We start from the raw sequence: 72,089 nt of genomic DNA on the forward strand, positions 1-72,089 counted from the left end.
CCTTAACTCAAGTACAAGGCAAGGCAAGGCAAGGCAAGGCAAGGCAAGGCAAGGCAAGGCAAGGCAAGTTTATTTATATAGCACCTTTCAACACAAGGCAATTCAAAGTGCTTTACTAAAATGGAAGACATTAAGAAAATGGCATTTAAAATCAGTCATTAAAAATAAAAGATAATAAAATAAGATACAAGATCTGAGTACTTCTACTTTTACTCAAGTACCAGATCTGAGTACTTCTACCACCTCTGGTCACATCTAAACAAAATAAATTGCAATAAAATAAAAAATCTAACTGATGAAACACAAGAAAACTATATAAATATAATTAACTAAAAAGAGGAAATAAAAAAACGGAAAAAAAAAGCTTGATCTTACTTTATATATTTAAACATAAATGCCAAACATTTAAGCTCTACTCACAGAAGTAATGACTGCACATCCTCGTCTCCTTATAAGGCCTCTCAGCAGCAGCTGTGTGTATGAAGCTCTGCACTCTGTAAAAGGAGAACTACACACACTCTGCAGGCTGGAAAAAACCTCGGCAATAAAACCTAAAAATGTGTCTAGCATTTTAACAGTTGTGGCTTATTTGTAGGAGATATACCTGCAGGACTTTAGGTGTTGTGAATGTAGTTGCCTGGATACAAGTTTGAGCGACAGATATTCTAAAAGGACAATACTGCCTTTAAAATAAAATGTCCTATCCACAAACCAATTATTGTGCATGTTGGTGTAACGACAGACACACATTTTGATTTTAATTTAACCTCAACACTTTAAAATATTGATGAAAAGTTACATTTATAGCTGGAAAAACTAGAATCAGAGTGAGAAAATATATATTGGTGGACAAACAAGTGAACCACGTTTAATCGATGCTCGTTTGTAGGAAGGGTGAGTGCATTGTTATTAAAAAGGTCGATTAAGGGTTGCCAGATTTGGTCGATTTTAAATTGAATCCCTCTCAATGAGTATATATTTTTTTCCAGATGCTGCATGCCATCTGCCATCTGTGGATTTAGTAATAACAGTCTCTATTTTAAAGAGTTTACAAATGTTATCTCGTCAAAGACATGCGTAAGTGGATGAGAATCAGCAGGTTTTGATAACGAACACATCAGTTGATGATCTCCGAGCTGCTGCTGATCTTCCAGACTCTGTGCATGCTGCTTCAATCTCTCTTTTATTTTCTCTGTGCTGCTGATTTCTATGATCTCTGCTGACCACCATCTCACACCCAACGGGGTAATGGACTACCTGTTGTCATGGAAACTCATGCATCACCCAGTGCAGTGATGGAGACTGGGAGGCCAATGTTGAGCAAGTGTTGTGTCAGGATGGGGATTGTTGCTTTCTGGGGCTTTAAAAAGCAACCCTTAAACAGAACTTACTTTAAGTATACAGTTACTCTATGAGGCTTTTATTTTGAAAACAAGTCTAATCCTTAGCTTCCTCTAATGACACAGTTACTCTCTGGGGCTTTTATTTTGAAAACTAGTCTAATCCTTAGCTTCCTCTAATGACACAGTTACTCTCTGGGGCTTTTATTTTGAAAACAAATCTAATCCTTAGCTTCCTCTAACGGCACAGTTACTCTCTGGGGCTTTTATTTTGAAAAACAAAGTCGAATCCTAAGCTTCCTCTCGTCTATGGGGTTTTATTTTTTAAAACATTACTCTTCCTGGGCTTCCTTGAGGTACAGCACTATTTTCTTAAAATATATATAGTTACTTTATAGGGCTTTTATTTAAAGAACAAGCCTTGCCCGGAGCTCCCATTAAGTATACAATAGCCGCTTTCACACCAAGTACTTTGCCGTACTTAGTGCCGGAACTTAGTGCCCCGGCACTTAGTACCATAAGGGGTACTAACGGAACTAAACGGGAAAAGTACGGGGAAAAGTACTCCGGTGTGAACGCGGCTAATCACTCTCTTAGGCTTAGATTTAGAAATACATGCCTCTTTTGAGCTTAAATTGGGCTTTTATTTTGAAAAACAGGCCAAACCTGATCTTCCTGCAACTATACAGTTACTTTCTGTTTTTTTATTTTGAAATCAAGCCTCTCCATAACCTTCATTAATACTCTTCAGGCGGAGACAGCGGCGAACAGGATCTGTAAAGTGCTGGCGGTGAACCAGGAGAACGAGCAGCTGATGGAGGACTATGAGAAGCTGGCCTCTGATGTGAGCACCCCCCCTCCCCAACACACACACACACACCACACACACACACACACACACACACACACACACACACACACACACACACACACACACACACACACCTCCCTTATGTCCCCATAAGGAAGGTGAGTCCCCATACGTGACTGTAAACAGATTTAGGTCCCCACAAGGATAGTAATGCTAGGTCACACACACACACACACACACACACACACACACACACACACACACACACACACACACACACACACACAGTTTTGGGTTTCAGTTTATTCATTTTTTTGCAAATAATTTCTTATTCGTTGAAGTTACTTTTGGACTTCTTGTGATGCATTTAAGGGCCTGTGGAAGGTTGAGACATCTGAAACTCCAGCATTAGTCCCTGTACTTGAATGCACCAATAAGGAAGACTCACTATTTATGAAAAAATCTTTAAAAAGAAACCAGATTTAAAATGATTATCTTCATTTTTACATTTGAGCTTTACTGATAAATGACTAAATCTAAATTATATTATTGCAGATACTGTTCCTTTATGTATTGATGCATAATAACGGCTGCTAAATAACAAGAAAATACTGCAGATAATTGCAAAGAAATCTGTTCAAAGTTAATAATTTCACAACCAAATTTTAAGAAAATGTATTAAAATGTTTGCTCCTCTTATTGGTGCATGAACATTATTTATATCAGCTGAAATATCTTAATTTGATTTTTAAAAAACTGCTCAAAAGCCTAGAGAAATCCAGTATTCCTTCCAGGCTTTACTAGTTTGAAGATAGCTTTTCCTTTGTTGATTTAAACATTACAGCCAGATAAAAAGGTCAGCAGCTTTCAAATGAACACACACATGTTGCTAAACCATGCAAAAACGCATGTATGGTGCTTTTAATCGGACAGAAAACGTAATTACGGTGACATTAAGTTGCAGGAAATTAACAACAAAACTCATCCTGTGTTCTCTCCTCTCATTTCTCAATGAACTACAAATCCATTACAACCTCATCTATTTCCCTCTCATCTGCATGGTGCTTCCTTTTTCTTCCCCTCAATGTAACTTCCTCACTCCATCTCTCTCCCCCCCACACACACACACACACACACACACACACACACTCTCACAGCTGTTGGAGTGGATCCGGCGCACCATCCCCTGGCTGGAGAACCGCCTGCCGGAGAACACCATGGCGGCCATGCAGCAGAAGCTGGAGGACTTCAGGGATTACCGCCGCCTTCACAAGCCGCCCAAAGTGCAGGAGAAATGCCAGTTGGAGATCAACTTCAACACGCTGCAGACCAAGCTGAGGCTCAGCAACCGGCCCGCCTTCATGCCCTCCGAGGGGAAGATGGTGTCGGTACGTTTCACACACACACACATTATAAAGTCCTGCAGAAACGTTCGAGATAGCAGAGAACTATAACAGCTTAAAGAATCATTATTATTGGACTTGCACACGTTTAACACAACTCCAAATAAATCCAAATACATATTAATGTTGCAGGTTTAACTTTAGTAATGCACTATGACAGTCCTGACAATGCCAGTTTCTCCCTCTCTGTTTTTGGTAAGGATAAATTCTCAGGTATTGGTTTCTTTCTCCTCGTTCAGGACATCAACAATGCGTGGGGGGGTCTGGAGGGAGCGGAGAAAGGGTACGAGGAGTGGCTCCTCAACGAGATCCGCCGACTGGAGAGACTCGACCATCTGGCCGAGAAGTTCCGTCAGAAAGCAACGATCCACGAAGCCTGGACTGAAGGTAGGGAGGGAAGTGTGTATGAATGAGTGTGTGACTGGTGTGTACAAAGCTTCAGAATATGGAGAGGAATGAGAGTGGACAGCTTGGTGTGTGTGAGAGATTTCTGCTGAAAGAGGAGGAGGAATTGGAGCAAAGTCTAAAATATTGGAGGAAAAAAGTCGTAATAATCTGACAAAAAGTTGTAATATTTAGACAATTAAAGTTATAAATATTTTTTTAAATAAAATTAGAAAAATGCTGTAATATTTGGAGGAAAAAGTCATAATATTTTTTATGGAAAAAATTCAAGGGAAGTCAAGTCGAATATTTCTGAGAAAATGTCTAAAATCTGAGTTAAAGGTGGGGTAGGTAAGTTTGAGAAACCGGCTCGAGATACACTTGTTGTTATATTCCATGGAATGCTCTTAACATCCCGATAGCAATGAATATCTGAAGTGCTTTGACAAAAATCCATAAAAAATGTCATCTGTGGAAGCCGTAGTACTGTAAAAAGCACGACCAATCATCTGAGCCGGCCCGGCTAAAATGACTGGATGGCCTACCTGCCTGTCAGCCTTCCATCTGTGCACAAACTCATCTCGTGCCCTCATTGGTCATGTGCGCGTTCGTGTGTGTTGGAGGAGGGGCTCTGTAAGGAAGTGGCAGATTTTCTCCGGTTGTGTATTTTCAAATTCTAGCGATCTCGAGCCGGTTTCTCAAACTTACCTACCCTACCTTTAAGTTGATTTTCAGTTTTATTTAAACCTATATTTTGCAATCTTTCTAAAAGAATCGTAATAATGTCACATATATTACATGTTTTCTGAAGTGTTATGATTACATTTGCAAATGAGGCGTCATGTAGTGCTCGTGTTTTTTTTCACTAGTCTGAAAGAAGACATGTTATGAAAGCAAAATAACCAAAAATCTTTGAATCTATGGCCTTACAAAGTTCTCTAAACAGGGAAATGTGAATGTAGACGTAGCTGAGATGTGTGTTGTGTGTCGCCCCCTGCAGGTAAGGAGGCCATGCTGCAGAAGCACGACTACGAGACGGCCTCTCTGTCGGAGATCAAAGCTCTGCTGAAGAAACACGAGGCGTTCGAGAGCGACCTCGCCGCCCATCAGGACCGGGTGGAGCAGATCGCCGCCATCGCACAGGAGTTAAAGTGAGACACCATGACAGGAGGAAAAACATTGAGATGTTTCCTTCTACTGATCAATAACATATGAAATGCAGTAGGATAGGATGAGAGAGGCATGTTGAGTCCATTCTTTGAAGTCTGCAATAACTTTGTCGATCAAAAAAATATGAATTGCCAACTATTCTGATATTTAATTAATTAAAATAATACATTTTTTGTTCAGAAATGTCAGAAAATGCAGTTTTTCAGCCTCACTAATCTGGAGATTTGATGCTTTTGTTGGTTTTATATTATAATAAACAAATTGTATTATTTATATATATATATATATAAAATAAAAATATATTTATTTATATATATTATTTTTAAATGTATTTATTTTATTCAATAATTGTATTTATTTTTATGTTATTGTATTGTATTTATTCCATTTATTGTATTTATTCCATTTATTTTATTTATATAAAGACCTCACTTGGACTTTGGAATATTAGATTTGTAGGTAATGATGATGCTGTAATGAATGGTGTGTTTGCAGTGAGCTGGACTACTACGACTCCCCCAGTGTGAACGCTCGCTGTCAGAATATCTGCGACCAGTGGGACGCTCTGGGAGCTCTGACCCATAAACGCAGCGAGGCTCTGCAGGTGAGGAGGAGAATACTAAATCCACCAGGAACTCAAGAGTCTCTAAATCCTTAAAATCACTTTTTCAGTGTCAGAAATCCTTTATTCGTCCCACAGCGGGGAGACTTACATCGTTCAGCAAAACAGTCCCCATTGATCAACTGTCACAAAAAACAGTAAATGGGGCAGCTTTAGCCAACATTGCGAATTTCCAGCTATTGTCCCCGGCCAGATGATAATAGACACCTTTTTAAAATCACAATACATCAACAGCATTTTCATATGTAGACAAACATTCAAATAACAATGTTATTAAAGTGAAATCAGCAGCAGCATTCATATCTGTTTACCCTCCTTGGTGCAGGAATGAAGACACATTTAGAGATTACAGTCTTCCTCACAGCGAGAGGGCCGTGAACAGATTTGATTTTCAGGATTCCCACTGGCCTTAAACATCCTTTTACGATTCAAGATTTGAGGTTTTTAATCTGTGAAAATCCAGTATGAACCCTTAAATCCATGTTGATACCCTCAGCTCTCTGTAGGATCATGACTCAATAGAAGCTTTTTGAGTTTAACCCAACAAGACTTTGAAGCTCCTTTTTAAGAAAGAAGCGTGTGTGTGTGTAATCTAGTTTGTTTTTGCTCCGCAGAGAACTGAGAAGCTTCTGGAAACCATCGACCAGCTGTACCTGGAGTTCGCCAAACGAGCGGCGCCCTTCAACAACTGGATGGAGGGCGCCATGGAGGACCTGCAGGACACCTTCATCGTGCACACCATCGAGGAGATCCAGGTGAGGAGGCTTCATCATGTGACCAGTTTTAGGATTATATACAGTAAAATGTATTTATGTTTGAGTAATACTTGTATTCACTTTAAAACTGTTGGACAGAGCTAGGCCAGCTGTTTCTCCATGCTAAGCTAAGCTAACCAGTTGCTGACAAACATACGTCATCTTACACTGGAAAGCTAATAAATACCTTCCAATGTTACTTGGTCTTACAAGTACAAAACCAAGTGAAAGTCCTGAAGTTTTACACTATATATTATTATAAAACTAATCATAGTTCCCGCTGATCCTTAAAAATTCTTCAAAGGTATTTGTTTTATTGACGTTGCATTGTACAATCTCTCAATAATTGGCAACATCAGTATATATAAAACAAGAAAAGCCAAATGCCTCTTGCATGCAGGTCTGGTTGGTGGATACAGTGTGTGTAAAATGAGTCTTGAATTTCCTTATGAGTGGCATTTAAAACGTTTTATATTAACTTGAATTAACGTTTTGTTACAAATGTGTAAACCAAGCCCACAAAGGACGTGAAACACCGGAACAAGCAACAAAATGAACAGAGAATATATTGAAAGCGCCAAAATGGAGAAGCTAATTTTCCTTTGTGGTCTCTTATCAAAAAGTTTAAAAAAATGTTCAAATGTAAAAGAAAAAGTGGATTATCATCTGTGTAATTAAATAGAATAGTTATCTCACTGTCAATGGGACGTTACATCAAGAGCCGAAAACAGACTTCCTGCCTCAAAAGCAGTTGTATTTTTACAAAGAGTATATTTCCTTTGTTAGAGGAAAACAAAAACCTGTATTTTGGTTTCAATTTGAATATTTGTTTCCTCAGGGATTGAGCACGGCCCACGAGCAGTTCAAGGCCACGCTGCCCGAGGCGGACAAAGAGCGGCAGGCGATCCTCGGGATCCACAACGAGATCGCTAAGATCGTGCAGACGTACCACGTCAACATGGCCGGAACAAACCCGTACACCACCATCAACCCTCAGGAGGTCAACGCCAAGTGGGACAAGGTGAGGAAACATCACCAGCAGAAAAACACACCTTTTTTTTTCAATATTCTTTTCTTTTCTTTTCAATACAAAAAACATTAGGGACAACACCACAAAACATAATATATCCGACAAAACAAAAACAGTCAAACAGCAACAGTAGCAACCTAGTACTCATGTGTGAGCACTTATCATGTAATATTTACGCCCACAGTTATAACACTTGACCATTCTTTCTTCATGTACGGTGCAATTGGGGACCAGTCTCTAACAAACTCATCCAGAGTTCTTCGCAGCACGTGTGGCAACCGCTCCAATGGCAGGATTGACATATATTGAAGTGTAAATGGTGAATGCTTGTGTCTCCTCTCAGGTGCGGCAGCTGGTTCCTCAGAGGGACCAGGCTCTGATCGAGGAGCACGCCCGGCAGCAGAACAACGAGCGTCTGCGCAGACAGTTCGCCAACCAGGCCAACGTGATCGGACCCTGGATCCAGACCAAGATGGAGGTCAGTGCAGCGCACACACACACACACACACACACACACACACACACACACACACACACACACACACACACACACACACACACACACACACACACACACACACACACACACATTCTCAGGATGTTTAATGAGTCACCTATTATGCAAATTCCCCTTTTTCATGTCTTTTATACATAAAATATATATATATTTATACATATAAACATGTGTCCCCTCTTCTTCATGTCTCCTCTACATCAACATGTGTCCCCTCTTCTTCATGTCTCTTCTTCATCAACATGTGTCCTCTCTGTGTAAAGAGACTCTGAAAGTTTCAGGAACAAAGATTCTCTCTCTTTTTGTCCTGATCCATTTCTATAAAAACCTGTCTGAAAATGAGCTGATCAGATTTGGCCACTTTATGATGTCATAACGATGTTTTGTCTTGTGTAACCATTAGCCAATCAGCAACCAAGGTAACCCCCCCCCCCCCCCCCCCCCCACCTTATCACCTGAATCTCCTCCTAGAGCACCATTGTGTTCTTTGTAACCAAATCTCTCTCAGAGGGGCGTGGGGAGGGGCTCCTTATTTTCATCTAAAGTAACAGACAGAGAATAAGCACTTTTGAAACAGGGCTGAAACAGAGGGGATTATGGGTAATGCTGCAATGATCTGTTTGGTGTTTCAGCCAATCAGAGACATGTTCTGTATATATCTGAGACCTATAATATATTGATGAAAAACAGTATGATAGGGGACCTTTAAACTTACCAGTCTACGGTCTGTGCAGGAGATCGGGCGCATCGCGATGGAGATGAACGGCACGCTGGAGGATCAGCTGACTCACCTCCGTCAGTACGAGAAGAACATCGTCAACTACAAGCCAAAGATCGACCAGCTGGAGGGAGACCACCAGCTGATCCAGGAGGCGCTCATCTTCGACAACAAGCACACCAACTACACCATGGAGGTACGAAAGAGACCTAAACCACCAAGTTTGTATGTGTTGTTAACCTCTTGTGTTTGCAGCTAAATTGTATTAAAGAAGCTATTCTATTATGCTTCTTGTGGTGTTCCCTCTCCTGTAGTGTGTTCTATAGGTTTTAGTGCATGTAAATGGTCTGCAGAGGCTAACATCCCTGTGTTCCCTCCAGAAGGAGTTTCTCTCCCACACACCCCCCCATGTACGCTAAGGGGCGGGACATCTCTGAGCGGTTGACTTATTACAACAGAGCATATTCTTACTTCATCTTATAGAGTAATGCTCATGAACACACCGCAATTGGAAGAATATAATAATAACGAGCACCTGAATGCACCACGGGCCTTTTCAGAGGATTTCACTCAGCCAATGTTGCATTCAAATGCTCCGTGACTGTTTAATGTTATGTTTGTGCAAAATGTTCATAGTTTTCCACAAAGAACAGATTTAATGGAGGCAGGACGTTCCTAAAAACCTCAGGAGACTCTTCCGGAGTTAAATCCTGAGTTATTCCTGACACTGCAGTTTTCCGTCACATTATTATTGATGGTTTTCTTTTTTTGGTTCATCAGCCGAGTGCTGGGGAACCATAAACCCCCCCCCCGCCCCCGACCGCCTGCCAAGAAGGATTTTTACAGGCCAATAATTCATGTGAATCTTGTTATTGAAATTGTGCACATCAACTGACTCATGTTCAGAGTGTGTGTGTGTGTGTATTTAAATGCCACATTTTGTTGGTGTATATATGCAAATGATATATGTTTTATCTCCTTCTGTATTCTGCTTCATTCAGTGAGAGGCTGTTTTGTTATGCATTTAGAAGAAAAGCAGAAACAATAATCCTCATAAATACCCTTCATCATTCTGAATCCCTCTTTCAGAAAGAGGATTATTTTTGTCTGGTTAATACGCACTAGCAGGCCGTGCTGCAGGTACATTTGATCCATTACTGAACTTAGTTGGTACTTTAATACTGTACTAATTTGTTCTCTACTTGAGTATTTCATTTTGTGATACTTTAAAGTGGACCTATCATGCTATATTTGAATAATATAGTGTAGGACCATACCTATATAAGGCATATTTATACTTTTTTTTTTTCAAAATACCAAACAGATCATGCATTTTAGCCATGCCTCATTTCGCTCAATTTGCACTTTTTTAGCTCTGGGCTGATTCAGTGAGAACAGCACCACCTACAGGCCTGGCATATGTACTACAGCGTCTCCAGCGCTTTCAAACGGCAATGGCCGTGGCTGTCTCCTCCTGATTGGTGGAGTTGGCCCAATAGCCGTAGCGCCACCGTCCTGACGTCAGGACAGTGTTCAAATCTGGATCAGTTTTGATCAGATCCGTTGCAGCCCCTTTTTTAGAGATTTGGGTATGGAGGAAAATAGAGAGGGTTGTGTTTTCTGACACTTGGTGAGTTCCCTGGAACACCGGGGACACATATTCATGTATAAAAGACGTACAAAAGTGCATTTTGCATGATAGGTCCCCTTTAACTTTCACTCTACTACATTTCACTGGACATTTATTCAATATCTGTAGTCGGTTTGCAGATTTGGATTGATAGCACAAAGTATAATCAACATGTAACATTGCTATGTAAAAGGTTGCTTTCAATGAGGGGTAGAAGATAATAAAAAATAGAAGGAACAATATTAAATGAACATAGCCGGCATTTTATTAAACATTGAACAACACAATAACCCCTCACCCACCCCAATGTCTAGTATCAACTATTTCAACCCACACAAAGTTGAAATAGGAATGAAATGAATAAACAAAACAAACAATTCGAGCTCTGAAAATAAACAAAATAATAATAATTTATCATTTTAAAACCATAAAAAAAGATATGAACAAAAACCAGTTGACGAAAAATGATGGTCCGTTTTTAATTATAATATTTCCTCTCACAAAGTCATGTGGTATCGTTCATTTTTCCTCCAAAGTCATTTTAAGTGTCTCATTAATTTCAGTTTCATCTTAATTCAGAATCAGAATCAGAATACCTTTAGGAGTCCCACAGAGGGGACATGTACGTTGTTACAGCAGAAAAGAGCCAAAGACAGCTTAAAGGGGACCTATCATGCAAAATGCACTTTTGTACGTCTTTTCTACATGAATGTGTCCCCGGTGTTCCAGGGAACTCACCAAGTGTCAGAAAACACAACCCTCTCTATTTTCCTCCATACCCAAATCTCTAAAAAAGGGGCTGCAACGGATCTGATAAAAACTGATCCAGATTTGAACACTGTCCTGACGTCAGGACGGTGGCGCTACGGCTATTGGGCCAACTCCACCAATCAGGAGGAGACAGCCACGGCCATTGCCGTTCGAAAGCGCTGGAGACGCTGTAGTACATATGCCAGGCCTGTAGATGGTGCTGTTCTCACTGAATCAGCCCTTGCTAAAACAGAGCTAAAACATGTCAAATTGAGCGAAATGAGGCATGGCTAAAATGCATGATCTGTTTGGTATTTTGAAAAAGAAAAAGGTATAAATATGCCTTATATAGGTATGGTCCTACACTATATTATTCAAATATAGCATGATAGGTCCACTTTAATGTTACGTAGAAGCATGCATACAAAAGTATTAAAGCTAAAAGAAAGTTATAATACAAAATAGAAGTTACACAATTTACAAAATACACATCCTGTAACAGTTCTGAGGATTTAGCAGCCAGGTATATATTGCACAGTTATTAACAGCATTTATATGTATTGCACATATTGCATATCGTTGGTTGGTATTCCTCACACTTCCTCTCCCTCTGTACAGCACATCCGTGTGGGCTGGGAGCAGCTGCTCACCACCATCGCCCGCACCATCAACGAGATCGAGAACCAGGTCTTAACGAGAGACGCTAAAGGCATCAGCCAGGAGCAGCTGAACGAGTACCGAGCCTCCTTCAACCACTTCGACAGGGTTAGTGCTCTCAGAAGGTCTTTTAAATATACTTCTTCTTTCCTTCCTTCACCACAGGCTGCAGGTGGGGTAAACATCCCGGTGCTGCAAAAGGTTATTCGCCTTTTTCAGCAAGAAAGTGAATTATGTTTTTCCCAAAGTGTCAAACGTCTGCTTTAGAGATGCATATACTCTAGAGCAGCGGTTCCCGACCTTTTTCTACTCAGGGCCCACTTAAAGGTGGGGTAGGTAAGTTTGAGAAACCGGCTCGAGATACACTTTTTGTTATATTCCATTGAATGCTCTTAACATCCCGATAGCAATGAATATTTGCAGATTTTCTCCGGTTGTGTATTTTCAAATTCTAGCGATCTCGAGCCGGTTTCTCAAACTTACCTACCCCACCTTTAAGAATCTAAAACATGTTAGCGGCCCACATTCAACCATAAACAATACGGAGGCTAAATAAAGTTCTCAGAGTACTTTTTATTTGAATTAGAAAAGGAGCTGGCCATCAGTAACAAACAGACATTTTTATTACACGGTTTAGTTGAATACTCGATTCTGATTGGTCAATTCAGAACATGTGACACGTTGTTAATCCAGTAGAACAGACCGCTGTCAAGGACTGTAATGACCGTTGCTAAGGAGGATCGAGAAAGAGAAAGGAAAAGAGGTTAAAATACAAAAAAATCTTAATAATGAAATGTTTCCACACAAATCATAATGTTTTGCAAATTATTTGGCGGCCCACTTGCAATGCCACTAGGGGCCCCGGCCCACAGGTTGGGAACCGCTGCTCTAGAGTCATGAGCTTCTCTGTTATATATTCAGACAGCATCTAGAAAGCCAAGCAGTTTAAGGTGAGAGTGAATCAGTCGTGGTTTGTCGTGTCGTGCTAACGGTTATCCGCTAACCATCAGGAAACATAGAGTGTGCGTTTGTGTGTGAAAAGCACAAGGTATTAAACATGTGACACCACATTACTCTATACAAGCTTTAGGGCTTTTGGAAATGTTAAGAAACCATGCAGCCAGAATGAAATCAAATAGCGACAGCTGAAATATTTTAATGTGAAAAACAGATATTATAACCAACACATCATTTATCATGCAGGATCCTTTGGCAAAACTAACGAGATATCCAGCAGTAAATCAAGTAAAACATCTCCTCCTTTATCAGCTGCATTATTAAAGTAATGAACACTTGGATGCATGGATCATTATGACTCAATAACATTCATATTATTTTTTAATTTGGCCGTAGAATAAATACTTTTGAGGCCGGTTTTGACTTTTAGTTTCAAAAAGTTAAATGTTTTATTAAATAAACAGTCAAAATGACTACCTGGAGAAGCTTCTGCAAGATATTTAGTTGAGTTATTAACTATTTTGACGAGTAGTAGCATGACTTCTTAACTATTTTGACGAGTAGTAGCATGACTTATTTCATTTCATTTCAAACCTTTATTTATTCAGGTTGTATCCCATTGAGATCATTGACCTCTTTTTCAAGGGAGACCTGCTCAAGTAGGTTCCACATGAAACATTAAAAACATAAACAGAACAACAAAAGGACATCATACAGTAGCATTACAGGGATTACAAATTACATACTATCCACATGCACAGGTACCAACAGCTTCCGATTCAGTAGCATCTAACCGAGCTTTAAAAACATTGAGTGGCACCAGATTGCTCAGTTTCCATTTTAATTGCAGACTATTCCAGGACATTATTTGACGAGTTGTAGCATGACTTATTAACTATTTTGACGAGTTATATATAATTTTTTTAGCACATTTCAACACAAGGCTTTACAAAAATGAAAGACATTAAGAGAATTAAGAAACATATTACAAAATGGCATTTAAAGAAGATAATAAAACATGAATAACAAAGGCACATGAATTAAAGTGACAGTGCAGTGGGAGATACACACATCTGAAATGTTTAGCTCTGACTCAATCATTGCTAACTGTTGAGCAGAAATAGTTTTCTATCACCTCACTTTCTTTCTACTTTCTTTGTTAACTTATCTGTTAGTCATTTCAAGTGTTTCATGCTAAACGAACCCCCCTTTGGAAAATGTTAATCTGAAACCCAATATTCCGAAAATTCAAAGGATCCTGGCCGTATTTGTGTAGCATATAAAATGTATTTGCTCCCAGACATTCATGTAGCTTGCTAGTTTTGGACCCCATCTGTAACAAAAAAGTCGCTGGGTTTGAGTCTGTAGTTTCCATGTCAGGTGGCTCTGAGATGTATCTCCATTGAAGGCTGTTTCAGATCCTCCTGTTTACACCGAGGCTCCGTCCGTCAGCTCCAATTATGGACCAGTTTTTGACTCCAACATTACCTCACACATTTTTCCGTCCGTTTGTTAATCAATACCTGAAGACGAGGATCAGAGACAGAGAGCCAAATGTGGATCTGAAGTCTGTTCCACGTTCAATAAGCCTGCCCTCTTATAGGAGGATATGTGGAGCTGCAGAGGCTTTGGAATGAAAAGTGTGTTATTGTTGAGACGGGAGTAAATTGTCTGTCTTAAGTCAAACATTTGCTGATTTAAGAATCTGCAAATTATTATATATAATAGGATTTTATATAATCAGCAGATTATTTTAAATAGAGCTCATAGGATTAGTTGGTTGATTGATAGAAGCTTAATTGCCTTATCATAAAATCCAATTGATCTCATTCATGAAGGAACATTAAGTGGAAATTCACTGTAAATGTAAAAAAATCTTAGTTTTCTTTGATATTAAACTCAATGTAATTGTATTTATATAAATATCCAGTTAAAAATCAAACAAAACAGAATAAATACATTTATATAAATATAAGAATTTAAAGGAACATTTCCGATGAAAGATAAGATTTTATCAAATAAAGTAAAAACAAAAGAATTATTGAGAAAATAATATTTTTTTAATTGCGCCATTTTAAAATGAAATAAATAAAATACAATAAAAAAATATATATATACCAAAATAAGAATTACAAGTAAAAATGTGCTCAAACTAAAACATGAATAAAAAAAAGATCAGCAGTTTAATCAATAATTTTAATAATATGTAATCGTGTTTGTGTAGTTACCGCTCTATGGTATGTACATGTCCAATGTGTGAGGACATGGGGTAAATGAAAGTGATTCTGAACTGTGTTTAATGAGTGATTTTGCATTAATGCTGTTTACACATAAAAGGTATATTTGAGCTTGTTGTGATGATGAGAAGACGCCCCCCCCCCCCCACAAAGAGTTATTGCCTGGCTGCACATTAACCTCTGCTGCCCCCTGCAGGATCCTAATGAAAATGCACTGTGTTCTCTTTCTATCTCCTGCACGATCCCCCCCGCCCCCTCCTCACCTCATTTGACCCCCTGTGCATGATGCACTCCCCCCCACACATCCTCACCCCCCCCCTTCCCCCTCACCTTCCTCCCCACTGTATGTGTCGCTGCATGGCCCCCACGGCGCCGCCTCACCCCCCAGGATCACTCGGGCACTCTGGGTGCGGAGGAGTTCAAGGCCTGCCTGATCAGCCTGGGCTTCGATATCGCCAACGATGCACAGGTACTCAACGAAGGGTTAATGTGTTTTCTTTTGTACCTCTTCCCCACTCTCTTCATTCCACCTTCTACTGCCTCTTCCCCACTCTCTTCATTCCACCTTTCACTGCCTTTATCCCACCTTTCACTGCCTCCTACACTTCCTTTTTCCCACATTCCCTCCTTTGTTCTGGCCTCTCTTCATCATTCCTCCTCTTGGTTTCCTACTGCCTCTTAAACTTTTACTGACTTTCCCTGCCTCTCTTCATCCTTCCTCCTCGATCCTCTTACTTAAACCTCCTTTTTCTCACTATCGATTTTCCTCCTTAATTCTACTCTGGTGATTTCCTTCCACTTTCCTTCCCCCTCCTCTTTCTCCTCCTCCTCCTGGTTTCCTCCCTTTGTCCGACCTTGTAGAAGAGATCAGGATTCATGGATGCTGAAGACTTCAAAACCTGCCTTATCTCCATTGGTTACAACCTGGTAAAGCCATGAGCCCATTCAAGTATGACCGTTTGTTTGTGTGTGTTTAGCCAGGCCACAGGAAAAGTTGTGAGCCTTATTTTATAGATTTTTTAAATAAATATATATCTTGATTTCGACTCATAGAGATATTCCATACATAAAGGAATAGTTTGCATGTTTTAAAGTGAGGTTGTATAAGGTTCATAGTCAGTGTATTTACTATTTCACATTTTTGCATGTAATGTAGGTACATTTATTCCAGTATTGTTTCCGTGCCAGTTTAAGTTTTAATGTTAACGGGATAATATCTGGAGGATTATGGGGATAATATCATATAAACACTCGTTAAATAATCTGGAAACACACATTTATTTGGTACAAATTCAAGCCAACCTGAAATTAATTATAATTCTATGTATTTACGATAAACTATAGACAAGCTGAGTCTTCCCGAGGTGTGTGTGTGTGTGTGTGTGTGTGTGTGTGTTGTGTGTGGTGTGTGTGTGTGTGTGTGTGTGTGTGTGTGTGTGTGTGTGTGTGTGTGTGTGTGTGATGTGATGTGTGATGTGTGATGTGTGATGTGTGATGTGTGTGTTGTAGTGTGTGTGGCATCACTTTGTGTGGTGTGTGTGTGTGTGTGTGGGGTGTCGTGTGTAGTGTGTGTGTGTGTGTGTGTGTGGTGTGTAGTGTGTGTGTGTGTGTGTGTGTTGTGTGTGTGTTGCACCTGAGCCTCACCGTCCCTCCGTGTTGCCTTCAGGGTGAGAACGAGTTTTCCCGCATCATGAGCATCGTGGATCCCAACAGGATGGGCATCGTCACGTTCCAGGGGTTCATCGACTTCATGTCCCGAGAGACGGCGACACGGACACCCGCCGACCAGGTCGTCGCCTCCTTCAAGGTCCTTGGGCCGGTGGACAATGTAAACACCGTGTATGAAGCATTTTTCTTGGTAAAACTACTATGTCCTTATCTCTTCTTAAGTTTTCACTTTTAGAGTTTTATTGTTAAGAAGATGAAAGACAAAAATAAATAGTGTTGGGAAAATACTGAATGTCCTCTTCCAATATCAGAGTAACACATGATAACAAAGGTATCTCAACTGTAGCTGTGTACATGACAGGATGTTTGATTACCTAGAAGAGCATCAGGACTGTTTGAGGCATATGATAGCTATGTGATTAACATGATGATTCAGCCTCTATGGAGATAGACATATGACAAGCATGATCATTTCTGACGTGGAGCTAATCTGAAGTAAACATTGAATACTGCTTTCTATTCCTCCATCTTGTGACTGTGGAACTCCCTCTCTTGTATATCAGCATGTGAAGGACACTGTTCAGGAACTAGTTGATGCTCTGTATGTGATATATAGATAGAATCGGAGGGATGAACCCCTCTGTAATGGTCACACATGCAGAGCACACAGCACACAGTGAAATGTGTTCTCTGCTTTTAACCCATCCTAGTACCAGGAGTCTAGTACTAGGAGCAGTGGGCAGCTATTGTACAGCGCCCGGGGAGCAATGGGAGTGGGGGGGGGGGAAGGGGGTTGTCCGGTGCCTTGCTCAAGGGCACCACGGCAGGGCCCAGGAGGTGAACTGGGACCTCTCCAAGTAGCAGTCCACACTCCATATTTAGGTCTGGTCGGGGACTTGAACCGGCAACCCTACGGCTCACAGTCCAAGCCCCTACTGACTGAGCCACTGCCGGAATGACTACTTCCATTCTTGAGAGGATCAGAAATACATGGATCCTGATTATTGAAGCTCAAGCCGGTGACCAGTGATATTTTTCAAACAAATAGGCTTACATATTAAAATATCCCCACTTCATCACCATCTGGTACTTCTGAATATAGACTGTAGCTAAAAGCTATTTTTCTATGATAAAAATTTCCTTTATTTTTCCTCCTCCACAGAACTACATTTTACCGGACGAGCTGCGCCGCGAGCTTCCTCCGGACCAGGCGGATTACTGCATCGCCCGCATGGCTCCGTACTCCGGGCCGGACGGGGTCCCCGGGGCCCTCGACTACATGTCCTTCTCCACGGCTCTGTACGGAGAGAGCGACCTCTGAACTCTGACTTCCTGCTTCATCACCGCCACGTCCTCCTCCTCCTCCTCCAGCACCAACCTCCTGTCCTCCTGCCATCATTTTTGTATCTAGACAAAAGGCACCAGACTCCATTGATAGGTCATTTTACCTGACCAGTGTATGGGAGTTGCTGGTCCACTGCTGCATGGATCAGTTAGTTAGTTTGTGTTGTTGTGTGACTTCTGAGTTTTAAAAGGTTAGTTCAGAGTCCCCGAAATCCCACAATAACACAGACTAACTGACTGAAGTAGCAACTCCTGAGTCTGTGAGGTAATATTTCAGTTGTTCGAATGGAGTCTGGTGGGTTTGGAGAGAGTGATATAACTTCATTTCCTGTCAGATAGGCCGTCTGACAGCGAGGTGAAGGTGTACGCTATATTAAGAATATTTTCATTGCTTTACCTTGCTGTCAGACGGTCCTTTCTGTAGTGTATCGCTCTTTCCAAATACGGCATGACCGCTTAACTCTGACCCGACTTCCTGCTTCATCCCCGCCACCAAACTCCTCTCCTCCTGCGATCCGTTTTGTACGTCTCTGGCCTTATCTTTAACCTCCTCCTCCTCCTCCTCCTCCTCCTCTTTCCCTCCCCCCTCCTCTTCCTCACTGTCTCCGTTGTATTTGCTTCCCACGCAATGCAGCAGCTCTCCAGGTTTACAAAGAGGGAGAGCGGTAAAAAAAAAAAGTTTGTTATTTTTCTGTTTTTATTTTTCTCGTTGTCGTTGTTTTTCTTCATAAAATGAATAAAGTTAACATATTTTATTATACTGAACAAACAAAAAAAAGAAAGGTATTTTTCTTCACCCGATTGAAAATAAGAGACAAAAATTGTAATAAAAGAAAAATTGCTAAACTTTGTCTCCTTTTTCTCTTTTTGTTACATTTGATTTTCATGGATTTACTGATGGTTTGTGCTTTTAGCTGACTTTTGGGAAAGTACATATGGAATGCCGTTTAAGCCAAAATTAAATAAATACATATATATATAAATATGCCTATGAAATAAATAAATAAAAGCAATAAATATATATAAATGTACATTTAAATACACATTTATTTATTTCATGGGACTTTTATTTCATAATGCCACATTTATTTATTTCATGGGACTTTTATTTCATAATGCCACATTTATTTATTTCAAGAGAATTTTATTTCATAATGCCACATTTATTTATTTCAGGGGACTTGTATTTCATAATGCCACATTACATTTGAATTTCTTATATTCAAATGAACGGGGCGTGGTTAGCTCACAGATCCAGACCAAAGCAACAGCACCACAAGCACTCAAGTCAGTATTTGCAATGTAATTACATACACGCTATATCGCCCCTCTTGACAGTGAAACGCCACGCGTGAGGTTTAGATTAATTCCCTGTCTCTCTCAATCCAAATTGAACTGTATGAAATAAAAAGGCACATTTGTCTTGTAGTAAATAAAAAGGGCGACCTGGAGCCAATCCTGCAATTTCCCCACAGGTGGAAGAGTTGACATGCTGAAAACCCAACCCCTGCAGGGGGGTCTGGGGGGATTCCCCCCCAGGAGATTTTTTGAAATACTAACATAAAATACACATTCTGGTACTCTCTTGAGAAGAAAAATAAATAAATCTATTACTACACATTTAAAAAAATGAATGCCATATTAGTTTTTTGTTACTTTGTTCTGAAAGCTGAACCTGCTGCTCCTCACAGAGAGAAGAGGAGAGGCTGTGTGAATGACTTTACATTGTGGATAAGGGTGGATAGCCCCCATTGTTCTGTGTGTCAAAATGAAAGACAGCCCACACACCTATCAATCATCAAACCGTGGGGTCTTATCGATGTATTGTTAGAAATTAAAATCAATGTTTTATGGCATAATTTAGTCTAAAACATACCGTCAGTTTAAAAGCAGTCTTATGAAGAACTCATTGATTTCAGTATTGTGTTCACACCTTAAAAGGTGTGAAAGGAGGGATTGTTAGAAATTAAAATCAATGTTTTATGGCATAATTTAGTTTAAACATTCCGTCAGTTTAAAAGCAGTTTTATTCTGAAAATCCTTCATTTCCGGTTAGCATTAGCATGTGGCTAACGTTTTGAAACCGTGAATTGAAGGTGAAATGACATGTGATGTTGTACACTAAACACACTGGAATTAGCACTCAATTATTGACGCTGAATAACGTTTATCAGGGAATGTTTAAATAACCACAGACACCAGAAGGATGTAATTTAGCAACAAAAAAGGCAGGAATTGCATTGGACCCGCCCCCCCGATGACGCTGGCCAATAGGAGAAGACCTCAGATGACAACAGGAAGACCAAGCCAAGAATCAGGCAGTTTTTCTCCTCCTGACCTGGGCTGACCAACACATGGGGAGAGTGTCTCCGCTTGCAATTTCATTTGTAAACCACCGCATCTTTTGTGTAATTAAATGCTGTTAACTTTTATAAGCTTGCCTTGACTCTTTTCAGTAGTGATGACAAAATGAAGCTTTGAATGAAGCATCGAACCACTTGTGTCGGAAATAGGTTCATTTCTCGAAGCTTCAGTTACAGCGACCTCTCCTGGCGAAGTGCAAGGCTGCAGTGGGTTTAACGTATCTTTGCCTTGACAAATATTCGATGCACACACACACTAAGACTGAATATCATGTTCTATTTGCAATTAAAGATTGATAATTGTGTGTATTGGGTTATTGAGAAGAGACTAGAGAGTGCTGGAAAAAAATGTGGGCGGAGAGGGCCTTTTATCAGTTATCGAAGTATTAAAGTTGAAAAGCAATGATTAAAAGTTCATCCTTTCCGGGCTTTGAACCAGCTGCGCGGAGGAAATCACCGTATTCGGGCCACCGGCTCTATCCACTGGGCTATCTATTCCTTAAACTAAAGAGCTGTTTCTATATTACTCATTGTCTTTTTGTTCACAACTTCTCCACATTTCAAAGTGTTTCCCGACCCAGAACGACCTATCTTTCTTCCTGGCTTGCTCTATAATGATCCAATTCAAATGCAATACCAACAACAACTCAACAGCAACAACGTCTACGACAACAACCCACACATTGCACATTGTTTAGAGCGGTTATAAAGTGTTGAAGCGCTCAAATTCGAAACTGTTTCAACCTGTCACCTGTCAGAATAGAGACGAGGCAGTGCATTGAATCGCGTGATTGGACCGCGAGTGTCAAGTGATTCATTCAGGAAATGAAGCAGTTGCTGGTTCGGACGTCACATGTCACGTGATTTGAAGCAGTTGCTGCTACTGACGTCATATGTCACGTGATTTGAAGCAAGCTTCGAATCACTGCTTTTATGGAATAGGAAGTCCAGGGTTGAAGCTCCGTTCGAAGCTTCAGTGTCAAACTGCCATCACTACTTTTCAGTCTCTCCTGCTCTCGGGGTTCAAGAATATCTAACAGTATATAGAGATGTACTACAGCAAAAGTATTCTCCGTCGGGACTTCCTGCAACAACACCACGCCGTTATTGTGATTCTGATTGTCCAGAAGACATTATCAAAGATGTTTTATTGAGAAGATGATCACTACGTGACAAAAGTTTTCAAAACCGTTTCTAGTCTTCGGTATTTCCAGACAAGTGGCAACTGAAATCAATCTTACTAACTGCTGTCTGTGCAATTTACTCCGCGCGAGTTGGCGGACTTTATTTTGCTTATTTTAACATCATTTTTCATGGTGGGGCTAAGCCATTTCTTGGTATGGCAGCCTGTAGCCTACCCCAGCCATACCATAGCGCCGCCACTGGCTGTACGTGTGTGTGGTACAGTGTGTAGGTGTGTGTGTGTTGTACAGTGCGTAGATGCGGCGGACAGTCGGGGGTCTCAGTTAGTTTGGTGTCCTGTGCTTACTTTTAATACTTGTAAATACAACTTTTGGCCCGTAATTTCAATTCCCCATTTCAGCGACCAGAGAGAGGGGGGGGGGGGATATATTCAGTCTCTGATTGTGTTACGTTATTATGAGAGTGCTCTCATACTTGTTTGATTCTGAAATTGTATATATTTATATAAATATATGTGTTGCATTATACCGCACTGTGAATGAACACATCTGTCCATCAGACAGAGGGCTGCTGTGCCTCCTGTCATCATTAATGGGCGTCTCTTTAAAATTTAAAAGGAGAGGAGTTCTCATTTCTCTAACCGCCTGCTGCTTCCTCTCCTCTCTTCGGTCGGGGGGTTCCCCTCCTCAGTCCTCCGCTCGCATGTCCTGTGGGTGGGACTCAGGTCTCAAGTCTCGAGGATGAATCGAGAAGCCTATAGTCTATGCTGTTAACATTTCATGATCCAGCCTCGACAGGAAGAAGACGGAATTCTCCACTAGCATTAGGAACCTGTAAAATCTATATGTTTTGCTTTTGTTTGTAAAACGTAATGTCAATATGAGATAGATAGTCATGCGTTACGATGCTCGCAGTGTTTGTTTTCCTCGGTGAGTATTTTACAGGGTTCATGACGAACTTTGGCAAAGAACTGTGTTAGTTTGTTAAAGTAAGAAAGATAATGACAGATTCGAGCTAGACGGATCAATAACCTAAACAAAACGTTAAAAATACTAACAACGTTACTGTAATATTCTGTTCTATGGACATATAAGTGTCTACATAAACAGATGAAGCGGACTACTTGTGACATTCCGAGTGTCCATCTTTATTCAACTGGCGCGTAACATGCACACATGCCTTACGTCATTAACGTGATCTCCGTAATCAAAGATCTTGTATTCACCAAGATGTTACATCCCCCTTCTTTAGAAAAGAATAGTATAGCTGCCATAACAAATTATAACCATATGCATTTAAAGCATTTAAAATGAATGTGCGTCTTAAGGCACTATATCTACTAATTGTGATTACTCTATCACTGAGGGAATATTATAAGGCTGGTACATCAACATTTAGTAAACACTTCTGCAGTTAAACTTATCTTTTTTGAACAGTTGCCCAGAAATCATTCTAATAGAGCATGTCGTACTGCTTCTGAAACAAAACTGTTTTTAAATTTCTAAACAAACAAAAATCACAGTGCATTGTCAGTGTTGCATTATAAACAGATTCACTCAAAGTGCACTGTCAGTATTGCATTTCCCTTTCCTTTCTTTTTTCATAGGTCTAACACCTCTCTTGGCTTCACTATGCGGCCTGATCTTGTGATTTTATTGTAAACAATGTGTGATTGCTCTCTGGGGCCTGTTTGTTTCTCAGTGTCCTGCTGCAAAGTCTCAGTGTTCTCAGGCTCCAACTGCTCGTCTGATGGAGTCTCCTGATCTGTGTCACTCTCACACGTTTGTAGAAGGTGACGCCTGTTGCGCCGAAACTTGTGACCTCCGTCCGTGCAGATGTTGTAGGATCTCTGGGTACCTGCTGGCTCGACTACTGTTGCAGGTTTCCATGTCCCTGTTGGAAGCTGGAAGCGGATCGTGGCTCCCACTGGTAGTGCAGGCAGTGATCTGGCATTCCTGTCATAATATTGTTTTTGTCGTGTTTGACACTGTTTTCTCCTGCTGTGAACGGTGCTGTGACAGGCAAGCTCTGGTTGTAGATGCTTTTCAGTGGTGGGAAGGATGGAACGCAGACGCTTGCTCATGAGTAGCTGCGCTGGCGATTTCAAACCATCCACTGGTGTGTTTCTATACTCCAACAAGCTGAGGTACAGGTCAGTTCTCTGAGCGTGTGCTTTGTCCATGAGAGCTTTGGCAGTCTGAACTGTTTTTTCTGCTAGCCCGTTGCTCTGTGGATACAGAGGACTGCTTGTGACATGCTTGAAGTCCCATGCATGAGCAAAAGTTTTAAACTCTTGTGAACTGTAGCAAGGTCCATTATCGCTGACTAGTGTCTGCGGTATTCCAAATCGAGCGAACATGGCCTTCAGCTTTTGGATGACTACTGAGGAGGTGAGGCTGGTGATTTTTTCTACCTCAAAGAACCTACTATAATAGTCAACTACAACTACATAGTCAGTACTGTTCCATGTGAACAGATCAGTGGCTATTACTTGCCAAGGTTGTTCTGGGATTGGGTGTGAGATCATAGGCTCTTTTGGGAGTGAGCTGCGTCGCTCAAGGCAGGTACTGCAGGTCCCTACTAATGTCTCTATCTGCTTACCCATCCTTGGCCAGAACAGCACATCTCTTGCACGTTGTTTGCACTTTTCCATCCCTAAGTGTCCAGTGTGAATGCGTGAAAGCATTTCAGCCCTGAGTGAGTGCGGCACGATGATTTTCTCTCCTTTCAGTAGGATGCCATCTGTCTCTGATATCTCATCCCTATGATTCCAATACTCTGAGACTGCAGGTGGACATTTTTTGTTTTTCTCGGGCCACCCTGCTTGGATCACCTGTCTCAGCACTGAGAGCTGCTCATCTTTGGCTGTAGCGGCTCTGATCTCTGCCATTTTGCGGTCGCTTACCGGAGCGTTGCTGATCACAGTGTGTATTTGGTAGTCCATGCCCTCACTCATGGAGCGGTCGTAACACTCAAGTGGCTTTCTGGACAGAGTGTCTGCGACGGGGATTTGTTTTCCTGGTTTGTGCTCGATAGTGATGTCATATCTCTGTAGCTGCAGTATCATGCGTTGCAGACGCGGTGGTGCAGCTGCTAAGGGCTTACGCATGATTGACTCAAGTGGCTTATGATCTGACTCGACGATCACCTGTCGTCCATACAGGTATTGATGAAACCGCCTACATCCAAAGAGCACTGCGTATAGCTCCTTTTCGATTTGAGCATAGTTCTCTTCAGTTTCAGTCAGTGTCTTTGATGCGTATGCGACTGGTTTCTCTTCCTGGAGCAGGACAGCTCCTAAGCCGTGTTTGGAAGCATCGACTTGTAACTTCACATCCTTTGTGTGATCGAAGTAGGTGAGTACTGGGCCAGGCTCCTGTGTTAGGATGTCTTTTACTCGTTGGAAGGCTGCATCATGATTTGAGTCCCACACAAACTCACTGTTTTCCTTTATCAGTTGCCGGAGTGGAGCTGTTGCCTCTGACATTCTCGGGGCGAACCTGGAAAGGTAAGTGACCATGCCCAGTATGGTCTCCAACTCTGCCTTGCTTTGTGGGTTAGGCATTTCTTTGATGGCCTTAATCTTGTTCGGGTCAGGGCGGATGCCTTCTCGTGTCAGCTTGTGCCCAAAATAGCTTACCTCAGGCACACAGATTTTGCACTTGTCCTGATTCAGCTTTATGCCTTTTTCTCTGGTTCTCTCCAGCATGGCACGCAGGCTAGCGTCGTGCTCCTCTTTGGTGCGGCCGTAGACTATGATGTCATCTACGATGGCGGCAACGCCTGGAAGCCCCTCATAGGCCTCATCCACTCTCCTCTGGAACTCATCCTGTGCAGATATGATTCCAAAAGGCAGTCTCTTGAAACGGTACCTGCCGTAGATCGTGTTGAACGTGGTTAGCATAGATGAGTCGTGTGTGAGTTTTATATTCCAGTATCCAGATCTGGCGTCTAGTACACTGAAATACTGTGCTCCAGCCAGTTTTGGTGTGACGTCATCTAGAGTAGGGAGTGGATAGTGGGGTCTGGATGGCTTTGTTCAGGGCGCGGGGGTCTAGGCATATTCTCAGCCTATTTGTTTTCGGCTTTTCCAACACTACTAGTGCATTAACCCATTCAGTTGGCTCTGTGACTTTTTGGATAACGTCCAGTTTTTCCATGTCGTCCAACTCATTCTTGAGCCGGTCACGCAGAGCATATGGGATGCGACGAGGTGGACATACCACTGGTGGTACAGAGGGTTTTAGTTGGAAACTGCATTCTCCAGGAAACAGTCCGATGCCTTCAAACACATCAGCAAACTCTTCCATCATGGTTGTGTGTGTTATCGGCTTTGCATCAACTACATGTATCATTTTGACTAGGTTTAAATCTAGACATGCTCTTAAGCCTAACAGAGGTGGAGCATTTGTATGGACTATGTCAAAACCTACCATGGCTGTTTTCTCACCGTGTTTACATGTCAGTCTACATGTTCCTTCTGCTTTTATCCTGTGCCCACCATAATCTGAGAGTTTGCTTGATGGGGGGCCTAGTATTACACTTCCATATATCTCGCGGAATGTGTCTGCTGGTATAATACTAGTCTGAGCACCAGTGTCCATTTTAAACTTCAGTTTGTGCCTCGCTTTTCCTATTTCTACTTCTGCATATGCCTGTTCTCTATCTGTGTTTTCATGCTCTTTTATGATAGCATCAATATAGAGTTCTGGTTCTTCTAGTGACTGTTCGGCACTGTTTGAGATGGTATGCAATTTTCTGGGATTATATCTCGTCTGTGGCTGCTGTGTTTGTGACCTACACACTTTAGCAAAGTGGTTGGGCTTATTGCATTTGCTGCATTGGCGACCCTTTGCTGGACATTCCTCAGTGCGACTGTGCTCCCTCCCGCATGCTCCACATTCCTTGCTCCTCACGGTGCTGTTACGATCATTCCATGTCGTCTTGTGCCCACGGGATGCTTGGTCTGCTCTAAAAGGTTTTCTGCTAACTGCGTGAGCAGAGCGACTGTCGTGGCTAGCAGCGGGGGTTAGCATTGTCTTTAGCTGCTGCTGTGATAGCTCATGTGAACGTGCAATGTCAATGGCTTTCTCTAGCGTCAAGTCTGGACCGTGACATAGCAGTTTTTCGCGCACTCTTTGTGAGTTTGTAGCAAAGACAATCCTGTCTCTAATCATTTCCTCACTGTTTGGGTAGTTGCAGTCTTTACTTAGCAATTTTAGCTCCGTTACAAACTGGTCGAAACTCTCACTGTCTCCTTGGATTTTTTCATGAAATTTATAGCGTGCAAATATGGGATTTGCTTTCGGAGTTACATAAGCTTCATAACCGTCATAGTACGTTTTTAGTACCTTACTCTGGTCTTCTGTGAGAGTCCATGTGTTAAAGACGTCTCTGCCTTTTTCCCCAATCCATAGGAGTAGATAGCTACATTTTTCCTCCTCGTCTTTAGCATGTAGCGGGCCTGAAAACATTAGCTGCACATGCTGCCGACATTTTCTCCATGCGTCCGGCAGATTAGACGAGTCCCAGTCCATTCGTGGTGTTGGAACGCCTGTGTTCTCCATCTTCCGTCGTCAGGTCGATGATAACTGAACTAACTCTGACACCATGTAATATTCTGTTCTATGGACATATAAGTGTCTACATAAACATATGAAGCGGACTACTTGTGACATTCCGAGTGTCCATCTTTATTCAACTGGCGCGTAACATGCACACATGCCTTACGTCATTAACGTGATCTCCGTAATCAAAGATCTTGTATTCACCAAGATGTTACAGTTACGTGTTAAATCAGACTTTAGTTCCACCTGGAGTAAATTCACAAATTTAATTTACAGCGCTGAGCGAACAATCCTCCGTGTTTGAACCTCTTAAATCGCTGCATAGCCGATTTATTTGGACTGGATTATCCCAGAGAGGCTAAACATTCTTTATAACACACTTTGAGATTTGTGAAACCTTAATTCTATTTGTGAACATTTAAAAAATGGAGATTTCAGTGCTTTTTTCGCATCTAGACCACAGAAGACCAGGTCCTGATCTAAAACCACTAGAACTAGACTCATCAAATCTGGACTGGATTATCCCAGAGGGTCTAAACATTCTTTATAACACAGTTTGAGATTTGTGAAACCTTAATTATATTTGTGAAAATACAAAAAAGGGAGATTTCAGTGCTTTTTTCGCATCTAGACCACATTAGACCAGGTCCTGATCTAAAACCACCAGACCTAGACTCATCAAATCTGGACTGGATTATCCCAGAGGGTCGAAAGATTCTTTATAACACAGTTTGAGATTTGTGAAACCTTTATTCTATTTTCGCATTGTCTTGTCTTCCCCTGTGCTCCATGTCTGTTTGTCGTCGTGTCTCGTCTATGATACCTACCCCATTCACACCAACGGTGTTTCAGGGCCGGTTCGGAGCTGGAGCTTGAAAAGCACCGGGTTTTCCTGTTCACACCGCAGCGGAGCAGCCTCTAAGCTCCGGAATCCGGTTCGTTTCGAGCACCAAAAAGTTGTCCGTCTAGAAGCAAGAACCGCATACGTCACGCTTACGTCGGAGGGGGGCGAGATTAACCTGAGCTAACAGTTAAGGCGAGTACGGCAAATAAAAGTTGTAACCAGCAGTAGTGCTGAGCAAAGTGACTACCACACACTTGTTAAAAAAAAACACGCTTTATAAAGTCAGGCAACACTAACCAGGCTTCGTGTGATTCTGTTTATTTGTACCTTATACTTTAGAGCCGTGTGAGCTAACCCGGAGCTAACGGGAGAATACACTCCCGTTGAAGAGCAGCCAGCACTGCAGCGGTCGGTAAATGCCGCTGAAACACATTAATAAACAATGAACCACGGCACTCTGGAGAAAAGTATAAGGTTGGAGAAGTCGTTATTTAATTTAATCTGGCTTCGTATGATTAAAAGCAACACGATCATCGACCCGACGCAGTCCCCGGCCCGTTGTTGGAGAAAATCAGCGACGTAAACTGTGACGTCATGACGCAGCAGCGGCAGCACCAGTCGGGCTTCTGAGCGGTGTGAAAAGAGCCGGCGCTAAACCGAAGAACCGGTTCTGAACCAGAAAAGCTCTAGCACGGAGCTAGAAGGGGAAAAGCCTTGGTGTGAAAGGGGTATCAGTCTCTTTGCCCTCGTCCATGCTACCTGTCACGCTCCATGTTTGTTCCTGAGGTTTTTTGTCTTGATCCTTCCTCGTACTTCCCCGGTTTTGGTATGTTAAGTTGTTCCTTGTTTTCTTTTGTCATTCAGCTTTGGGAAATAAAGCTCGCTTTTTGTTACCTGACCTTTTAGTCCTTTTACTGCATTTGGGTCCTATTTTTCCCGAACCCTGACACTGACCCCTAGATTCCACCGGGTCCGTCTGCGGCGCGTTACGGCCGCGTTACGGCTGCGCCGCGGCGACCGCGGCGATCGCGGCCACTCTAGTCAATGGGTGCTATTCCACCACACGTGGCGCGTTACGGCTCAGAAGCGTCCCAGAAGCGTCTCGGCGCAGGGCTCCTCTAAAATTAGGATTGAATCCTATTTTTGTCGCGGCGCAGCCGTAACATAAGGTCGGTCAGGCAGGAAGTGGAACGTTCAGAGCATATATAGCATATATATATAGATATATACACACACAAACAAACAAATTTTGCAGACCCTATCCCTCCGTAGTCTTTCAAGTAGGAGGAGAAATGCCAGCATTCTCCTCCGGTTTACAGGCACTGTGTAAATTATATATAATAATTATGATGATGAATGCATTTTTTTACCACTAAAATACAGCAACACATCTTTGATTCATGTAGTTTATAACTGGAATATTGCAGTTATTATTAACTTTGTCTGTACAAAGTGCTAGGGGGTGCTAGTGACTTATCCGAGCGGCCCACATCGTCCGACCGGCCCACTTCACTACCGGCCCATCGGGATTCGTCCTGAACGTCCCGATGGCCAGTCCGCCCCTGCTTCAGAACATGTATAGTCACAGGGGTCGGCAACCCCTGGCACGCGTGCAGCATTGGCACGCGGCACCGTAACCAGTGGCACACTAGGAATAAGTGGAATAAGTGTGCAAACATATTTAAATTGTATTTTCGGATCCTGAACGAGACCGCCGCCAGAGCGCGTCTCCCCGTTACCTGCAGAAGGAAGCCATGCACGCACGCAACGCACCCCCCTCTTTAAATCCAGGTGACTTTCTGCCGCTTTCCTCCGTGGTGCAGGGCTGATCGTTCACAAAAAAGCACTTCACAAATTGCAGTACCCATCAGGAGCTTTACAAATGCCGCAGTTTTTTGCGTGGCTGTGTCTTTAGTTGAAAGCCCAGTGGCGATCTGCTCATCTCTCATTGAAATAATATGCTACAAAGGGGCGGACTGGCCATCTGTGTGTTGAACTTTCATGTCGGCTCCCAGACCGTAGTCGAGGAGGGCAGAAGCAACAAGCTTCAGGTTCAATAACCCACTTTAGCATAAATGACTGGAGAGAGGCGAGCTCTTCTTGGGAGGCCGTTGCATTTATTTAGCTGTTCTTCTGTTTCACAAAATACATCACAGACCTCTGTTTTTCTGCTGCCTCGTTTCACTTCCAGAAACGTACACACGCTCGCTCACTCTCGCTCTACCATCCACACACACACATGCACCCGCCACACCCCTCTCTCTCTCTCTCTCTCTCTCTCTCAAAGGGACAGCGATCTCATCTCACTCTGCATGACCCTAATATCATAACATGTGTGTTCTGGAGAATATTATGCCGTTTAAACCAATTATTTAAATGTGTTTGTTAAATTCGGTATCATGTAAGTTGCGCTGACAGGTCCCTCCCCTTCTCGATCGTTGGCACGCTGATAACAATTTTTTTTTTGAATGGCACTTCATATCAAAATGGTTGCCGACCCCTAAAAACCATCTTGAATTTATTTGTAGAAAGTTAGTTTGTTATTTAACAGGTAGGAGACTTTTTAGTTTCATACATTTTCAAAAATACATTGTTAGAATTTCTAAAAAGTACAAACCACTAAAATAATGTAAATGAAGCAAAAGGCTCCTGAAATCCTTTCACATGTACTCACCAGTGTAACGCTGCCTTGCTGGGGTCCCAGTATATTTAAACTGCATGGGATGACGGCTACTAATGAGCACTGCACATGATATATATATTTGGAATGCTTTATTGATTGAAGTGGGGGCTGCATTTTGAATTCTTAAACAAGTTATGCTTGTCAGACTGTGGCATGACCTTTGCAACACAAATATAATAAAGTGAGCATGTTTAGCAAGTTTTGATATTGTTACATGCTGTTTATACTTTTTTTGACAGTGTAAAGCTATGATTACTAATGTACATATAGCTTTACACTGGTATGATCTGGAACTGTGACAGGCTCTGAAAGACTCCACTTCCGTAGTTGCACTTATAAAGGGAAACAATGGCCTTAATGAGTCCAACTGGTCACAAAAACCAAACATTTTTAGATTTTTAGGGTTTTAGATCAGGACCTGGTCTTATGTGGTCTAGATGTAGAAAAAGCAGCAAAATCTTCCTTTTTTGTATTTTCACAAATAGAATTAAGGTTTCACAAATCTCAAACTGTGTTATAAAGAATCTTTAGACCCTCTGGGATAATCCAGTCCGGATTTGATGAGTCTAGGTCTAGTGGTTTTAGATCAGGACCTGGTCTTCTGTGGTCTAGATGCGAAAAAAGCACTGAAATCTCAATTTTTTTAATTTTCACAAATAGAATAAAGGTTTCACAAATCTCAAACTGTGTTATAAAGAATGTTTAGACCCTCTGGGATAATCCAGTCCAGATTTGATGAGTCTAGTTCTAGTGGTTTTAGATCAGGACCTGGTCTTCTGTGGTCTAGATGCGAAAAAAGCACTGAAATCTCAATATTTTTAATTTTCACAAATAGAATTAAGGTTTCACAAATCTCAAACTGTGTTTTAAAGAATGTTTAGACCCTCTGGGATAATCCAGTCCAGATTTGATGAGTCTAGGTATAGTGGTTTTAGATCAGGACCTGGTCTTCTGTGGTCTAGATGCGAAAAAAGCACTGAAATCTCAATTTTTTAAATTTTCACAAATAGAATTAAGGTTTCACAAATCTCAAACTGCGTTATAAAGAATGTTTAGACCCTCTGGGATAATCTAGTCCAAATAAATCGGCTATGCAGCGATTTAAGAGGTTCAAACACGGAGGATTGTTCGCTCAGCGCTGTAAATTAAATGTCCCTTAACTTTCCCCTTAACTTCCGAATCGGAAGCCAACTTCACCGTCGTATTTGACGACTACCTTGTACTTCTACCCCACTACAATTCAGAGGTAAATGGTGTACTTCTACTCCACTACATGTATTGAATACCTTTAGTTACTTTACAGATGTGGATGAATGATGTGAAATATAATCAAGTGTTAAATCAGACTTTAGTTCCACCTGGAGTAAATTCACAAGCTACCCTGCAGTATACAAAGTCATTCAAACTAGCTGCACCTTTACCAGCTTTGAGAACACTTTAATGTGTGTTTGTTTGTGTATGTACAAAGTAACTGAGGGTTCAAATAAATCTAGTGGATTTAAAGAACAATAGTCATTAATTTATTTTATTGTACAACGTATTCAATAACTTCAGTTATAAAGAAAGTGTGCTAATAACATCACTTCACACATTAATGGGTCCCTGCTGCTTATAGTACACCAATACTTTAGGGGAAATATATTTATGAAGTATTTGACTGATTTGTTTTCTCGTAAAACATTTGTAATTATTTCCCTTTAATGCATTGTAGTGCTACCGAAAGGACTTCACACATTTTTGGTCTCCTGCTGCTAATACTACTATCGATAATTATTGGGGAAATAAATGCAATAAACATAATATAATGAATAATGCAAGCAGGTAAAACTATAGGGGTCTCCTGGACATCATCTTAGTGTCAATATACTTTGGACCAGGAACATTAGGATCATTAAAATAATTTATTTAAAAAATAAGTGTTGTAGCTTGACCTACATGAGACAATTAATGTGTGAAGGGATTTTGGTAGAATTGACACAATAAAAAATTGCAAAAGCTATTTCTGCACTTTTAAGTCTTGTAGTATAACAAACAGATTGACATTATTACATGAAGTGGTTTTGGAAGCAACATATTGCATACTTGGACAGATACTCAATATTTTTCTCAAGGGAAATTCACCAAAATTATTCAAAGGCATCTTTCTACAAAACATTGATTTAGTTCAGCCTGCAGGAAACCCTTGATGTGTAAAAGGATTTTGGTTACACTACACTGTAACATTTAGAAAATAGTTTTAAAGAAATATTCAACAAAATTATTCAATGGCTTATTTCTATAAAACAATTTGGTGTATCATGAAAAGTAAAAGTGCAAAAAGTATCAAACTCAATCGATTAAATGCATTAACATGTATCAACCAGAGACTGTATATACAGTAAATATATATATAGGTATACATTCAAAGTCAGGGATACATTGCAAAGTCTTAACTGGCACATCACAATTATGTGAATGTACAGACTCATACTACTTTCAAGTTTCAAGGCTTTTATTGTCATGTGTACATAGCTACAGTGTAGATATATCAATGAAAAACGTAGGTCGCAGGCTCCTCCAACAGTGCAACACAATACAACTGATAAAATACTGCAAGTAAATACAAATACAATAGAATATAAATAGTGCAAGAAGACTTAACACTGAACTGCTGTTTCTTTAACAGGGTGTGCGTACTTCGTGGCACCAGTCTTTCAGCTCTCCTGTCTTTCCAAGGAATATGTTTCAAAAGCTGGTTGTTGTCCTATGTGCAGAAAAGGTAAGTTATATCTAACAAGTATTACAAAATCAGAAGTCAGTGAGAGCATTTTAAAGGATGAATTTAACTGGGATTTCCGAAGCTGAAGTTGGCTTTGCTCCCTGAAGTGCTCCATCAAAGACCTGAAACGGGATGAACATAATTGTTACTGACTCTAATCTTAATTTTCTAATTGTAATTTGCCTTCATGTCTTGATGTTGAGATGCTGACAGAGTGTTTGCTTTTTGAACAGGAACCATTGTTCAGGAGGACTGCTCGTATGTAGCAGGCACACTCTGCAGCCGCTGTGAGAAAGGGACTTATATGAACCAACCCAACGGACTCAATAGATGTTTCACATGCACCTCCTGTGACTCAGGTATGTATTTAATGTGTTATTATGATGTCTTTGTAATCTTTTATGACAGTAACAGTGGATATCTTGGTGTCTTTGGACCGTTGGTTAGATAAAACCAGTTATTTGTTATACTTTGATGGATGCATTTCTCACTTTGCTGTGGCACTGTATACAAAACATGTAATCAGTTAAGATTAACATCACTTTATAAATCCCTGAGGGGAAATTCAGTTAAAGGATTTTATCAGTCTTGATAATGGAAATATTCCTAAATTGCAACACTGGTGCAGATTTAATAATCACCCCAAATATGTATTAACTAATAAATCAACCAAATGGCAACTGTGTTCCAAACGTAAACATATGTGCATATAAACATCTATGTAAGCATATGCTTACCTCTATGCACAGTAAATGAGGGGAATGCATAACATCAGATCTGCTTCAGGTCTCTTCACATGTGGAGAGGGGAGAAAGGAGGGAGGGGGGGTAAGTTAGATGTAGTCAACAAGCAGCTGCTACATTGGTTATACAAGGGTGAAGAGAGTTCTACAGTGTACAGGATACATGACAAGTCATATTCAATATAGACCAATAATAATAAATGTATAAAAATATTATTTTCTAAAACTCCAAGTCCATTAAACGCATCATTATTTTCCGATAATCTGTCGCTCAAATACAAATGATTGGACTGAAATATAACAGGCTTTTATGTAATTATTTTGTAAGTGCATTTAATAAGACGTCTATTATATTCCATCCACAATTCTCTTATTTCCTGCTTTAACATTTTATTTTTTATTTTTGTGATATATATCTATATATTTGTGTCTATATATATATATTACAGGGGTGCACATAACTGGTGCGTAACGTCCCTTATGTCACTGCGCGCCTTTGCGTACCTGATAGGTGATCAAAACACATATTTTGTCTACACGTGTTTCTTGTCAACACTCAATGGAGTAAACTACTAGACATGTCCAAAAAAACAAAACACATTAAGCATTTCGCTTCCTGCTAAAAATATTCGGACTTTCTTGGACTGATTGAACTGGGTGCTGGCCGAGTCGCGCAGGCCATAACCGACGGACCTGTGAAGCTTTACAGGAGGCAGAGGCTTAGATCACTGGGCGACAGAGTTGGACACCGTATGCACAGACAGGGCTGCTGTAAACGTCGGTGTGTACAACAGAATTGTACCAAAACTACGCCAACTGGCTGCGGTGGGAGACTCCCCTGTGCAAATTCTGTGCCCCGCGCACACACTGGAGAACTGCGCAAAATCAGCTGATCACAACGTTCACGCGCTGTGGTCAAGCTGCTGCAGTTTTATTTACAACAAGCAAAACACACAGCTGCAAACTTACTTACGGGTTAATGGAAGAGTTTGAAGTCAGACAGAGGTGGAAGAAGTACTCAGATCTTATGTAGGAATACTCTGTTACAGTAAAAGTCCTGCATTCAAAATGTTCCTCAAGTAAAAGTAGAAAAGTATTATCATCAAAATATAGTGAAAGTAGCGACAGTAAAAGTAGTCATTGTGCAGATTGGTCCATTTCAGAATAATATATATGATGTGTTTTATAATGATTGATCATTAAAGTGTTCTCAAAGCTGGTAAAGGTGCAGCTAGTTTGAATGACTTTGTATACTGCAGGGTAGCTTGTGAATTTACTCCAGGTGGAACTAAAGTCTGATTTAACACTTGATTATATTTCACATCATTCATCCACATCTGTAAAGTAACTAGAGGTATTAAATACATGTAGTGGAGTACAAGTACACCATTTACCTCTGAATTGTAGTGGGGTAGAAGTACTAAGTAGCATGAAATATAAATACTCAAGTAAAGTGCAAGTATCTCAAAATTGTACTTAAGTACAGTACTTGAATAAGTGTATTTAGAAATCAGATATGACTTCAAGTCATGAGATCATTTCTTAGTATTTGACCTCAGGAAATGCAAGGACTTCACAGTTTTGGCAACAAGTTTTGGAGAAGGCAAATTGGAGGCTTAAACAGGGACAGAGAGGTGCATCTGCAGCATCTTCATCATCTACCATGCAATAAGTGTAAATAGAGGACAGTGAAGGAGACAGTGAGGAAGACTACACTTATTAAAACCACGTGTGGGGTGAGTACCAAACGCTGTCTCCTGGTACTCATCTAAGTAACTCACTAAAAAAGTTATGTGCACCCCTGTATATATATCTATAGATAATATATATATACTGTATGTATATATATATATATACTGTATATATATATATCTATATATAGATATATATATGTTTTTCAAGAAAGCTGGCAAGTTGTGTGAGTTGGATTTTAAATATTATTTAGGTTAGCATACATTGACTGTTTCTTTCTGCTTGTTTCTTTAGGCCACGGCCTCTTTGTCCTGCAGGGCTGTTCAGAAACAACTGATACAGTCTGTGAAGTTATAGATGGCTATTTCTGCAAAGATGTGACAGGATGCAGTGCGGCACAGAAACATACAACATGTGTACCTGGCGAGAGGATAAAAGAACCTGGTAAGTAAAATGCAGGTCACACTCTCCTGACAGTGACTGTTTACATATGCACACTGAAGGCCTGGTCTTAATCATAAACTTAATATGATGTTTACATTACACAAAGTATCAGACAATCATTATATCAAATATGATCAAACTTTTGACTGGACTATAACCCGAGGTGCAGAAGCTCACATAACAGGCAGTAAACAGGAACCCCTCCCTGTTTCTTTATGAGTCCTGCAGCTATCACATGAGGGTTTCTGAAACAGATATGATGACCTCCTCGTACGTTTCAGTCTTGAAAGATAACCTTTAAATTACTCTCATCTTAAAATTGTGACTGGAGATGTACTGGTTCATTTCCTGAATGAACTTTTAGACAGTGATGACTGATCTCCTGCAGTGTGAACGTAAAAACACTAAATGAAGACACTGATGTGATGATGGATCATTACTGGATGTTGGCTGCTGTGTGACTAATCTCTCCTGTGTCCCCGTCTCTAAGGAACCAGCAGAGAGGATGCACAGTGTGAGCTTTGTCAGCCTGGCTTCTTTTCAAAGCATGGTGTGAATTGCAACGACTGGATAACGTAAGGCTTTGTTTGTTGTGGCATTACTCAAACAAGTAGGGCTCTTCCTGCCCTGCAACATCCAATCCAATCCAATCCATTTTATTTCTATAGCACATTTAAAAACAACAGAGTTGAACAAAGTGCTGTACATCATCAACTGTATAAAAACATAGCATAAATACATGAAAAACAGACAGGACATGAAACAAATGTAAAACACGAGACAATGAAACCAGATCAGAAGGCACAGACTGAGAAACTCTCCTACATGACGTAAAAACAATACAAGACTCTAGTAAGATAAAAACCCAAATGTAAAAGCACAAGTTTCACCTGGTCTGTAAATGCAAGGGAAAATAAATGGGTTTTTGAACGAGATTTAAAAACAGGCAGAGTTGGAGCAAGTCTAACCCGGAGGGGAAATTCGTTCCATACTTTTGGAGCTGCAACAGCAAAGGCTCTGTCTCCTCGCTGCTCTAACCTTGATTTAGGGACGACCAGAAGTAATCTGTCAGCAGACCTCAGTGACCGTGTGGGTGTGTATGGTTTTAAGAGATCTGCCATGAAATGACCACTTTGTTTCTGCAATAATTGGATTGCTGAAAAGAAGTTGTGATCTGTGGCTTTATTTGAATGTGTGATGAGCCAATCCTCCAGTTTCATTTAATTTAGTAACAAAACATAAATATCCTTCAATAGACTTTTGGGAAATCATTTGTTTTAATATTGATTGTTTTTGATGGGTGTATCATTACCTTTTTTGTAATAAAAAGTGATACAAAGTTTCATGTAATACACACAAAGTACTGAAGCTACTTTTCATTTCTCTTTTCTGTCAGGTGCTCAGAAACCCAGGTAAAGCTGAAGGAAGGAACCGAGAGCAGCGATGTTGTCTGTGGAGTTTCTTCAAGAAATCATTACATTGTCATTCCAGCAGTAATATTGTTTGAAATGACAATTGTTGCGCTTTTCATGAGGTTAGTGCTTGTTTTCCAACCTCCATACTCATTTCGAACATCATTCCCTACCATTTGATTTTCCAGTTACTTTAGGTGAATGGATATTAACTCTAAACTTTCCTTTTTTTCAACTGACCCTTTCCACAGTATCTCTTGCAGGGGCCATCTACTTGAATCCAACGCTAACGAACAAGACGGACGCATACAAAGTTTGGAATCGATGTGTGCTAAGCAGAGTTGGGTGTAACGCGTTACAAAGTAACTGTAATAATATTACTTTTGTCGGTAACGGAGTAGTGTAACGCGTTACTTTTATAATTCAGTAATCACACGACAGTTACTAACATTGCCCCGACACGCGTTACTTCGTTACTTTTATAAAATCAGTCATAATCACACTGACAGACAATAGGAGTTTCCGCCGCAGGTTTATATGTACGTAATCTGCGCGATCTCCGTGGAACACTGTACAAATCCCGTTTCAATAATTCCCCTCTACTCTAAAGTCGCATCTAAAACGCGATCTGATATAGCTGTGTATATTTTGTTATGTTTGATTGTTATATTCAATCTCATTAGCTACAGGCATTTTTTAAGCTTGTAAAGGGAAGATGGCACCTCTCACTCGCCACTCTGCTGTTCCACAGCGCCGCTTCCCCTCCCTCTGCTGAAATTATGAATGTAAGGCGTATAGTAATCATAGATAACACGGCAGGGTCCGTTACAGTTTGTTTTTATCTGATTTCAAATAAACAAAGTTTAGGGTTCTGTTTTAGCCCCCCTTCTTTTTGCCCTGTACATGCTCCCATTGGGCTGCATAATTAGCCAATTCAAGGGTGTCTCATATCACTGTTATGCAGATGATATCCAGATATACATCTCTTTCAAACCCGTCAAAATGGAAATTGTAAACACTCTCATCACATGTCTGTCTGCAATTGAGGATTGGATGTCAAGCAACTTCCTACAGCTCAATGCTTCAAAAACGGAAGTCTTGATTTTAGCGGCTGATAACATCGCCTCTACACTCTTAGAAATGAAATATGGATGTTGTTTGCATTAATTGCTTTTTTTATATTAAAACTACTAAGTAAATGCACTTTTTACAATTAAATCAAGAGACTTTAATTGCATTTATGTAAAAGTTCAAAGTTTTGGGATTACATTACCATGTTGTGTTGTATTTAAATGGTAAAGTTATTTAAAACGCACTGATTGTCCCAAAGTGCTTGCCGTACTTTCTCAGCACATGCGCTGTAAGACCGGGGACATGTGTCATTTGAATCCTGTGACTGTGAGATGACAGAACCGCATTTTTTCCCTTTCCTGTGCCATCCTGCGATGTTATGGTAAGTTTCTTAAATATTAACATATATTAAACACAAACGGTCCCTGAAATACAAAAGTTGATGTGTATTTTTGATTTCCCTGCTACCAACTGTATACTTTGATGATAGATTTGAAAAGCGGTGCAGCCTAGCTAACAGCTAGCTAACAGCTAGCTTAACGGTCACTTTTTAATTATGTTCCCTTGCACTTAAAAGTGTTAGAATATGTCACAAAAGAGGTGACATTTCAAGCTTTGTCTGTATAAGTCAATCGTTATGTATTTAATGATTTTAGCTTGATGTGGTTATAATAGTAATGTTAGCTCTTACCAAAAGTAAGTGGACACGTTTTTTCCCTCCTTTTTTAAATTTTTTTTTTTTAAATGTGCTTGATTTAAAGATTTGAGAGCCTGGTTGCAAACATCTCCAGTGCCAAAAAGGTCATAGTCGGTTAAGGTCTTCTAAGTCTATTAAAAATAACTTCATCAAGTGTAACGCCCTGAGGGAGGTTTTTTTGTTCAATTGTAAAGCTTATTTGGAAGAAATAAAAATCCCATCTGTGCACTGTACTGTTGCGTCAGCCGGAGCCGTGCCTGGTCGTTACGTTAATTATGTCGGCCAGGAATATCAAAGTGTGAATTATTTAAAGCATGTACAGGAACACACTCAACAAGCACATCTTCCATTAAGACAGCTCTTAAATAGACACGTAATTCACCCGAAAACGTGTTTCTTTATAATAATCAGAGAGAGAGAGCAAGATTAAATAGTGGCAGGTACTTCAGCCGCAGATGCCACTATTTGCTGAGACAACTGCGGCTGCTGAAGGGGTGTTACTCTGGGTGCCGAGCCAAGCGAATGTGTGTGGCAGTTGCCACTTACCTGCCGTGGCAACTGCTTGTGTTTAAACAGTAATTTATCGTGGAAAAGTATTTCCATGTTCTGCTACTCTGTAATTCTACTCAATTACATTTCAGTGGGAAATATTGTACTTTTACAACACTACATTTATTTGACACTTGTAGTTACCTTTTTAGATAATGTTTATATTCATATACATGTACTACTAATTTACTCAGTTCTTTCCAAAATATGCTCTATATTAACAAATCACAACATTAAAAAAATCTTGTATATATGTAGATTTTTTATTATAAGAACATTCATTTTTATTCTATGATGCAACCCTTTTACAAAAGGCTTTCTGCACAAAGTACTTTTTCTTTTGATACTTTATTATATTTGGCTAATAACACTTTGGAACTTTACCTTAAGTATTATTTTGAACTTGGGACTATAGCAAGTAATGGAGTATTTATACTTTTACTTTAGTACAGGATCTGAGTACTTTTTCCACCACTGCTTAAGATCCAGTAATGGGTTGCTATATCCTGCACCTCACACCCTGAATTATGTTAATGGCTGCAATAATAGTTGTTATTTACAATACATTTGGATCATTAACACATTTCTCTTTTTCTCTAGGTTTTGAATGTGGAGATGCAAACAGTGTACTGAGACTCAATCTACAAGGTACCAATTACTGAAGCACTATAAATTAAAACACGGCCATTTTGGTCAGAGACACCCATATCCATGCACATACTATGAATGCCCATGCTCTTTCAAAACATGGAATGCTCTTAAAACCCATTTAAGTAGATGTCATGTTGAATCTTTACCTGTATTAAGTGCAGAGCTATTTTAATAGATGCACATGTATAAGAAAAGAACCTCAGCTGAAATTCTTTGTTTGGTTTACACCAGTAGATGTCCTGTCCTTTCTGCTATGACACTTGATGGATATTATTAGCTTTAAACAAAACATTTGAACCTGTATCACAATGTGTTGCAGGTAAACGCAGAATTCACCCGCATCACCACCGTTCCGCTGCTGCCTACCTTCATGTCTCAACTGGATCGCCATTCGTCTCAGTTGATGAAGGTTTTCAAAAAGAAGGGGGGAACAGCAGGACGCAATTTGGGCCTGATCATGGCAGCCATGGACAAGGTATGTAGTTGTAATAAATTGTGTAGTTTGGGCACTGCAACACCATATTCTCTTTATCTCTCTCTCTTGTTGTCCCTCTCATATAAATATATTTTAACCTCTCTGACCCCCTTTCTTTGACTTGCCAAAAATCAGCACACAAGCATAATCAGTATTCTTGTGTGAAGATTTTGAAAATGTGTTTGTCCCTCAGGATCCCACAGTTGAAACACGACGGGACTGTGTCCTTAAAGCGCTCTGCGTCTACATGAATGAAAGTTCCGAGAGCTTCATAAAGGAATATTTGGTAAGTTGAAACATAGCCAAACACAGATATATATATATATATATATACACCTGAACATCAGCAGGAGAGGACTCTTTAAAGTAGAGACACTACATACTGATATACTCCTGAACATCAGCAGGAGAGGACTCTTTAAAGTAGAGACACTACATACTGATATACACCTGAACATTAGCAGAAGAGGACTCTTTAAAGTAGAGACACTACATACTGATATACACCTGAACATCAGCAGGAGAGGACTCTTTAAAGTAGAGACACTACATACTGATATACACCTTAACATCAGCAGGAGAGGACTCTTTAAAGTAGAGACACTACATACTGATATACACCTGAACATCAGCAGGAGAGGACTCTTTAAAGTAGAGACACTACATACTGATATACACCTGAACATCAGCAGGAGAGGACTCTTTAAAGTAGAGACACTACATACTGATATACACCTGAACATCAGCAGGAGAGGACTCTTTAAAGTAGAGACACTACATACTGATATACACCTGAACATCAGCAGGAGAGGACTCTTTAAAGTAGAGACACTACATACTGATATACACCTGAACATCAGCAGGAGAGGACTCTTTAAAGTAGAGACACTACATACTGATATACACCTGAACATCAGCAGGAGAGCACTCTTTAAAGTAGAGACACTCCATACTAATTTGAACCTGAACATTTGCATAATATGTCCTCTTTAAATAAAAATAATAGAATTTGTTTTTTATTCAAAGTATTTGCTGCTACTTTGGTTATATTGTTCATGTACATTTACAACTACATGTATTTATTTACAATGGATCCAATAAAAGGATTTGCTCATTTGTTTCATATTATAAAATGTTGTGTGTCAGGGTTCTCATACTGATAATCATGAATACTATGTTCTAATCCCACTTTAGGATGTTGAACTTGCAACAACCCAAATGGAGCCAATGGTATTGGGACTCTATCTCGTGAAACACGAAGGAGCAGAACCCGGGGAACCACTTGCGGATGTTGGCGTCATCATCGAGGGTGTTGGAGTGCTGCGAGAGCTGAAATACTTGGCAAATGGATGGGCAGTACTGCTTGGACTGATTTACAGCCTCAATCTGAGCTACCCCAAGGACCTGAAACATACATTTGAATTCATTCAAAAAGTATTGATGGGGTTGGATGGCAACAGACTGTCAACCAAGGTGCAGGTTCTGAAAAACAGATTACAAGAGTAATCCCAAGGACAAAATACTGTGACAGAGATAACGTCCAGTTCATTTCCATCTCGGTACATTCTCTCACACACACACACACCACACCACACCACACCACACACACACACACACACAGAGAGACACCACAAACACAGAGACACACACAGACACACACCACACACAGAGAGACACACCACACACACAGACACTCGCAATTGTATTTCTGCTTTTGAAAGTTCAAGACATATGTTCATGTGTATAACAGAGGCAAAGATCTACTGTAACACATTATGTGCTTGAGCAATATTATGTGATGCGTTTCATCTAAGTGTTTGGAAAGACATAAAAACACCATACTTCATAGTAAAGTTGCATTTTATAAAATGTTCAGATAATAAGTCATTATTGTAGCTTTTCAGCCCACATGTTAACTTCTTGAGTCACTCTTGTTTCTCATCACTGTCAAGTTCAGCAGCTGTCATGGGTTTTTTACGCAAAGAGCTTTAAAATTCTAATATGTGCACCTACCACAAATGGGCTGTTGGAGTTAAGTGTTTTTTTGTTGTTGAATTGTTGTGGCAATTCAGATGGTTGTTTGCAAAATGCAATGTTATAAGTGTAAAATGAACATTTAAAATAAAGTGAGCGGAATACAAATTACTGAGTTGGAGTCATTTGAATTACTTATATTGATAGAGCAATTTGGATTAAATGATGTTAAGTGCAAATAACACAATCCTACAACATAAATGGAACTAATTTGTGTTAAGTAATTACAACCTAACTGTGTTAGGTAAATCAGTGCAAACTTTAAGTAAATACAACATAATTGTGTTAAGTAAAAACAACAATTTAAGTAAATTCAACATAACTGTGTTAAGCAAATACAACATAACTGTATGATGTAGCATTTAATTAAGATGCTTTGGTAAGATTTACTTAAATGCAAGAAGTAAATATTAGTTTACTAGTCTGTTTCCTATTTACTTAGCCTTGTTACGTGCAGCCGGTTGACAACTAGATTAAGTAAATCTAACATATCATTTCTTTGAGTGTAAGATAGCAAGCCACCTGGGTTCCTTCAGTGGTAACATAAGGGCAAACATCAAAAACCTTGGTGTAACTTTCGATCAGTCTATGCTACTAGACAAACACATAAAACTTCTGACCCGTACCTGTTTTTTCCATCTCCGAAACATTGCCAAGCTCAGGGGGGTTCTATCAAACACAGAAATGGAGATGGCTATTCATGCCTTTATTTCATCCCGGCTGGATTACTGTAATGCTCTGTTCTCCTGCCTCAACAAAACATCAATAAACCGGTTACAACAGGTCCAAAATGCTGCAGCCAGATTACTCACTCGGTCCAAAAAAACATGCCACATCACTCCGATTCTTTCTGCCCTGCACTGGCTCCCTGTCCATCTCAGAACCCAATTCAAGGTTTTGGTCTTCACTTATAGAGCTGTCCATGGCCAAGCCCCAGCCTACATTAAGAGCCGCGTTCACACCGGAGTACTTTCACCGTACTTTTCGCGTTTTAGTTCCGTGAGTACCCCTTATGTCGCGTTCACACCAAAAATCGTACTTAATCTCGGGTACTTTTACCCCCATTTTTAGAGCCAGCTCAGAGAGCGTACTTTTCTGTGGGTGAAAAGTGCTCCAAAAGTGCCCCAGTGCTGATTGGCTGGGCGAATTGCAAACCACGCCCGTACAACTCTGAAAATGTTGTGTGGAGACGCCATTGTTTTTCCTCGCTACAAAAACACAACGCTCCGTGCGTTGTGTTTGTTTTTGAAAGCAGTTATGGCAAGCATCAAGAAATGATGAGGAGGTGTCGGCGCTTCTGGAGATCTACGCAGAGGACGCGACCCAGGGAATGCACTGAAGCCAGTTCAGTAGCTTTCACTCGACCTGGGAATGTGCACAGCCCCACGGCACACCGGCTAAAAATAAAGAAACTCGGGCAGGACTACAAACGGCGGATTCAGTGGCCAACGATGACGACCACGACGAAGGTAAAATCAACTACATGCACTGGGGTTTTAATCTGCTCAATAATGGTCTCAGATGTACTTTTATTTGCTCAGTAGATCAAGCTAGCCATGCTAGCCATAATAGGCTAACACCGGCCCCGAGCACACAGTACACACACACTGTAACTTTGTCTTGAAAGAACGTTACGCATCGAACTGATGTTCACAATCATGTTTATTTCATAATATTCATCATATTTTATGTTTAACTTGCCTCAACAACATTAAACAAAGTTCAAGCATACATGAAGCACTCTTCAAAAAGGAACAATCCTCCGTGTTTGAACCTCTTAAATCGCTGCATAGCCGATTTATTTGGACTGGATTATCCCAGAGAGGCCAAACATTCTTTATAACACAGTTTCAGATTTGTGAAACCTTAATTCTATTTGTGAAAATAAAAAAAAAGGGAGATTTCAGTGCTTTTTTTACATGTAGACCACATTAGACCAGGTCCTGATCTAAAACCACTATACCTAGACTCATCAAATCTGGACTGGATTATCCCAGAGGGTCTAAACATTCTTTATAACACAGTTTCAGATTTGTGAAACCTTAATTCTATTTGTGAAAATACAAAAAACACATTCCTAGTATGTTGTAAAACTACATGGCGACTAAACAGATCTTGTATATTGCTTATTTTCCCCTCTTAGGAAAGCGGACACGGGATGCGAATTTCTTTGACACCGCCCAGGCGTTGGAGGACCGGCGTGCCGTGGTGAATGAGTCGCTGCGTGGAGATCAGATGGTGCTGTTCACCAAGGCCCAGGAAACGGAGGACAAGATGCTCACCTCGATGGAGCGCCAGGCAGAAGTGTTCAAGCAGCAGATGGAGCGCCAGCAGCACCAGGATGAAGTGTGGGCGCTGCGCCATGAGGAAGCGTCGGCGCAGCGGCAGGATGAGCGACAAACTGCATTTAATAACAGTTTATTTGGTATAGTTTTTGTAAATACTGACACACGACACACAACGTTGCACTAAGGTGTGCATGCTGCTGAGAATATCCCTACACCTGGGACAGTTTATTTTATATTGTTATTACTGTTATGACTTTATTTTATATATAATGTTTACTGACATGTACAACTGACACTTTATTTACATTTAAAATTGTTCTATTTAATGTTATGTCTTGAGAGTGCAATAAAGAAAACCGACATGGCGATTAAGCTTATTTCTCCTGACACTTTATCTTTAGTGACCGTAGCATCCTATACATCACATGTAAGTGATTATTCTGATACCATCATGTTTCATCGGTTATAAACTGGCAAAGCTTTATTTGTCATTTATTTATCATCAATGTTGCAACCTTGTGGGGGAATGGCAGGGGCACATACACAAATATGACAATTTATATAATTTTAAATATTATTTGACCTAACCTTTTAATTCCCCCCCATTTCACACAACACAACATGGAGTCCACTATGGGCCAAAACTAACATGTATGTTTGCATAGTGTTTATGGCAGACGGATGCAGTGGGTCTCAGGAAGATATATAATAAAGGTGGGTTTGCTGCTGAGACTCCCTACACCTGGGAGTTTATATTGTTATTACTGTTATTATATAGTACAACTGACACTTTATTTTATATTGACAATGTTTACTGACATGTACAACTGACACTTTAGTTACATTTAAAATATTTCTATTTAATGTTATGTCTTGAGAGTGCAATAAAGAAAACCGACATGGCGATTAAACAGATCCTGTATCAGTTTTTCTTCTCCTTCTCTTGTTTTGTAGCGGGTTGCAAACAACTTTAAGGTGCTTACCGCCACCTACTGTACTTGTAATCTTCCCTCAGGGAAAAGTACTCCGGTGTGAACGCGATCTGTACTAAGTACCCTGGGGTTAAAAGCGCCAGGGCTCTTAGTGCCGGAACTAAGTACAGGAAAGTACTTGGTGTGAACGCGGCTAATGACCTGATCCTCCCTCGTAGCACAACTCGGGCCCTGAGGTCCTCTGAGCAAGGCCTCCTAAGGGTGCCCCGAACCAGGCTAAAAACCAAGGGGGACCGTGCCTTTGAGGTGGTGGCCCCAAGGCTCTGGAACAAACTCCCCCAGACACTAACCCCTAGATTCCACCGGGTCCGTCTGCGGCGCGTTACGGACGCGTTACGGCTGCGCCGCGGTGCTCAAGGTGATCGCGGCCACTCTAGTCAATGGGTGCTATTCCACCACACGCGGCGCGTTACGGCTCAGACGCGTCCCAGAAGCGGCTCGGCGCAGGGCTTTTCTAAAATTAGGATCGAATCCTATTTTTGTCGCGGCGCAGCCGTAACGTAAGGTCGGGCAGGCAGGAAGTGGAACGTTCAGAGCTATATAGACCTATATATATACACACACACAAACTAATTTTGCAGACCCTATCCCTCCGTAGTCTTTCAAGTAGGAGGAGAAATGCCAGCGTTCTCCTCCGGTTTACAGGCACTGTGTAAATTATATATATAGAATAATTATGATGATGAATGCATTTTTTTTACCACTAAAATACAGCAACACATCTTTGATTCATGTCGTTTATAACTGGAATATTACAGTTATTATTAACTTTGTCTGTACAAAGTAGCCTGTCCAGGAAATATGCCCAAATCAACAAAAACTGCGAGCCGGCAGGCAAGACGCTCCGCTTCTGAAACGCGCCTGGTAGGGTATGACGCCGGAGGAGGCCGGACCAAAACCGCGGCGCAGCCGTAACGCGGCGCAGACGGACCCGGTGGAATCTAGGGGTAACGGCATAATTACAAGCGGAGAACGGAGTAACTTTACGTCACTGCAGGCATAACAGCCGGTGTTTCTCGTGAGTGTTTTCCCCGGGAAACAAACACAATACACACAAACGCAGAAATACACAAACACACACACGTATACACACACACTCGCGGGCTTCCCCCAGACCAGTAATACAAACGAAAATATCTTCCCTCCGTACTATTTTGATCATTTGCTCCGCTAATCAATCAGATCGATCCAGAGAAGAGGAAACTTTGAAGGCCTTTTTCTCAAAATGATGACTGTAACAGTCATTATATAATGTGACATATTTTGCTTAATATTTGGAGTAGTCTACAACAATCCTGATATCATTAGAAAGCTATGAATCTCCTCTTTCCAACAGTGTATACAACTCAAAATGTGTCTTCGGGTCAATGCCACTGATTTCGATGGAGCAGGTCACTTTGCATTAGGTAAAATAAAGCAGGCAGACATAACAGGAAGAATATGTACATTTTAACCCAATCAAATAGGACATTGTCACACCATTCAAATGTATCCATGTAAATTACAACCAATAAAAAAGCTTAGATTTGTTTATTCGTTACGTTGTTTACTTTATTTGTTACGTTCTGTGTGTGTCAGCCGTTAACCTAGATAGAAAGAATATATACACTTGCAAACACGTCAGAAGAACCAGCGCAGAAGAAAACTAAATACAGTCAATCTAAACTTAAATTAACAACTGGAAGGTCACATCCCTGACATCCACGTCTCCAGAGCCTGGACCTTCATCAATCATAGAACCAGCGAAGCCAGATGAACCCAAAAGCAGCAGCTCCTCTGCGGCCGCAGAGACTGTCAAAACCGCCGCCACCCCCGTCGTTGAACCGAAACATGGTTCCGACTGCATGGAGGTTTGTTGTCGGGACATTGAGACGGGTAAAGCTGCAGCTAACTGACCGCTAGATTATTTGGGCAAAGAGAAAGGTACTTCAACGCAGAATGGTACAAAAACAGAGAGTGGTTCATTATTTGCAAAACCACTAAACGGGCCTTCTGTGAAATATGCAGATTTGCTGCTGTCAAACGGCTTGTAACTTTCTCAAAATGTGGAGATGATAGCTTTGTTAATACCGGAGTTAATAACTGGAAAAGTGCCCAAGCCTCCTGGACAGCCACGAAAAGTCTCATTTCCACAGAGAGTGTATTAAAAAAAAGTGCGCTTTCTTCAGTCAAACACCAGTCAACATACAGCTTGTCAAACAACAGCGTATTGAGCAGGGGAAAAGAAGAGATGAAATGATGGAGCAACTGAGCAATCAGGGGGCATGCGGATAAGGAGAGCAATTTCCAAAAGAACTCGTAGCTGAGAAAAACCCCACTCTGAAAAGCTTCATGCTCACCGGGAAATATGCATCATGCAGTGGCGGCCGGTCCATAGGGGCGCTAGGGGCGCCGCCCCACCTCTTCCCATATTGAAAAAAAAAAAAATAAATAATAATTAAAATTAAAATTAAAAAAAAAATATATGTTTAAAAAGATATATATGTTTTTATTTTTATTTTTAATGAACAAGGTAAATATTATATAATTGGTATCAGTAAAATGTATAATCTACAATAAAATCTCGTTTAAAATTGTGTTACGATGTCTAAAGTTACTGATAAGTCACATGTTTCCTGCCTGGACTTGCCCATGCACCTTCTCTCGTCTGGGCGCTAAGAGAGGAGCCTTCAACCAGTGCAGCAGCAGCCACCAGCAGCTGACTGTTGCTATCTGTAACGTGTAAACTATGCCGCGAAAATATAATTTCAGCCAATCAGCGTCGTCAAAGATGACGGTCACCGGGCGCCAATGTCAGCGCCCAGTGCAGTCTGTGAGTAGTTTGGACAGTGACTCGTATCCGGTTGACGCAGTAGTTGATGAGGATGGCTTCGTGTGCAGGTGGAGTCTCCGGACCTCGGTCCCCGGCTAATTCTGTTCAAGAGCTAATCTCCAATCCTTTCGAAAGGAGAAGTTTGGCAGATAAATTGTTGCTTAAAGACCTTGCACCGGACCAACCCGATTTGAATATATCGCAGCAATCTCGTGAAAAAGACAACATTTATACACGAGGCTTCACAAGTAGCTGGTACACAAGAAAGGCTTGGCTAGCTGGATGCAAACAGGTAAATGCTGTCTTTTGTTTCCCATGCTTGGATATCACTTTATATGTAGAGAGGAGGTTTCCCATGGTTGTTAGAAGTTTATTAATAAGTGGGCATTTATCACAGAAGTGATTGTTCTGTCTCCACGTTTGTTGCATTGTCTGTGATGTATTTTCCAACGGTTATAGCTCCTGTTCTGTCCCAGCAACACTACACGGTTTGCAGCTCCACCACATTTTTGGTTTATCTTCGGTGTCGCTTAAAATCTGCTTCCCATCGGACTAAAACCTCCACGTAATCTGAAGACAGATACTTGAAGTTATTTAAACCTTTTGCAAACTTTATGTTCTTTCTTGCTCTAGCCTTGCCAGTTACATTGTACATAACACATATATTATCATTATGCTAACTGGTTGTTCGTGTTAGACGATGTAGCTTTTTCATTTCTGAGTTATTGCTATATGTAAATAAGCCTGTTTGTAAATAATCCTCAGAGAAACAAAGAAAAAAACACAATTTATGACATTTTGTGCTGTGGTTATTTTTTTTAAATTGCATTTATTCACAGTTCAGTTTGAAATGCTGTAGTGACTTGTATTGAACCACTTAAATATTTATAATTAATGCTACTGAAAAGATGCTATTAATTTTATATCTCACATGCAGTTCACTGTAAAGCTACTTGGTGAAGGTGTTGGTTCATAAAACATGAACAGTTTTAAGAAAGAAAAAAACAGACCAGTTCTGAGAACACAAATTCCTGGTAAAGTAGTAGATGTTCAGGTTGATAAATAATATTTTCCACACTGAAGATTATGGAGGTATTGATCAGTCTTCTCCTATTTTTAAGCCTCGATTTCTCCTTTCCCCCCCCCTCTAACATCACCAGAAGTCATCATTTAAGGGGTCATTTCTCGAAAAAAATGTTCGGGGGGAAACCCCCCGGACCCCCCGGGTAGGTCACTTACGGTACGTCAAGAGCCCCACCAAAAAAAAAGACCACCGGCCGCCACTGGCATCATGAGACAATTAATTAACTTATAAATCTAATGTATCGGGAGTCTCTCACCACTATATTAACTGAAATTTAAAAGCAATGCAAAACATGCAGTTATTGTGCTTCCAGCAAACATCCACTGATAAACTGCGATGTGAACAACCTCATGATAACCTCATATTTTTTTAACTTAGGATCTACCTGTGTTTAGTCTAGAAAAAGGTAAATGTGTGCATTTTATTATAAAGGTGTGTATATTTACAGACTGTTGCAAAAACTAAGAAGCTTATAAACATCAGGTTTAAAACTAAAAGAGCTTTACAAAAAAGTAACACAATTAGAGATGTTTGGAGTTTTATTTTAGTTATTAATTTACATTTTTTGTCAAAGAGATGCTGATTTGATACCGTTGATACAGTTACGGCATTTCCTGTTTCTGCCGGAGAGAGGGGAGTTTGTCCCAAAGTTTGCCGCTGTATCTACTCCCTCCATCTGACAGGAGGGAGCCTCGATCATGTGTCACTCCACGGAGTTCACTCCGTCACGGAGGGGGAGTGTGTAGGGGTAGGGTGTAGGGCGTGGTTTGGGATTGGGCCATACACACGCACTTTTTTGGCCCCCCCACTTCTAAAATGAATCCGGCGCGCCTGGGTGGAGGTATGCCCATTATTTTGAGTTCGTCCGAAGAATAGACAGGAATGTGACGGTGAGGTGCAAACTGTGTCCAGGCCAGAAGCTGTTATCCACTGCTGTAAACACCACGTCAAACCTCAACAAACACCTGCAAAGAACACATGCTAAGGTGAAGCTAATAGCTAAGGACCCCCGAACCCAGAGTGAGGATGTTGTGAGTGCGCCGCCGCCGACTCCGAAGCAGCACAAATTAGAATTTGGAGGACCGGTAACCAAAGCAGAGATGGACAGGCTCGTAGCATCCTTCATAGTAGAGGTAATGTTGCCCATTTGCACAGTGGAATCACCATCGCATCGTTCAGAGATATACTGCGCAAAATACAGATAGCAGGAGACAGAGGACAGCCATGGGCAGAGCTATCTGGATCAGTCTAAATAAATATATATATAAAATAATATATTATATTACATTATTGCCTCTGCATTGGATTATTATCTGATAGGGTAATAACTTCATAATAAACTACGTCTGAAAGCAGAAGTCTGGGGCAAATAATTGCAAGTCTCTTCAGTGAGAATGTCACAAAATGATTTAAAAAGAAAAGCTGGAAAAAAAAGTCCAAATCAAAAAAAAGGTGACATTTAAAAAAAAAAAAAGAAACTTTTAAAAAAAAGAGTCAAATTCTCGAAAAGGGCACATTCTAAAAAAAAAAGGCATGTTTAGAAGAAAAAAAGTCAAATTCTGAGAAAAAAAGTCTAATTTGAGATGCATTGTGGGAGATGTAGTTTATGGGCAACGTGCTTCTGTAAATCATCATTATGTAACCATATAATAAACATTATATTCTTTGCAAGCTCTTGTGGGGCCACAGAAAATGAAGTCGCGGGCCGGATTTGGCCCCCGGGCCTTGAGTTTGACACCCCTGCTTTAAGCAATGTAAATATCTATCGGTTCCCCGTCTAAAAGCTCAAGAATTGGAGGATTTTCTCGTACCGTAAAGGAAAACTTAATCTTGTTTGTTTACAACTTTATTTTTCAGTTTTTCACAAATACAGTATGTCCAACATTTATGACAACAAGTTGCAAACGAACACATTTCCACATAGGTCACTTGGATTTGCAATATGGTCTAGCTGGCTGCGGCCACAGCAAGTACACGACACTACACGACACGCCCACCTGACACGACACTACGGTGGCTGAGAGACATGTGATCTCCAGTGTGCTGTGCTGGGCAGTGTGGCGGCGGAGGGAGCCGAGGGCACCACCGGAGGAGAGGCGAGCGATGACAGCAGCATCACCGTGGTGCAGCTCCCCGCACAGAGTGAGGGGACTTGTTACACGGAGCCCATCACCGGGGAAGCCTGCGGCGGGAGAAGGCGGTCTGCTCGGCCTGCCCTTGGCTCTGGGGTCCCTCCTTAAAAAGCTCCTAAATTCTAACCCTATCGTCTATTCCTTGACCTCGGAGTGAAACGTCATGGGGTTAAGGGATAGTGGATAGGAGAATTCAAAAGGATTTAGGAGAAGAGACTGCGGCACTTTAGAGAACCCGACTGCACTTCCACTATCCGACGTGTTTATGATGCGCCAGCAGAGGTCATAAATGTGCGCCTGCTGCTGTGGGGAAACTATGGAAACTACAGTTTTCTATACAGCGGACTACAACATGGATGTTTAATAAGAACGAGGGACTACTGTAAACTCATCTAGAGACTCTGCACCGTGCTCTGATGCTGTTGTTTTATGCTTTATGAACGGGGACAACAGAGAAACATATTCTTCATGACCAAAGTTGGAATTGAAATAAAAAAGGAAAGTGAAACTTATGCTCGTCACCCTCTCCCTCCGGTCCACATTAATACAAATGATCCCAATACGTATGATTGTATGAAAAGATCTTAAAATCAATACAAATGTATTTATTATAAACGTTAGTCCTTAACATCTATCACTGTGTATATCACCATTCAAACATCTTTTAAAAGTTGAACAAACCCCACACAGCTCAGTAAAGACTGTGAAATGTTGAATTTATTTGATCATTTCAGTTAAAACTAACGTTCATATTTCTCTTTTTGATTATAATACTGATGAACGTTCAAAACAAAGCACTTTGGCAACTTACCACATACGTTTTAAAATGCTTAATAAGCACCGTAACTTTCATGATATCATTTCTCGTTCATAATCGGTTGTTTCCGTGAACGGCTGACTGTTGTGTGACGGCAAATGCTGCGGCCGCAAGGCATTGTGGGGCAGCATTTTCTCCTCTCCTTTCGGTAGGGAGGTCCAGTGGTTCCTAAGCTAAAGGAGGTTATAAAGGAAGTTTGAAACCTCCTTTCCTTTTAATTTAGAGAATTCGAACGGCACTTATCATGGCTGCCACTGAGGGACTTCCGGGTCATTTCACTCCGTTAGGAAGGTTCCTAAGCTAAATGGACTATTCGAATGCAACCCTAGACAGTAGCACATGGTATATATTGTACGACTTTGTCATTTTTTTAATGTTGATATGTATTCGCTCATAGCCTACTGTGCCTTTCACGCAGACAATACAAGTGAATTTTGAAATGACAAATAGGTTTATGTTTCAAGTTTATTTGCATTAAAAACGTGTTGTTAAACCCTTCTGTTCAAATTTGATATTTTGTTTCTTAAAAGATTAAATCTTTAAAAACATGCTGTTTGCCATTTTTAAAGTTTGATGGAAGAAATTAAAATATAGGTCACTGACGTGGAGCTTTAGGCCTGCAATGCTTTCAAAAAAAATGTTGGTGTTGTTTCAGTTTTGAGTGAATATGGATGTTGAATAAGTATGAATAATCTTGAACAAGAACAGGATCGAGTGTCTCCGCTTGCAATTTCATTTGTAAACCACCGCATCTTTTGTGTAATTAAATGCTGTTAACTTTTATAAGCTTGCCTTGACTCTTTTCAGTCTCTCCTGCTCTCGGGGTTCAAGAATATCTAACAAACGTCACTAAAATATAGCTATTAAGAAAGCTATTTCATAAATGGCTAGATCTTGATAAATACAAATTATTTGTTTTGTTTTGTGTTAAGATATTCAGGAGTTAAATTATTTAAAATTCACAGTCCTGAAGGTTGGTTTCTGGTGAATGTGGGGATCTACAGGACACACATTTTCAGAGTAAAGGCTTTCACATTATTATAATTATAATTTTATTGAAATGTACATTTTACACCAAAACGGAACACAAAAGCAGGACCAACCATCATACATTGAATTCCTTGACTAAAAAGAGAAAGATTCATCATTTAAATACATATTTAACAATAAATGGGCCGGTTCTAAGGGGTTATTCAGTTCAAGGTTCAAGGTTCTTTATTGTCAATCTGACATAGCTACAGAGTAATTATGTAGTTGAAAATCTTATGTCACAGGCTTCTCCAACAATGCAACATAATAACATAACATAATAACAATAAGAGCAAGAGCAATACAAAAAGAAAAATAGTTATAAAATAAAGTGATGATGTGGAATAGTGCAGTACAAGTCTATATACAAGTTATTGGAATGATATATATATATTAGGTATTAGATACATAATACTGAGTAGCAGATGAATGTTTTGAAGTTGTTTCAACAGTTCAATTTTTTTAACAGTCTCACTGCCCGCGGGAAGAAACTGTCTCCGAATCTTCTTGTCCTTGCCAGGATGCTGCGGTAACGTCTGCCAGACGGCAACAGAAAGAACAGTTTGTGGCTGGGGTGATGGGGTGATGGGGGTCTTTGATTAAGTTAAACCCAATGAGAGGGGATACAGCTGTGCACATGTCATCATTAACAGACGTCGTTTAAGAGTGACGTTTGAGTGAACGAGGACGTCCCAATTAATACCTGAGGACTCCTCTGTCCTCGCGTCACCTCCTCGTGTCTCTCGCTCGCATCTTACGGAGGCGGAGCTAAGACGCAAGGAAGAGACGCGAGTGAGGGAAAGGAGGAGTCGAGGAGGGGTATTGAGACGAGGGTTGCGTTCGAATACTCCAAAAAAACAGCTCCTAAGTTCTAACCCTATCGTCTATTCCTTGACCTCGGAGTGAAACGTCATGGGGTTAAGGGATAGTGGATAGGAGAATTCAAAAGGCTTTAGGAGAAGAGACTGCGGCACTTTAGAGAATCCGACTGCACTTTCACTATCCAACGTGTTTATGATGCGCCAGCAGAGGTCATAAATGTGCGCCTGCTGCTGTGGGGAAACTATGGAAACTACAGTTTTCTATACAGCGGACTACAACATGGATGTTTAATAAGAACGAGGGACTACTGTAAACTCATCTAGAGACTCTGCACCGTGCTCTGATGCTGTTGTTTTATGCTTTATGAACGTGGACAACAGAGAAACATATTCTTCATGACCAAAGTTGAAATTGAAATAAAAAAGGAAAGTGAAACTTATGCTCGTCACTCTCTCCCTCCGGTCCACATTAATACAAATGATCCCAATACATATGATTGTATGAAAAGATCTTAAAATCAATACAAATGTATTTATTATAAACGTTAGTCCTTAACATCTATCACTGTGTATATCACCATTCAAACATCTTTTAAAAGTTGAACAAACCCCACACAGCTCAGTAAAGACTGTGAAATGTTGACTTTATTTGATCATTTCAGTAAAAACTAACGTTCATATTTCTCTTTTTGATTATAATACTGATGAACGTTCAAAACAAAGCACTTTGGCAACTTACCACATACGTTTTAAAATGCTTAATAAGCACCGTAACTTTCATGATATCATTTCTCGTTCATAATCGGTTGTTTCCGTGAACAGCCGACTGTTGTGTGACGGCAAATGCTGCGGCCGCAAGGCATTGTGGGGCAGCATTTTCTCCTCTCCTTTCGGTTAGGGAGGTCCAGTGGTTCCTAGGCTAAAGGAGGTTATAAAGGAAGTTTGAAACCTCCTTTCCTTTTAATTTAGAGAATTCGAACGGCACTTATCATGGCTGCCACTGAGGGACTTCCGGGTCATTTCACTCCGTTAGGAAGGTTCCTAAGCTAAATGGACTATTCGAATGCAACCGAGGCTTCGGTGTTGCCAACTTGGCGACTTTCTCGCTAGATCGGGCGACTTTCCAAACCCTCCGGCTACTTTTTTTTTGTCAAAAGCGACTAGCGACAAATCCAGCTACTTTTTCTGGTGTTATTGGAGACTTTTCTGGTGTTTGGAGAATCTGACGTGATAGCACGTAATTGTTATGCAGTTACTTTCCTCAACGAGCAGCGGGTGCTGAGCCCCTCCGCCGTCCCAAAGCACTCACAGGCAGCCTCGCTAGGCAGCTGCACTCGAGCAGAGAGGTGGCAAAGTGACCCAAAAGAGACACACTACGCGACGGTCCAGACCATAGGTCCAGACTGAATATTAATCGCGCAAAGCCATTGCTGATCCCCAGGGGTTAAATTGGGATTTGATATGTGGGGGGGGCGCTGTGTGGAGGTGCGAGAGGGGGGCGGAGGTCGAGGATCTCATTATTTGACCTTAAGGGATATACACTGTGGCCCTAAAGCAACTGCTCCATTATCTGTATCAAATGCACACATTGATGCCACCAAATGTCACAATAAAAATAGAAAGTACTACAAATAAACTGGAATTCATTTACATCTTAAATTATTAATATATATACACACAAAAAGGTTTACAAATATCCAACCTTCAAATTGCTTTTTTAAATCAACACTGCTCTGCACACTTGCTAAAGAACATTTGTGTGGAAATCTCAATTCATTTGTAGGGCTGCGTGAGTATGGCCAAAAGTATGGGAGTAAATCTCACTGTAAACTATTTAACCATCACCAAATTCTGTGTTATTATGACCGATCATAACTCAGCTTTATGCAGACATACATTTAGCATGGTGTACAGGGCCGGTTTTTGGCATAGGCGACATAGGCAGTTGCCTATAGGGCGCCAGATCTGGGGGGGCGCTGCGCTGGCAGCTCTGGGAGGGAAAAAAACATTTTTGACTGTTTGCGCTCATCCTAATTTTCGGCCTTGATGTAACAACATTCATAATTAAGTAAATGTAACACCCTTTTCACCCCGGTTACACTTTTCATTTGCCCTGTACGATGGGCGCTGTAAGTGATGAAAGTGGGGGGTGTTGGCTTATCAGGCGTCCGCAGCTCACAGCCAAAGTGGGCGTGGGAGCGAGCAAGAGAGATAAATGCAATTTATGTAAACAAATATTTCCAAGGCACTCCTTTATAATTATTTGGATAAACAGGTTTGAAATCATTCCAATGTATACTATAGGACAGTAAACCAAAAATATCGTTTAAAACTTGAGAGAGAAAAAAATATGCATAAATAAATGTTAACTAGGTAAAATAAGATATGAATGAACAACAAAAATAAAATAAGTCACATTTATTTGTTATTGGCTATGGTAGGTTATTGGTTATGTTCACATACTTCTTTGATTATTAAAATGTAAACCGATCTTTTTCATACGGGTGTTTAGAGTTGTACCCCCTAGATCAGGTATCTAGTAATGTGTGCTTAAAGTGCACCAGATTGAAGCATTTTACTTTAACATTTCAAACATTTCTTCCTGGGGGGTCATACCCCCGGACCCCAGAGGATGTGACGTCCACACCCCAATTAAAACATGTTCATACAATACTGAATACATTTTAAGCCATTTTGACGTATATTACCTATGTCAATAACTTTCTGTTTTTGTAGTGCATTGGTCTTTTGTAGAGATTTTTCATTTATTCTTTATATATTCTATTGTGTATTTCTTGGATACTTTTATCTTTTCTACTGTACGATTGAAGTAAATGTGGGAAGCGTTTAACAACAGCCATTTACTTCAAAGATTTTTCTCAATGTTATTCTTATTTTTGTTAATCCTGAAAGAATGCCAGAAAAAAAGACATTCTCTTCAAGAATAAAAAAAAACATGACATTAGTAATTGTGATAACAAATTAAATAAGTTGTTAGGTTAAGTCAGGGCCGGTTTTTGGCATAGGGCGCCAGATCTGGGGGGGCGCTGTGCTGGCAGCTCTGTGAGGGAAAAAAACATTTTTGACTGTTTGCGCTCATCCTAATAAAGCCTTGATGTAACAACATTCATAACTAGAGAATGCAATTCCTGAAGAAATTGCTAGTGGGAATGCTTTATGCTGAAAAGCTGACGCTGAATTGCTATGCTGAAATGTAATGTGTAAGAAAAAAGTGAAGAATTTAGATTGAAATGATACATGAACACTGGGGGCTTGAATGTGTGATGAGAGAAGAAAAGAAAGTAAAAAGGCTTGGAAAAGCAGCAGAATATTTGAACTGCAAACTTTTGAACTAACTTGATGGCGAATGATCTGTCGCCATGCCAACGGCATTTGATGACATCCCATATTACGCTTAGATGCGTTGATGGCTGCATCGTTACCAAACCTGTGAAGTTTTGGGCCGTTTGGAGTATTTTCACTGAAGTTATGAGAAAACCGTGTTTCATGGTGAGCATTGTGTTGCCATGGCAACGGCATTTGAAGAAATCTCAAAACTGTCCCACATGTGAAGTTTGAGCACTTTTTGAACATTTTCATAGGAGTTATAGCAACATCATCTTTTATGGCGAGGGATGCGTTTCCATGGAAACGGCATATGGGGAGATCTCAGATTTGGTGTAGAGCTGTTGAGGCATGGACCGGTGATATACAAGTGAAGATTGGGGGACGATTGGACCGTGTCGATTGGACTTACAGCGACATCGTGTTTCATGGCGAGTGGTCTGTCGCCATGGCAACGGCATTTGATGACACCCCATAATACGCTTAGATGCGTTGATGGCTGCATCCAAACCTGTGAAGTTTTGGGCCGTTTGGAGCATTTTCACTGAAGTTATGAGAAAACCGTGTTTCATGGCGAGCATTGTGTTGCCATGGCAACGGCATTTGAAGAAATCTCAAAACTGCCCTGTAGATGTCTTCACGGCTGGACTGTTAGCACACATGTGAAGTTTGAGCACTTTTTGAACATTTTCATAGGAGTTGATGTATAGCGACATCGTCTTTTACGGCGAGGGATGTGTTTCCATGGAAACGGCATATGATGACACCCCATAATTGACGTAGAGCTGTTGAGGGCAGGACCATTAACCATTATCTGAAGTCTGCTGCTCTGAGCATGTCAGTTGGAGTTATGACATCATCGTGTTCCATGACACAGGTGTTTATATTTGAGCTAACGAGGTGTCCAGAGATCAAAGGTTTCCATTGTTCTGAATGAGATAAACCTCTTACATGTGAACGTTTTGTTGAAGAACCGTAACAGATATCGGTGAAATTTCAAAGCGTGAAGCATCTCAAGGACTTTGAGTATCTGAAGTGTGCTTTTTGTGTACTTTCGGGTTAATAATGTGGCCTTTTTGGCAGATTAACTAAAGGTGTGCGGCTGCTGCTGTGAGGAAATATCAGCCTGAAATTACAATGGGCTTTAATGGAGACATGTTGAACGTTTTTGTCACTTCATGCCCTCAAGAGGCATTTTGTTTAATTATTTTTGCTTAATTATTTATCATTTTTCAAGCTACGAGATGTTTTCCTACGTTTGTCATGAAAATGATGTCTCAGGAATGTAGGGTTTGGGAATTATGGCAGTTTAAAAAAAAAATATGAAGGCAAATTTCAAACTGTCCTCCACTGACATCACGCACTCTGCCTTAACGAGCTGCGCAATGTTAAAGTTAAAATGTTAGAAATTTGATGAATTATGGGATGTATCTCTGGAATTATGAAAGTTATGAATGAGAAAAGTAATAGCCATCGATTCCCGACCGAGCTGAACGTTTTGATGTTTGAACGGAGTTTCTGCGATGTGGAATGTGGGCGAAGAAGAGGGCCAAAATAACAGGCGGAGTAATTAAGAATTGTGTGCGTAGAAGAACAGATAGTTGGAATTATCTGTTAACAGCATTCCAACTAAATGTAACACCCTTTTCACCCCGGTTACACTTTTCATTTGCCCTGTACGATGGGCGCTGTAAGTGATGAAAGTGGGGGCCGGGTGTTGGCTTATCAGGCGCCCGCAGCTCACAGCCAAAGTGGGCGTGGGATCGAGCGAGAGAGATAAATGCAATTTATGTAAATAAATATTTCCAAGGCACTCCTTCCTTCTTCGGAAGTAGATGGGCTGTCAAACATATATATAGTCTATGCTGTTAACACTTCATGATCCAGCCTCGACAGGAAGAAGACGGAATTCTCCACTAGCATAGGCACCTGTAAAATCTATATTTTTTGCTTTTGTTTGTAAAACGTAATGTCAATATGAGATAGATAGTAATGCGTTACGATGCTCGCAGTGTTTGTTGTCCTCGGTGAGTATCTTACAGGGTTCATGACGAACTTTAGCAAAGAACTGTGTTAGTTTGTTAAAGTAAGAAAGATAATGACAGATTCGAGCTAGACGGATCAATAACCTAAACAAAACGTTAAAAATACTTACAATGTAGACAACGAGCTACAGAGTGTTTTATCAAAACTACATTATGGTGTTCAATAACTTCAGTTATAAAGAAAGTGTGCTAATAACATCACTTCACACATTAATGGGTCCCTGCTGCTTATAGTACACCAATACTTTAGGGGAAATATATTTATGAAGTATTTGACTGATTTGTTTTCTCGTAAAACATTTGTAATTATTTCCCTTTAATGCATTGTAGTGCTACCGAAAGGACTTCACACATTTTTGGTCTCCTGCTGCTAATACTACTATCGATAACTATTGGGGAAATAAATGCAATAAACATAATATAATGAATAATGCAAGCAGGTAAAACTATAGGGGTCTCCTGGACATCATCTTGGTGTCAATATACTTTGGACCAGGAACATTAGGATCATTAAAATAATTTATTTAAAAAATAAGTGTTGTAGCTTGACCTACATATTAAATGCATTAACATGTATCAACCAGAGACTGTATATACAGTATATATATATAGGTATACATTCAAAGTAAGGGATACATTGCAAAGTCTTAACTGGCACATCACTATTATGTGAATGTACAGACTCATACTACTTTCAAGATTCAAGGCTTTTATTGTCATAGCTACAGTGTAGATATATCAATGAAAAACGTAGGTCGCAGGCTCCTCCAACAGTGCAACACAATACAACTGATAAAATACTGCAAGAAAATACAAATACAATAGAATAGAAATAGTCCAAGAAGACTTAACACTGAACTGCTGTTTCTTTAACAGGGTGTGTGTCCTTCGTGGCACCAGAGCTCTCCTGTCCTCCCAAGCAATATGTTTCAAAAGCTGGTTGTTGTCCTATGTGCAGAAAAGGTAAGTTATATCTAACAAGTATTACAAAATCAGAAGTCAGCGAGAGCATTTTAAAGGATGAATTTAACTGGGATTTCCGAAGCTGAAGTTGGCTTTGCTCCCTGAAGTGCTCCATCAAAGACCTGAAACGGGATGAACATAATTGTTACTGACTCTAATCTTAATTTTCTAATTGTAATTTGCCTTCATGTCTTGATGTTGAGATGCTGACAGAGTGTTTGCTTTTTGAACAGGAACCATTGTTCAGGAGGACTGCTCGTATGTAGCAGGCACACTCTGCAGCCGCTGTGAGAAAGGGACTTTTATGAACAAACCCAACGGACTCGATAGATGTTTCACATGCACCTCCTGTGACCCAGGTATGTCTTTAATGTGTTATTATGATGTCTTTGTAATCTTTTATGACAGTAACAGTGGATATCTTGGTGTCTTTGGACCGTTGGTTAGATAAAACCAGTTATTTGTTATACTTTGATGGATGCATTTCTCACTTTGCTGTGGCACTGTATACAAAACATGTAATCAGTTAAGATTAACATCACTTTATAAATCCCTGAGGGGAAATTCAGTTAAAGGATTTTGTCAGTCTTGATAATGGAAATATTCCTAAATTGCAACACTGGTGTAGATTTAATAATCACCACAAATATGTATTAACTAATAAATCAACCAAATGCCAACTGTGTTCCAAACGTAAACATATGTGCATATAAACATCTATGTAAGCATATGCTTACCTCTATGCACAGTAAATGAGGGGAATGCATAACATCAGATCTGCTTCAGGTCTCTTCACATGTGGAGAGGGGAGAAAGGAGGGAGGTGGGGGGGGGGGGTGTGGGTAAGTTAGATGTAGTCAACAAGCAGCTGCTACATTGGTTATACAAGGGTGAAGAGAGTTCTACAGTGTACAGGATACATGACAAGTCATATTCAATACAGACCAATAATAATAAATGTAAAGAAATATTATTTTCTAAAACTCCAAGTCCATTAAACGCATCATTATTTTCCGATAATCTGTCGCTCAAATACAAATGATTGGACTGAAATATAACAGGCTTTTATGTAATTATTTTGTAAGTGCATTTAATAAGACGTCTATTATATTCCATCCACAATTCTCTTATTTCCTGCTTTTAACATTTTATTTTTTATTTTTGTGATATATATCTATATATATTTGTATCTATATATATATATATATATATATTACAGGGGTGCACATAACTGGTACGCAGGTACAGCAAAAATCTGAATTGCGTAACGTCCCTTGTGTCACTGCGCGCCTTTGCGGTGCAGGGTAGCTTGTGAATTTACTCCAGGTGGAACTAAAGTCTGATTTAAGACTTGATTATATTTCTCATCATTCATCCAGATCTGTAAAGTAACTAAAGGTATTAAATACATGTAGTGGAGTAAAAGTACACCATTTACCTCTGAACTGTAGTGGAGGAGAAGTACTAAGTAGCATAAAATAGAAATACTCAAGTAAAGTGCAAGTATCTCAAAATGGTACTTAAGTACAGTACTTGAATACGTGTATTTAGTTACTTCCCACATCTGAAATCAGATATGACTTCAAGTCATGTGATAATTTCTTAGTATTTGATCCTTCAACTTGGCCTCAGGAAATGCAAGGAGTTATGTGCACCCCTGTATATATATCTATAGATAATATATATACTGTGTATATATATATATATACTGTATATCTATATATATGTTTTTCAAGAAAGCTGGCAAGATGTGTGAGTTGGATTTTAAATATTATTTAGGTTTGCATACATTGACTGTTTCTTTCTGCTTGTTTCTTTAGGCCACGGCCTCTTTGTCTTGCAGGGCTGTTCAGAAACAACTGACACAGTCTGTGAAGTTATAGATGGCTATTTCTGCAAAGATTTAGATGTGACAGGATGCAGTGCGGCACAGAAACATACAACATGTGTACCTGGCGGGAGGATAAAAGAACCTGGTAAGTAAAATGCAGGTCACACTCTCCTGACAGTGACTGTTTACATATGCACACTGAAGGCCTGAGGCCTGTACTACGAAGCCGGTTCAACATACCCTGGATATGTTTGAGTTACCCGGTTTACCTAATCCAAAACAAACGCGCTCTCGCTAAACTGTCCTACGACGCTGGTTATCAACTCGTTAACTCAAGCCAGGGTTTCTCTGTCCGACTGAGTGCGCGTTCACATGAAAGGGGCGGGGCTAGCAACATTTGACCAATCACAAACATGGACAAGCGTACTGACAGCGCACCTCACACACCAGGATCCCTTGGCTAACTAACAGGGAGTCAGCGTCATACGTCACAGATTATTCCGTGTAAGCAAGTCAAAATATACCCTAATAACAAACCATGGGTGACCAAGGCGGTTAAGTCCTGCATTCAGAAAAAGAAACAAGCTTTTAAACAGGGAAGTGCCTCTGATCTGCATAATGCTAATAGGGAACTTAAAATAGAAATTCTGAAAGCTAAACAGAATTTTAAATCTGAACTACAAAACAAAATGGCTGCAAACAACCTTGGCTCAGTCTGGAGTAGCATGAAAACCATAACAGGCCTCCGGGAAACAAAGAATAGCTGCCATGTGACTCTGGATGGCTTTAATTCAGATGTTGAGTTTGCAAATGCCCTAAATAAAAAAAATTCTCGATTTGACACATTTGATTTCAGTAATAATATATCTGAACTGAAGCTTAAACTTGAAGACAATAAGCATTTTAACATAGATCAGAGGGAAGTGGAAAAGGCCTTCCATTTAGTAAAAATAAATAAGAGTCATGGACCTGACAACATCTGCGGTCGGCTCAGGGTCGTCTACTTAAAGGGGACCTATCATGCAAAATGCACTTTTGTACGTCTTTTATACATGAATATGTGTCCCCGGTGTTCCAGGGAACTCACCAAGTGTCAGAAAACACAACCCTCTCTATTTTCCTCCATACCCAAATCTCTAAAAAAGGGGCTGCAACGGATCTGATAAAAACTGATCCAGATTTGAACACTGTCCTGACGTCAGGACGGTGGCGCTACGGCTATTGGGCCAACTCCACCAATCAGGAGGAGACAGCCACGGCAATGTTCGAAAGTGCTGGAGACGATGTAGTACATATGCCAGGCCTGTAGGTGGTGCTGTTCTCACTGAATCAGCCCTTGCAAAAACAGGGGTAAAAAAGTGAAATGAGGCATGGCTAAAATGCATGATCTGTTTGGTAATTTGAAAAAAAAAAAAGTATAAATATGCCTTATATAGGTATGGCCCTACACTATATTATTATAATATAGCATGATAGGTCCACTTTAAGTAAGCTTTCTTAACGCTAATGTTATAATAGTCAGATTGCTCTGAAGATGAGAGGTGATATTCTATTAATTTTCACGTTCACACAGTCAGGCGATTTTTGCCGGCCGTCTTTCCTGCAACGGCAGTTTAAACTGTATTTCCTTTCTCCTGTAATATGACTTGATCGCTTTAAACTCCGCACACTGAGCTCTGATTGGTCAGCAGGCGGTGCTTTCACTGAGTTGATCTGTTATCCTGGAACCTAACCTGCTCCGGAGCAGGGGGGTATACTACGAATCTAGTTCAACATATCCTGGATATGTTTTGAGTTATCCGGCTGACTAAATCCAAAAAAAAACAAACGCTCTGGCTAAACTGTCCTACGACGCTGGCTATCACCTCGACCGCAAGCCAGCCGTGTCCTATCTAGTTAGGTGCGCGTTCACATGAAAGGGGTTGTATTTGGAGTGTTCGACCAATCACAAACATGGACAAGCCGTGTACTGACAGCGCAGCGCGTCATATATTTCCTGAATGAAAAGTCAACTAATATTAGACAAATATGAAGACGTTAAACTTTAAACATCCATGACTTAAACACTTTATTCAGGATAAAAGCCACATAGCTGCACCTGCAAGGTGAATACTGCTGGTAAAAAAAAAAGTGTTTGAATACGTTCATTAACAGTTTTATGATATCACTGCTGCCCCGTCCAAGACACGAGTGGATCTGACTTTAATTACATTTGACTCGAGTGTTTCGTCAACTTAATGTGTTGCTTAAAATAATACTTCTGCATACAGTATGTGACACCGAGTGTTGCACGCCAGATACGGCTCAAGAAGCTGACTCAGATAAGGAAATATATGATACATTATGATGTGATATGATATGAATGATAATGAGACACATCGCCGTCTGCACTCACAGTGCACTGTATGCTACGTAATGTTACTTTGATCCGGTTACTTATGTTGTGGCAGATATTTAAGTAAGCTTTCTTAACGCTAATGTTATAATAGTCAGATTGCTCTGAAGATGGGAGGGGATATTCTATTAATTTTCACGTTCACACAGTCGGTGATTTTGGCCGGTCGTCTTTCCTGCAACGGCAGTTTAAACTGTATTTCCTTTCTCCTGTAATATGAATTGATCGCTTTAAACTCCGCACACTGAGCTCTGATTGGTCAGCAGGCAGTGCTTTTATCCTGGAACCTATCCTGCTCCGGAGGATAGCCGTTCAGAATAAGTTATCTAGCCCGCTAAAAAGTGAACCAGCTTCGTAGGACCGGAAACCCCTGAAGTTAGCTTGCTAAACGAAAATCTTGATTCGTAGTATAGCCCCCAGGCTAGCCGTTCAGCATAAGTTACCATGGAGATCTAGCCCGCTAAGAAGAGAACCAGCGTCGTAGGACCGGAAACCCAGAGTTTTCCCTGAAGTTAGCTCGCTAAGCGAAAATCCGGCTTCGTAGTACAGGCCTCTGGTCTTAATCATAAACTTAATATGATGTTTACATTACACAAAGTATCAGACAATCATTTTATCAAATATGATCAAACTTTTGACTGGACTATAACCCGAGGTGCAGAAGCACATAACAGGCAGTAAACAGGAACCCCTCCCTGTTTCTTTATGAGTCCTGCAGCTATCACATGAGGGTTTCTGAAACAGATATGATGACCTCCTCGTACGTTTCAGTAACCATCCTGAAAGATAACCTTTAAATTACTCTCATCTTAAAATTGTGACTGGAGATGTACTGGTTCATTTCCTGAATGAACTTTTAGACAGTGACGACTGATCTCCTGCAGTGTGAACGTAAAAACACTAAATGAAGACACTGATGTGATGATGGATCATTACTGGATGTTGGCTGCTGTGTGACTAATCTCTCCTGTGTCCCCGTCTCTAAGGAACCAGAAGAGCGGATGCACAGTGTGAGCTTTGTCAGTCTGGCTTCTTTTCAGAGCATGGTGTGAATTGCAACGACTGGACAACGTAAGGCTTTGTTTGTTGTGGCATTACTCAAACAAGTAGGGCTCTTCCTGCCCTGCAACATCCAATACAATCCATTTTATTTCTATAGCACATTTAAAAACAACAGAGTTGAACAAAGTGCTGTACATCAACAACTGTATAAAAACATAGCATAAATACATGAAAAACAGACAGGACATGAAACAAATGTAAAACACGAGACAATGAAACCAGATCAGAAGGCACAGACTGAGAAACTCTCCTACATGACGTAAAAACAATACAAAACACTAGTAAGATAAAAACCCAAATGTAAAAGCACAAGTTTCACCTGGTCTGTAAATGCAAGGGAAAATAAATGGGTTTTTGAACGAGATTTAAAAACAGGCAGAGTTGGAGCAAGTCTAACCCGGAGGGGCAATTCGTTCCATACTTTTGGAGCTGCAACAGCAAAGGCTCTGTCTCCTCGCTGCTCTAACCTTGATTTAGGGACGACCAGAAGTAATCTGTCAGCAGACCTCAGTGACCGTGTGGGTGGGTATGGTTTTAAGAGATCTGCCATGAAATGACCACTTTGTTTCTGCAATAATTGGATTGCTGAAAAGAAGTTGTGATCTGTGGCTTTATTTGAATGTGTGATGAGCCAATCCTCCAGTTTCCTTTAATTTAGTAACAAAACATAAATATCCTTCAATAGACTTTTGGGAAATCATTTGTTTTAATATTGATTGTTTTTGATGGGGGTATCATTACCTTTTTTGTAATAAAAAGTGATACAAAGTTTCATGTAAAACACACAAAGTACTGAAGCTACTTTTCATTTCTCTTTTCTGTCAGGTGCTCAGAAACCCAGGTAAAGCTGAAGGAAGGAACCGAGAGCAGCGATGTTGTCTGTGGAGTTTCTTCAAGAAATCATTACATTGTCGTAGTAACAGCATTATTGTTTGAAATGACAATTGTTGCGCTTTTGATTAGAGGTTAGTGCTTGTTTTCCAACCTCCATACTCATTTCGAACATCATTCCCTACCATTTGATTTTCCAGTTACTTCAGGTGAATGGATATTAACTCTAAACTTTCCTTTTTTTCAACTGACCCTTTCCACAGTATCTCTTGCAGGGGCCAAATGGCAGTGACTTCAACATGGCGGTTTTGGCTAACCAACTGGAACAACACCGGAATGCTATCTCTGCAGACTTCAAGGCTACTTTATCTACGCTCGAAGCCAAGCTAGACTGCATTCAAACCACAGTCTCCGATCATACCCACTCAATTAATTTGCTTGAATCCAACGCTAACGAACAAGATGGACGCATACCAAGTTTGGAATCGATGTGTGCTAAGCTAGCTGAGAATAATACCAAGCTACAAGCTAAATTGACGGACCTCGAGTCTCGCAGCCGCCGTAACAATATCAGGATCATTGGTCTACCTGAGTCCATCGAAGGGCCTCACCCCTCCACCTTCTTTTCTGAACTTCTGGCTGAGGTCCTTGGTGACGGCGTTTTTGAGTCTCCACCGGAGTGCGACAGAGCGCACCGTACACTCTCCAACAAGCCAGGACCGGGTCAGAGACCGAGACCCGTGGTCGTCAGACTCCTCAGATTCCAGCAGAAAGATAAGATCATCCGTGAGGCCAAAGCTAAGAGAGGCAAACTGCGGTACCGTGGGACCCCCATTGCAATCTACGAGGATTATCCTTCTGAGATAGTGGAGCAGCGCAGGGAATACCAAGAGGTGATGTCTGAACTTTACCAACTGGGCTTCAAGCCCGCACTACTTTTCCCTGCGAGGCTTAACATCACACTGAAGGATGGGGTCAGGAAGAGACTTTCCTCCGTTTTTGTATTGGAAAACCCCTACAAAACAGAGGCTCTCCCACTGGATTGTGGGAGCCATTGCTCTTCCCTATACGAGTCGGCCTACTGGCGCCTGCAAGCTGCTTTTACTCTTGGCCTGGCTATTTCCATCCTTATACTGAGATAAGCTTGCCTGCCAATATGGGAGTTTCAATATCTCATAGTGCGACAATAAAACCACTGCTTTGAATGAGAACTTTTGGTTACTTGCAACCAGGGTTCTCAAAGCAGCACAAATGAGATGTCTCACCAGACAGCACTTCTTGCCTGCAGAAAGCAAGAAGAGGTGATGAATTTTGAATGAATGAATTTTGAATGATGCTGCCTTGGACAGCCAGCTTTTTAAGGAATGGTGGATTACTTGAATCGCTAGAAAATCAAGAATGGCGTGAGGAGATGCTTCTGAGGAATACTCAGGGAGCACATCCCATGGTGAGACGTCTTACTAATGCTAATGTTAGAACCAGAGATACACAAGCTACCTACAGTTTTACAGCTCACACTCAGCAAACATTTGATTTTGTTCTGATGCTTCTCGTATTCATGCACATACACACAGAGAGGGAGAATTAAACCAAACTTCTCTTTTTTTATAAATGCTTTTTGTAATAGACATGCTGTTTTATTTGATGTTGTACAAAGTGTCAACAGCTAACCTCTACTTAACAGCAATTGTGAACTCGTTCCATTTTTACTAGCTTTTGTTATGGTGTTTTTGTGACGTGAATGTAAATGAAGGGGTCATATTAAAATGTTTTTTCATTTATAATCATTCCTTCTGATTGACTAACCCATCTGAATCTCAAAAGTGTGCCAAATTGATCGAACATACTATGTGTTTCACAGTCAGGATTCCGGCTAAAAGCCCTTAGAGACGTTGAAAATAAAATATATGATTTTGAAATGTGCTTTTAGGTATAACAAGAACTTGTTTTTTGATGCCAATGTTTTTGTTCTTACTTAAGTACATTTCTTAGTGCAGGACTTTTACTTATCATAGTATTTTCAAAGTTTTGTATGGCAAATGTTACTAAACTAAAACATTTGAGAAATGTTGTCATCCCTGGATCCTGATCCCATATAATATTTCTCAATAATCAGTGTTGTGTTTGACATGTGAGTTCTTGTTTCTAAACGTGTTACATAATAAAAACATTCCGTATTTTGTATAAATGCTTTTTGTAATAGACATGCTGTTGTATTTCATGTTGTACAAAGTGTTAACAGCTACCCTCTACTTAACAGCAATTGTGAACTCGTTCAATTTTTACTAGCTTTTGTTATGGTGTGATTGTAACTTGAATGTTGAAAATGAAGTTCTACTAATTCATATAATAATGTTTTTTCATAATATGAACATCATTCCTTCTGATTGACTAACCCATCTGAATCTCAAAAGTGTGCCAAATTGATTGAACATACTGTATTTTCACAGTCAGGATTCCGGCCCTTTTGAAAATAAAGTTGGCTGCAGTCAGTCCTGACAGAGGTCTATCTGTGGTTTGTTCTCCACAATAAAATAATAGATTGAAGTGGTCTCAATTTGTCCAACACAATTTGTTTTACTAATATCTATTCTCTCAATATAATTTTGTCTCACAATAACATTAATGACGATGCTAATGAGTGATGTTGACAAGGTTTCGCACTGATAGCTCAGCCTCTGACTGTTATGGATCCCTGTCCTTACGACGTCCCTGTCCTTCACATTCTGACAGTCGGATTGAAGGATTTACATCATCCCTAAGATTAGATCTTTAGGGTCCCTCTGAGAATCCCCACACCATGTTCTTTTTTTTACTAACTATTGGCAAAGAGAACGGTCATGGTAGTATCAACCAGGACCAATAACTCAACATACTCATACATTCAAGATTCAAGGCTTTATTGTCATTTGCACAGTAGCTACAGTGTCGATATGGCAATGAAAAACTGAAGTCACAGGCTCCTCCAATAATGCAACATTAATATATATAGGACATAAAACTAATTAAACCAATAACAATAGTGAAAGAAATAACAATATAAATAAAATAGTGCAAGAGAATGTTTTGAGATGTGCAAGTAAATACAAATAAAATAAAAATATGCAAGAAGAGTCTATATAAACGTAAATGGAATATGATATATAGATAAATAAATTGCAAGATGCATCAGATGAATGTTAATGGAGGCATTTACATTTAGACACATTTTAACCTATCCTTTAAGCAAGGGGTGTCAAACTAAATTTAATCGCGGGCCACATCAGTTGTAAACTTTATTTTTCAGTTTTTCACAAATACAGTATGTCCAACATTTATGACAACAAGTTGCAAACGAACACATTTCCACATAGGTCACTTGGATTTGAGGGTTCGAGGCGCTTTGGTTCCGCCCTAACATGTAACATGCACACCGATGCACACCCGTACCCGGACTGATTAAGAGGAAACACCTGAGGGCGGGATGTTGTTGACATGGTAGGAAACATTAAAACACGTTATACGCTATTTTTTAATACTAAGACGTTTTTAAAGTGTAAGAAAACGTTGTAAAACAAGCAATACGTTAATGTAATAGGTTAAGAGCTTGATTGTTTGTGAGAAAACGAGCAGAAAGCTCAATTACAAACCGATTTAAACAGTAAAACAATAACAATATCCCAAAGAGGAAAAAACTGCATCAAAGAAATAGATTATACATTTAACAACACACTTATTTGACTATTTGTAGACATTTTAAGAGAAAAATAATAAAGAACAACATATATTACTGCAGTTTCCTTTCTGAAGTGTGTTGTATTAGAAACAAGAGGAATTATGTTACAAAGAAAGAGGTTTAGACATTAATAACACAATAATTAACTTTGTCTGTACATTTAAAGAGTTAAATGCTTTTATCATTACCATCGGACATGAACGGGAACCTTCTATCGCGTCTCCAAATCTTCACGGACATTTGATCACGCTGGACCCAAACCGGAAGTGCGTCCCTGCTTTGACCTGCACAGTGTCTTCAGTTTTCATCACTAAAATGTTGTTTTAGCCGCTAAAAGGAGACATGTTTACCCTAAAAGCACTGCAGAAAAACAAAACAATCAAATATGGAGTCCCCATGCTGGTGAGTAGCTTTTATTTGACGTTTTAATGTATTTAAATCACATTTGATCAGCGTGTAAGCTAACTGTTAGCATTCTGTCAGTTTACTGTTATTTGTATTTACTTTGTTATTTAAGTCCAATTATCTCACTTCATCTCTCTGTTTTTCTGAGGTTTAACACTAGCTAGTAATGTTTTTGTCTGGCGAAATAGGAAGGGTTTATTTTAAGCTTGTTATGTGTAAGTTATTGGGCTTTTTTTAATCAACTAAGTTCAGTTAGAACATGTTTTCAACTTCAATTGACTGCATTTATTTACATGAATACTGCGTCGTATAGCCTTACATATGTTGTCTGTGATTAAGTCAAATTATGTCCTTTATCTTACTGTTTATCCGAGTTTAACGTGAGTTGGTAATGTTTTTCTTCCTCAC

The 72,089-nt window shown here is 40.3% G+C and overlaps 4 protein-coding genes across 8 annotated transcripts in view; all 4 read left to right on the plus strand.

The window, feature by feature from the left end:
• Nucleotides 1-2,091: 2,091 nt before the first annotated feature.
• On the plus strand, nucleotides 2,092-18,836 carry LOC117481423 (alpha-actinin-1; the record flags this gene model as incomplete). Of its 3 annotated transcripts, XM_034129098.1 has the most annotated exon segments (14): nucleotides 2,092-2,184; nucleotides 3,309-3,539; nucleotides 3,794-3,941; nucleotides 4,939-5,089; nucleotides 5,604-5,712; nucleotides 6,345-6,485; nucleotides 7,324-7,506; nucleotides 7,859-7,993; nucleotides 8,764-8,943; nucleotides 11,746-11,892; nucleotides 15,367-15,447; nucleotides 15,840-15,905; nucleotides 16,645-16,806; nucleotides 17,809-18,836. In XM_034129098.1, coding segments are annotated over 14 exon segments (1,986 nt in total), but the record flags the coding sequence as incomplete, so codon positions are not given.
• A 3,334-nt stretch (nucleotides 18,837-22,170) lies between these two features.
• Nucleotides 22,171-38,039, plus strand: LOC117481424 (tumor necrosis factor receptor superfamily member 14-like). Of its 2 annotated transcripts, none has more exons than XM_034129102.1 (7): nucleotides 22,171-22,425; nucleotides 33,256-33,348; nucleotides 33,582-33,707; nucleotides 36,077-36,226; nucleotides 36,717-36,801; nucleotides 37,623-37,760; nucleotides 37,902-38,039. In XM_034129102.1, exons 1-7 carry the CDS (start codon nucleotides 22,401-22,403, stop codon nucleotides 37,987-37,989), a joined length of 705 nt encoding a protein of 234 aa, XP_033984993.1. In that variant the 5' UTR covers nucleotides 22,171-22,400; the 3' UTR covers nucleotides 37,990-38,039. The 2 variants fall into 2 exon arrangements, with proteins under 2 accessions (XP_033984993.1, XP_033984992.1); XM_034129101.1 differs by having other exon boundaries at nucleotides 22,172-22,425; nucleotides 37,890-38,039.
• Nucleotides 38,040-60,282: 22,243 nt separating this feature from the next.
• On the plus strand, nucleotides 60,283-70,112 carry LOC117481425 (tumor necrosis factor receptor superfamily member 14-like). 2 transcript variants are annotated; one of them, XM_034129104.1, is made up of 7 exons: nucleotides 60,283-60,462; nucleotides 61,357-61,443; nucleotides 61,677-61,802; nucleotides 63,263-63,418; nucleotides 66,655-66,739; nucleotides 67,556-67,695; nucleotides 67,837-70,112. In XM_034129104.1, the coding sequence occupies exons 1-7, from the start codon at nucleotides 60,438-60,440 to the stop codon at nucleotides 67,851-67,853; spliced, it is 636 nt and encodes a 211-aa protein (XP_033984995.1). In that variant the 5' UTR covers nucleotides 60,283-60,437; the 3' UTR covers nucleotides 67,854-70,112. The 2 variants fall into 2 exon arrangements, with proteins under 2 accessions (XP_033984995.1, XP_033984994.1); XM_034129103.1 differs by having other exon boundaries at nucleotides 60,284-60,462; nucleotides 67,825-70,112.
• A 1,180-nt stretch (nucleotides 70,113-71,292) lies between these two features.
• The window catches only part of LOC117481421 (cytochrome c oxidase assembly protein COX16 homolog, mitochondrial), an 11,337-nt gene continuing 10,540 nt past the window's right edge, over nucleotides 71,293-72,089 (plus strand). Inside the window, exon 1 of the mRNA XM_034129093.1 lies at nucleotides 71,293-71,678. Within this exon, the coding sequence (XP_033984984.1) occupies nucleotides 71,619-71,678 (60 nt within the window). The 5' untranslated portion in view covers nucleotides 71,293-71,618. The remainder of the gene's footprint in view (nucleotides 71,679-72,089) is intronic.

The sequence above is a fragment of the Trematomus bernacchii genome, unplaced genomic scaffold (assembly GCF_902827165.1).
Source record: "Trematomus bernacchii unplaced genomic scaffold, fTreBer1.1, whole genome shotgun sequence".
Taxonomy (NCBI): domain Eukaryota; kingdom Metazoa; phylum Chordata; class Actinopteri; order Perciformes; family Nototheniidae; genus Trematomus; species Trematomus bernacchii.

Coding starts and splice junctions, on each gene's coding strand:
- LOC117481425 (XM_034129103.1), top strand. CDS start 60,438: ATGCTCGCAGTGTTTGTTGTCCTCG. Junction 61,444..61,676: donor TTGTCCTATGTGCAGAAAAG/GTAAGTTATATC, acceptor CTTTTTGAACAG/GAACCATTGTTCAGGAGGAC. Junction 66,740..67,555: donor AATTGCAACGACTGGACAAC/GTAAGGCTTTGT, acceptor CTTTTCTGTCAG/GTGCTCAGAAACCCAGGTAA.
- LOC117481424 (XM_034129101.1), top strand. CDS start 22,401: ATGCTCGCAGTGTTTGTTTTCCTCG. Junction 22,426..33,255: donor CGCAGTGTTTGTTTTCCTCG/GTGAGTATTTTA, acceptor TTTCTTTAACAG/GGTGTGCGTACTTCGTGGCA. Junction 36,802..37,622: donor AATTGCAACGACTGGATAAC/GTAAGGCTTTGT, acceptor CTTTTCTGTCAG/GTGCTCAGAAACCCAGGTAA.